This window comes from Gymnoscopelus braueri, assembly GCF_963280865.1.
Source record: "Gymnoscopelus braueri genome assembly, chromosome: 16".
Taxonomy (NCBI): Eukaryota; Metazoa; Chordata; class Actinopteri; order Myctophiformes; family Myctophidae; genus Gymnoscopelus; species Gymnoscopelus braueri.
The window spans coordinates 26,835,283-26,907,371 of NC_137616.1; the positions used below are offsets into that span (position 1 = coordinate 26,835,283).

General features: G+C 41.8%; 4 protein-coding genes across 9 annotated transcripts in view; 1 reads left to right on the plus strand and 3 right to left on the minus strand.

The window, feature by feature from the left end:
- Positions 1 to 6,683: 6,683 nt before the first annotated feature.
- Positions 6,684 to 34,143, minus strand: esr1 (estrogen receptor 1; the record flags this gene model as incomplete). 2 transcript variants are annotated; one of them, XM_080453238.1, is made up of 10 exons in its annotated part: positions 6,684 to 7,417; positions 13,257 to 13,440; positions 14,987 to 15,120; positions 16,639 to 16,777; positions 20,733 to 20,886; positions 26,291 to 26,469; positions 27,739 to 27,855; positions 29,249 to 29,502; positions 32,903 to 33,337; positions 34,049 to 34,143. In XM_080453238.1, the coding sequence occupies 9 exons, from the start codon at positions 33,202 to 33,204 to the stop codon at positions 7,150 to 7,152; spliced, it is 1,731 nt and encodes a 576-aa protein (XP_080309364.1). In that variant the 3' UTR covers positions 6,684 to 7,149. The 2 variants fall into 2 exon arrangements, with proteins under 2 accessions (XP_080309364.1, XP_080309363.1); XM_080453237.1 differs by lacking the exon at positions 34,049 to 34,143 and having other exon boundaries at positions 32,903 to 33,348.
- Positions 34,144 to 34,641: 498 nt separating this feature from the next.
- armt1 (acidic residue methyltransferase 1) lies at positions 34,642 to 42,130 on the minus strand (the record flags this gene model as incomplete). Its single annotated transcript, XM_080453038.1, has 5 exons — positions 34,642 to 37,366; positions 38,281 to 38,446; positions 39,053 to 39,294; positions 40,684 to 40,789; positions 42,069 to 42,130. 5 exons carry the CDS (start codon positions 42,128 to 42,130, stop codon positions 36,584 to 36,586), a joined length of 1,359 nt encoding a protein of 452 aa, XP_080309164.1. The 3' UTR covers positions 34,642 to 36,583.
- Positions 42,131 to 48,493: 6,363 nt separating this feature from the next.
- On the plus strand, positions 48,494 to 56,573 carry zbtb2b (zinc finger and BTB domain containing 2b). 3 transcript variants are annotated; one of them, XM_080453766.1, is made up of 3 exons: positions 48,494 to 48,953; positions 51,380 to 51,560; positions 52,579 to 56,573. In XM_080453766.1, exons 2-3 carry the CDS (start codon positions 51,388 to 51,390, stop codon positions 53,978 to 53,980), a joined length of 1,575 nt encoding a protein of 524 aa, XP_080309892.1. In that variant the 5' UTR covers positions 48,494 to 48,953; positions 51,380 to 51,387; the 3' UTR covers positions 53,981 to 56,573. The 3 variants fall into 3 exon arrangements, with proteins under 3 accessions (XP_080309892.1, XP_080309893.1, XP_080309894.1); XM_080453767.1 differs by lacking the exon at positions 48,494 to 48,953 and adding an exon at positions 50,052 to 50,530; XM_080453768.1 differs by lacking the exon at positions 48,494 to 48,953 and having other exon boundaries at positions 51,442 to 51,573.
- A 6,284-nt stretch (positions 56,574 to 62,857) lies between these two features.
- akap12b (A kinase (PRKA) anchor protein 12b) overlaps positions 62,858 to 72,089 on the minus strand; it is a 60,071-nt gene continuing 50,839 nt past the window's right edge. For 2 of the 3 annotated variants that reach the window (XM_080453501.1, XM_080453503.1), the window contains 2 exons: positions 64,504 to 68,970; positions 62,858 to 63,207 (listed from right to left, as the gene is read on the minus strand). In XM_080453501.1, the coding sequence (XP_080309627.1) occupies positions 64,508 to 68,970 (4,463 nt within the window). In that variant the 3' untranslated portion in view covers positions 62,858 to 63,207; positions 64,504 to 64,507. Of the gene's footprint in view, positions 63,222 to 64,503; positions 68,971 to 72,089 lie in introns of all 3 variants that reach the window. The other variant, XM_080453502.1, reaches the window with a different exon arrangement.

A 72,089-nucleotide genomic window follows, 5' to 3' on the forward strand; every position in this document is an offset into this window, starting at 1 on the left:
TTTTTTTCCGGAACCGGTTATATCGCACTGTCAGAGCTGCAGTGTTTATTTCGTCGACTAAAACTATGACGAAAAATGGTCGTCGACTACCTTTTTTCACTGACGAAAACTACATAAAAACTAAATACAAGCTATGATGACTAAAACTAAGACTAAATATAGTGACAATTTCGGAAGAACGGAATCGTTAAAATACTTAATCCCAACCCACATACCCATCACATGCATGTTGAACAGTATGCGCCTTAATTGCTAGGCCAGCGGCACCTCCGCTTTTGAGATTTTCATGTGGGTCCTGAGCCAGAAAAGTTTGGGAACACACTATCCGATAGTGTGTCCACATAATCGGAATCGGAACATCCCCAGTTCAATTCCCCGCTGGAGACCTTTGTTGCATGTCATTCCTCCTCGCTGATATCAGCTTCTAATTCAGTCATGTGTCTGTCACCTGTGTCCTTATACCCATGTATGGAGATTTCTGAGGACATCATTAGGTCATCTGGCCTATTGATGGCTGGCCTCCAAGTACTATGCACTAAGTATACTACAACGGGCATGCGTTCCCAACAGGGATCTAACCACCAGGAACGCACAGTACAAAAAATGTACAAATAACAAAGACTTGAGACAGTGAGATGCGCTGTAACCAATAACGGATCTGAGAAGGCACGTCAGAAAGCCTGTGTTCTGATAAAGCCTCTCTTGACATATCATAGTTGATTAACAGAGAAGAGCAACCTGCCTAGCTTGTCACTTTTACCGCTACTTGATTGCATGTCATGTCATGTCATGCCTTCACGAGGCCTGAGGGAAATGTCACAATGTCTCAAAATATGCCTATTGAAGCATGTTTCCTTCCCTTGCAAATGAGACTGGGGGATTGTACTGATTACATTTTCTCCCAGAAAATAACATTTTAATGTCTCTCTTTCTCACTCTCTGCATCAGAAGGAAGAGTTTTCATGAAATAGGGCTTCTACACGCGAGTGATGGTTATTATCAATGATAACTTGCTCTCTACTAACATACCTGGCTAAAAAGGTTGGTGATATTAGGGTAGACATTAGTGGTGCATTGGGGAGGAGGCTCAACTCGGGCCTCCTTCATGATACAGAATGAGAATACATACAGTACACCATATACCCATATTATTTCCCATAAAGTGTTTGGGTTGAAAAGGTATTTATGGTAGTTTACTGTTTTACACTAAGCAGTATTTAGCTGGAGTTACATGAACACTTTTGTCCAATACTTGCATATTGTTTTTATTAACGTTTTTCAGTTTTGTAGTCAGTGTGTGTAGTGTTGTTAACTTGTTTCCCCCAAGATTTTCCCCCGAGTATCCCGAGGGGATACCGCCTGCATAAATAATTATTGACAGCCACTGCTACCTGACAGATAGGAGGAACACCATTCCAGAGCAGACCCAGTTAATCCCACCTACACTGAGAAGGATGGCCTGGTCAATGGCATCGAAGGCTGCACTTAGGTCAAGCAACAGCAATGAACACTCCCCAGCAACGGCACTCATACGTATGTCATTTGAGATCCTGAGGTCTGAGGAGAGCAGTTTTTGTGTTGCGCTTCTGACAAAAGCCAAAGCCAGACTAAAACATACATATGGAGTAGCTCATTGTTGTAAAGGACTTAAAAGTTGCTTAAAGAAACGGGAGTTTCGTCTTCTGATGGCATATGACATTTTAAGGATTTGGCGGCATAGTATAGGACTAGGACTGTATAATACTTTTTGACGATAGAATAGATTTTTTAACCCCACCTAACCATGATGTAGTCTACATAAAATTGTACATCAGTGATATTACAGTAAAAAACTCTTTAGAGAATCTGAAAGATGTATATACCCGGGATTCGAAACCAGTGTTTTGGACTTACGAATATACAACTTGAAAGACAAATGCTGCAATTCTATGGCTGTCAGCGAGTTACCACTACACGTGATGGGCTCTGCAATGAGAGGCATTTATCTTACCATCGAACAAATGAGTTTTGTATTTCGTCCATTGTCTTGCATGGTCTTCTGTGAAACATTAGAGCCAGGAACACATTTCCAGCTGGTTGACCTCCCAGCCTCTGCTTTGGGATATCTTACCAATGGATTTTATCCATGGTCTTGCATGCTCTTCAGTGAAAGATTAAAGCTAGGTACAAAGTTTGAAAAACGTATTAGTTTTTAAGTTTGAAGTCAAACCCTCTGTTATGAGAGGCACATACAGTATCTTACCACTACACCTCTACGTTTTGTGTTTTGTATTTTGTCCATCTTCTTGCATGCTCTTCAGTGAAAGATTAGAGCCAGGTACAAACTTGGAAAAAACTTCTAGTAAACTTGTATTCTGAACATGTTAAATTGTGTTGTATTGCCGATCATATCACATGGATAAAGACTTTGGTAAAAACTTCTAGTAAACTTGTATCCTGAACATGTTAAATTGTGTTGTGTTGCAGATCATATCACATGGATAAAAACTTTGTAAAAACTTTTTTTCCCCAAAGTAATAGTGCAAAATAATTAATTAAATGTAGTCTACGTAACTAAAGTGCACAATGCAATGTTTAACTTGACGCTAAGGTAGTGCAGTAAATTCACAATGTGCTGCTTGCACAGAAAGAATGGCAAACTAAAAGTCATGAGATTTGATAGGACAAGATAATGCATGTTTGTGAACAAAGCACTTAAGTGGTAGCCTGACACTCTGAATTTTCATTTCGTTTCACTCCATTATTCAGTCTGAAAGCCCTCTCAGTGCAGCCAAAGCCAATCGCCAAAGAGGGACTCTTAACGATTGATTCATACTGGATTAAACCGATCCCGATTGGGCCGGGCCACCGGTTTAAACCGAGAAAACCCCACCTTCTACAGCGTCACCAAACCCTGAATGCTAGACTAGTGATTTCAGGGGCTGGAGCCAGGCTACTTAAGTGGACTCACATAATAAATTATTTAAAGTCATACTGTGTAACAGTATCTACCTAGTCAACTGTATCACCGACATAAAAGCATGGATGTCAGAGAATTTCCTTCAATTAAATGAAGGAAATTCTTCTCGTTGGGGCAAAGGTCCAGAGGGAGAAATTGTCAGCTCACCTACAATCCAGGGCACGTCACACCAAGGATCAAGTAAAATTTTTTTGTAATTTTTGACTCAGACTTGAACAGAAATGTCACAAATTTATAATTTTACCACCTAAGAAACATTGCCAAAGTCCGACCATTTCTCTCCTAGGCTGACACTTAGAAACTAATGAATCGTTTCATCACTAGCAGGCTTGATTACTGTAATGCTCTCCTGTCTGGTCTACCAAAAAAACCAATAGGTCAGTCATAACTTGTCCAGAATGCAGCAGCACGTGTGTTGACCAAGACCACACGAAGAGCACACATTACGCCTATTTTAAAGTCCCAGCACTGGTTGCCTGTCAGTTTTAGAATGTCAGCAATGCTTCCTATGTACGTGCCCGGCGGCAGGGCCCTTAAATCCTTAAGAGCGCTGGTCTCCTAGAGGTTCCAGAGACTAATACAAAAAAGTATGGAGAAGCAGCTTTTAGCCATTATGGTCCCATGCTTTGGAACAGCATGCCGGGGGTTCTGCGGGTCTATGAATCTGTGGACATTTTTAAAATAAATCTTGACACATCTTTTTAGCATTGCTTTTACTTAGATTGCTGCATTTCTCTTCCTGCTTTACTTGTTCTTTTGAATTATTTTTTAAATGCATTTTCTTTTGTAATTATATGCATCTCTTTCTTCCTGTGAAGCACATTGAACTGCACTTGTCTGAATTGTGCTATATAAACAAAGCTTGGTTGATTGATTGAACATCCATTTAGTAGCCTTTTTGGCGATACCTCTGCTACAACTTCGATTACCAGAATTCAGCTGGTATGGTCCTTGCGCCAAGGTTATTTTGGCATGCAACAACAGTGTTTTTATGTATTAACTGTAACATACATAGCCTACATGAACACATTTTCAGAACATTTCCGGTGCCTACGTCATTTTGGTGTGTGTCGGTGGTAGGCACTCACGATTACACTGTGTTTAGAGAAGTTGTCAAAAACACATGATGTAGAATGGTTATTGTGAAAGATATACCAAATATAACTTACTGTAAATTGAAAAAGTTACATAGTATGACTTTAACATTGTGAAACTTTCAGTTTTTTCCTTTGAGCATTTTTGCAGTGGATTCTTGTTTAATATAATCAAGTGTTAATTGGTGACCTGTCGAAACCCCAGCGACTGCCGTTTTGATTAATGTCGAAGGTTCAAGCATGTCACCAATATTGGCATAACTAGCAAGTAGCAACTAACACAAAAGTGGGCAAATTAAACTTACCAAAGATCCTTAATATACCAAGATATCGAGTCCAATGCCTCACTACTAGTGTGCTTCTGGTCTCCCAATGGGGCGGGCACCCACGTCACACAGATACAGGTAATCAATCGAAGTGTGCAAGTCTTGGGCTGTCTGAAATCACTCACTCACAAGTCACTATTTCACTACTTCCTAAATAGGCACTTCTATGTAGGGGACTATATAGTGAATTCATTTGCGAAGTAAAAAACGTTCACATGCCAGGTAAACGTTTGCATTTTTCTTTGAGTTGTACCATACATTTTACGATGCATTGTGGGATAGGATGAGTCCACTACATACTGTAGGATCGTATAATAATGATCACTATGGCAATGTGCAAAAGAAATATGATGCATATTGGCCTAGTAGTTTGCATGATTAGCTGTGGACAGACAGAGGGGCTTGCATACAGACGCGCGCACAAACACACACACACACACACACACACACACGATTACACTCCTACTTTGAAAGTAACCAGCAGTAGTCAAACTTAGAGCCAGTTGCAGTTCACAACTTAACCACCTCTAATATCACACTCACTACTCTCACACATGTTCAGACCCACCCCACACATACTGAACTTGAACAAGAAATTATAGAAAAAAATCTGCTACAGACAAATAAAAAACATGCAGGTTGGGTTAAATTACCCAAAGTTTGACAAAAACGGCAACTTATTTTATTACTTAATCAATGCTCCAAGCTTTGGCTCTGTAACTAATTTAGGTAGTCAGAATTCACTTGTACAGAGGATATTGCGTCCACAGCTATTGTATTTTTTTTAATACTGTATAATTAAGTTTGATGATATTCAGTGCGCATTTCCAGTAAGGCACCTGACATTTGATGGCATTGGCAGTTGCGTTGGCAGTTTAAACAAACAAATTATTATACAATATACACTCATAGTTTACACTAGTTAGCATAATTTGTCATGTAGTGAAAACAATGCCCATAGCCCCTTGACCCAAGAAGTGCAATTAAGTGAAGGCACCATTTATAATTCCAGAAACAAACATACACACTACATAAAGACTCCTATAGGACAAAAGATAAATTAGCTGCTCTCAATTTAGAAACACTGAAGCTAACATGAAACAATATATCGTCAGTGTCCAGCCGGGACCAGCTAACTCCATTTTCAGTTTTTTTTTTTTTTTTCATAAATCAACGCTATTGAACCCCCTCTACATCTGTGTAAATTTTTTTTTAATAATAACATATGAAAAGTATTAAAAAGCGCCTCTGACGAAAACTCCTAACTCCATTGGACCCTCAAACTGTCCGTCAAAAACAAACAACTCCCCCCTCCTCTCAGGCTCTCGAGAAGCTCTGCTCTGTATGAGGCAGACAGGGAGAAGATTTTTCAATGCTTTTGGGAGAACATAAACTGGGAAGAGAAGAGAATGTATGTGCAAGGTTTGATAGATGTCACCCCAGTAAAGAGGAGAAGGGTGTCTTCACAAAGGTCATCTGCTCGTGTTTTCTTTTTAAATGTTAATGGACAGAGAATGAGTGTGTGCAGGAGTTTGTTTCAAACATCTCCAAGAGCTCAAGGAGATCATGCCAAAAGACTTTCACAGCTTTTATGACAATCTAAAGCACTAAGAAACACCCACCACACACACGCAACACACAACACACAACAGTGTGATAATAAAATGTTGTATATGATAGGTATATGATAGGTAAATTCAACTGTGGTTGTTATTGTTAGTGCAGTAGGCTACAGATTTGACAGATTCTATTTTTCATGAATGTATTTTGTATTTATATGCCATTTATTTATTGTTGGTGTGCCATGATCGCTTTTGTTAAATACATGATTGAGTATTGAGGCAGAATTGTTTGTTGCACTCAACTGTAGAAGAACAGTGGTAACAGTTAGATCCATGGTTGTTTACAATGCATGTTAAAATAAAAGTTGTTTAAGTACAGAATTCAGCTTGATCTATAGTATATGAGGATGGCGCTCACCATAAATAGCTGATCTCCAAGCTCACAATGCGTTGTGATGTGTTGTGAGCTTTGAGATCCATTGCCAGCTGTTCTTATCAATGATGGACAAAACCTCCTAACTCCACTTGCACTGGATTTGGGTAAAGTGGTGATAATATAATGACACATGCAAGTATCTGATAATATATAAAGTCACAATACCAAGTTTGATGAGGCAGTATTGCTTTGTTTTAAAAATATAAGGTTTTCTTCATTTTCTGAAAAATTGATATTTTGTTTTTCATTTCCTGAACAATTACCATTTTGGATTTAGCTGGTTCCGGCCGAACAGCAGAGATATATTAACACCTGCTGTTTTGGAAACGATAAGCTGTACTGTGAAGCTGTATATTAAAGACCAACACACAAGTCACAAAAGTTAAGAAAGTCAGGATTAAAGAAAGGCTGCGATGGAGCTTATACTGTAGTGAATTAAGGCTGTCTAAAAGAATGCCATTGTTGAATAGACCATTGTCTCAGTAGCTAAAACTGTGAAACTCACTTAAATTACAGTCATCAAACATGAAATCAATGTGTTTACAACTATAGTTGTTCAGCCAATCCAACACCCTTGGGGCTTGCAATACTCCATTCATTTGGAATGACGTTTGACATTTCTACAACGCAGGAAAGTCCTCAGTGTTAATTTTTCTTTCCATTTGAAACTCTGAGAATGTACAAATTCTCAAAGCGTTATTTGTACACTCTCAGAGTTAAATGAACACACACAGGATTATACTGTGTACACGTCTTGGTTTCTGCCTCCGTCTCACTGAATGGGGGTGCAGTCAGGACGGGGAACACCATACTGGAGTACACCTGGGCCAGAGGCTCTGCTCTGGGTTTCAGGGTTGCCTCCTCGGGTGGATACTGTGCTGCTGGTACCGGGAGGGGACTCTCTCTCAGCCTGTTCCCAGGCACTGGCCACTCTGGTTGGGCGGTGTAGACGATGAGCATCCAGCATCTCAAGGAGCAGGTCATACAGAGGCACTTTGTTCTTGCACTTCATGCTGTATAGGTGCTCGATGCCTTTGTTACTGCAGTAAAGAAGACGGTTAGAGGGGATTTATTGACTCATACAATACCTATAATCCTATGGTTATATATGTCACAGTACGTTTGGAGAACCAGTACGATTGAAGACAGAGCGCTCGTTTTTAGGCACGGGGCTCCTTGGGAGCCCCGTGCCCCGTGCCTCCGAGGAGGAGAAGGAGAACGCGGAGAGGCTTTGATGCGCCGACGCAGACCTGTCTTTTGTTGTTCCCCCCCACATAGCAACCAGGACACTACGCTAGGGGAACCATAATATCTATGAGGGGAACGCTGAACACGCGTTCACACGCACACGCTTGTCCATGACGGAGGCGCGCCGTCTAGTAGAGCTTGAGGCCGAGGAAGCGCGCCCTCGCGCCTCCAGGCGCGAGTGCCCGCGCTGACCGGCCGATGCTCTACTAGTCGACTCAGCGCCGTTTGAGTTGTAAACCGATAGGGACAGAATAGTTCTTTTCATGGATCACTGTGTGTGTGTGTGTGTGTGTGTGTGTGTGTGTGTGTGTGTGTGTGTGTCAGGGAGAAAGTAAAACAAAAGCCAGAACACAATAAAAGTATCTAAACAGTCCTGCTTTCAATAAACCAAAAAAAGCATGAGCGCGTGCGCGTGCGCGTGTGTGTGCGCGTGTGTGTGCGCTTGTGTGTGTGTGTGTGTGTGTGTGTGTGTGTGTGTGTGTGTGTGTGTGTGTGTGTGTGTGTGTGTGTGTGTGTGTGTGTGTGGCCATATATGTTTGCGCACAAGCCTGGCTTGTGGCTCCCTCTAGTGCTGGGTGGGTGGTAAAAACGAGTGCGCTTTCTTCAATCGTACTGGTTCTCCAATCATACTGTAACATATATACCAAAAAATTACCATATTATCCTTGGCAACAAAATGGGGGTGGGGGACCATAAAGAATGGACAATAAAGAGTGGTTTGTCCATAAGCTAACGTTTTTCTCAAACTCTTTAGTCGGGCTGTCTTCTCACTGCCAATGTAAAGGTATCATCTGCAACCTTCCAACAAATTTTGATGAACCCAGGAATTCCCGTATTTCCATTATTAACACCCAGCACACTCATGTATGGAAGCATATTCTCTATAGTCTATATGTTGCTTTTTTCTCTTTTACGTGACCCATTACTGGTTCTCCTTCAGTGATTTATACTTAACTCCAACAGGCCAAAGTCAATTTCCAGAGTTGCTCTTTCAGTCTGTCGATGCAGACTAAACATCCTGACTTCGGACTAAGTTAGACCTAGCATGCCAGCTTTAACTCACACTGTTGATTCCCTACAATAACGCAAACCACTGAACCTGACTAAGAATAGAGCCACGGTTATCAAAAAGGTTCTATTAACTTGGCTAACTGGAACATTTCATACATCCACAAAGCATTTTTTTTTCATGCGAATAATACGTTTTTTTTTAAAACCTTATAAAAAGCGAAGCGAAAAAGCGCCGTTTTATTATTCGGAACGAGTCAAAATTTTGCGTATATTCGCATAATCGCCGGTGTGTAATGACCTTTAGGATTAGGCTAGAAACGTGAAACCTGTCAAAGGATTCCTAATACATCAAGTGTAAAATTGGGCAATTTCTAGTTGTGATTTTTGTATTGCTATAGGTTTTTATATGATAGACCTTGCTGACTGGTAGCTTATTAGTGTTTTCACTTCTTAAAGTAATGTACTGCCGTCATTCAAAAACAGGAAAGTGCCTTCCCTGGAAATCATTTTTATTATCTCCGCCAGGCCGAAAGGCATGGCGAGAGAGTATGTTTTAACCCCTGTCCGTCCGTCCGTGTGTGTGTGTGTGTGTGTGTGTGTGTGTGTGTGTGTGTGTGTGTGTGTGTGTGTGTGTGTGTGTGTGTGTGTGTGTGTGTGTGTGTGTGTGTGTGTGTGTGTGTGTGTGTCATTCTGTCATTTTGTGGACAGCTAGTCTGGGAGGCTTCGGCTCAAAGCCTGGACAGCAGGGGCGCGGCCACTGATTTCTGATTCAAATCAACAGCCAATGAAGAAAAGGGGGCGGGATCCACATGCAGTGGGCAGTGGGTCTTACATGTAAATAGGAGCGACGGGAAGCAATTTCCCCTTGAGAAATTGCGGCCGCCATTGTTGTGTACTGCTGTTTGCCTCTCGTCTGACTTTTTAGACGAGTAGACCGGTAAGAGGCGTGTCCGCTCAGATTCTGAGCGTAAGTTACATCCCGCCCAGAAATACCAGGGCTTTGGCCCAGAAGTTCCTCGCCGCTCCCGTTTGTATGCGAGGCGAAAAACTTCTGGGAACTCAGATTAGTGGACAGCTAATCTCTGGCACCGTTGGCTTGATCACAGCGAAAATGTGCACACACACTCCCTGGATGCCAGAGCAGAACCCCTGCTCCAATGTTTTCACATGGGCCTTTTATAGCGCCACCAGGAGGCCGATTTGTGCAAAACACATGTTTGAACAGTACTCCTACAGATTTTGGCCAAAAATCCCCCAAATTGGTACACAGTATCTCTATAATCATTAAAAGAAACGGCTAATAAGGGGCACGGTGGCACAGTCGGTAGTGCTGTCGCCTCACAGCTAGAAGGTCCTGGGTTCGATTCCCGCAGGGGACGCTGTGGGCGCTGGGGGCGTGTTCTCTCCTCCGCGTCATCAGTGCCCATACCCTAGGTGGGGTTGGCGAAAGGGCCTTTCTGTGTGGAGTTTGCATGTTCTCCCCGTGTCTCCTAGGGTAGGTACCCTCACAAAAACATGCAGTAATCCTGGTCACTATACTGCCTCCCCCTGGCCAGCCGGGGCGCCTGATGGAGGGGAAGGGAACTGGTTGGAATAACGTGTTCCTTCCACGCGCTACGTCCAACCAGGGAAACTCTCCCCTGTCAGGTGACAAGAAGGTCAGTTGGCTCTCATGCATTGAAGGAGGCATGAGCTCGGCCCTGGCCTCCCTAGGTTGGCAGAGGGAAGGTAGTGCCCAGGATTACATAGACAATTGGCACTGGGTGTAAAAAATAGGGTTACAAAATCGCGGGATAAAAAAAAAAAAAAAAAAGAAACGGCTAATTTCAGATTTTTCATATTCCATCCTGATTGGCAAAAATTGTCTCTCAAAGTTTACAGGAGTACTCCGTTTCGAACAAAATGCCTTAAATCATGTACACAGCATGCAATTTCCGTGAAATTTTGCACACATATTCCCATTAGGCCGGGGAAGAAATGCCATTTGAAAATGTTCAAATCAGCCTCATGGTGGCGCTGTAACAGGCCGATTCGTGTTTTTACCTATAACTGCACCGATCAGTGTAAAACTTTGTATGCACACTCTCTAGAGGCCAAGGAAAAACCTTTGCCCTGCATTTTTCACATTTGCCTTTTATAGCGCCACCAGGAGGCTTATGTAAAACATTTTTTTTTATATTAAAGGAGGAGTTCACCCAAAAAATTACTTATTTTCTATCAATTGCACACCCCATGAAGCCTTGAATTCAAGGATTTGTTTTGGTTTTTGTTGCATTCTTAAGCTAATAATTTGATTCCCGTCTCCTACCGACTAATCTATCCGGTAGGAGACACAAAGTAGATTCTTTGTGTCTCCTACCGGAAATACACACACTCATCAAATTGTTGGCTTAGGAATGCGACAAAAACGAAATGAATTCAAGGCTTCATGGGGCGTGCAATTGATATAAAATAAGTCGTTTTTTGGGTGAACTCCTCCTTTAAGCCTTCAGATTTGATCCAAATTTCACGCAAATCGGTACACATGATCTCTATAGTCATGTGATCAAGACGGATCTGTTTGATTTTTCATATTCCATCCTGATTGGCTAACATTGACATGTAATGTTTGTAGGAGTGGCCCGTTTTGAACAAAATGCAGCAAATCATGAACACAGCGTCCGATTGCGGTGAAACTTTGAATGCACATTTGCACTACGTTGAGGAACAAATGCCACCCTTTTAACATTGGCCTGTTATAGCGCCACCAGCAGGTCAAATTTAGCAAAACACATTTTTAGAACAAAATGCCTCAAATCATGCATGCAGTGTCCGATTGCCGTGCACGGCCTAGGAATAAATGGCACCCTTTTCACATTGGCCTATTATAGCGCCACCAGGAGGCCATAATAACCTACCTGACCTGGCGGAGACTTGTGCTCCGAGGAGCACTTTTTCTAGTTGTGTCTGCACTACTGGCAACCCCATAGATAATTTTAATAAGCTCCTATGTCATGTTTGAAGTAATTTGTCTGATACACAGTGGTATTTAGATTTTCAGGTTTAAATCATTGCAATGTATTTTCCAATTAAGGATACTTTTGTATAATATAAACCCTGTATAATTATATTTAACAAATTACTCATAATGCTTTATACCAACAATCATAACACAAAGCATTTTACAATGACTTATTAGGCCAAGTATTATAATACTTCATAATTACTAGACAGACAGTTTTTTGGCAAAGAGCACTATAATTCTCATAGTTGTAAAACATTATAATCATTTTATAGTTTATTATACTATAATGCTTACATAGTGATTTTAAGTCGCTATAAGTGGTCAATGGGTGCTTTAATGTTTCTCCAGTATTAGTTGCAATCCCCTTATTTCAGTGTGTCCATGGTCAAATTTGACCGGTCTTTAACTGCTTTTATATGAAAACAAAAACCATATATCTTCAATATATTCAACCAGTGGTTAACATGACTATCTCCAGTGAATATTGAAAGATGAGACACTGAAAAGGTATTTGTAAACGAATAGTGAAAACAAATTAAAAACAAAAGACAATAATCAGTATTAACTACAGAACATCAACATGAGCAGTCCTCTGTGTGTGTGTGTGTGTGTGTGTGCGAGAGCGAGCGCGCGAGAGAGAGAGAGAGAGCGAGCGCGAGCGCGAGAGAGAGAGAGAGAGAGCGAGCGCGAGAGCGAGAGAGAGCGAGAGAGAGAGCGCGAGAGAGAGAGCGAGAGCGAGCGAGAGCGAGCGAGAGAGAGCGAGAGCGAGCGAGAGCGCGCGCGCGTGTGTGTGTGTGTGTGTGTGTTATATGATATCCTTTTGAATCTTATGCTCTCTCCTTCAACATAGTACATTTCTGATCTTGTACTACATCATGAACAATCCAGCTTTCTCAGCTCATGAACTTGCTTTGATTTGAAGCTCTGCAATTAGAGAACACATTTTTTTTCATATGGCGTTAAAATAGTGTTTTTCATCCGAAGACCAGTTTTCCTCCACAATACAGTAGGTCTTTGAACCTATGACATTTACAGTACTTTTAATCAACACCTATGGTGTCTCGCCTCCACTGCTCGCAAAGTGCTTCCAGACAATAGACATTGAGTGGCCTTCAGTGGGCAATTTGAGCTGCTGTGGCACACAGAGGTCTAAAACGTTTGATTTTGTATGACGAAGATTTTTACGATGTGGCACCCCAAGGACACGGTGGGAGCTGGCAGGTGAGTCAGTAGGTGAGTCAGTAAGATACAACAGCAGTGACAACATAGAAATGTGTGTGGGGAGGGATCAATTGGCATAACGACTACATTGGGGAGAAAAGGGGGTAAAAAGAAAAAGAAAAAAAAAAAAATATATATATATATATATATATATATATGAATGAATGATAATGACAGTTTGTGTTCTTTTTGGAAACAATGAATACGCCAGGGGGAAATAACAAAATGTCCAATAAATATGAAAAATGTAAAGCTACTCCTGTGGATAGGCTATCATATATTAATTTACTTGTATTGACCCTATAAGTAATTTAATATAGGTAAGGTTTATGGTACCGATATCTGGTCTGGCCCATGGACTATTCTGGATAAGAGGGTGCCCAGTTCTTCCTCACCTCATGTGCCTTATGTGGGAGAGCAAGAGAAGCAGCTTAGCCTGTCGTCTCGACTGCTGCTGAACCGAGTATCCTGTCTGGCCAATGTGATGTATCAGAGCATCGGTGATGGTGTCCAACATCCTTTGCACAGCTGAGCTGTTATGGAGGGGCTCCATTGTGCCTGTGCAGAAGGAGAAGGCACCTGAAAGAGGTAGAGAGAGAAGGGGGGGGGGGTGATAGTGCTACTGAAATGACATGAGAAGAAAAACTCACATCTAACAGTATCCAAAATCCTTATGTCCCTCTGTTCTAAAAAAGAGCAGCTGGGGCAATTTCTGCCACACGCAGTACAATTTAGTCATTATGGCTACAGCAGCGCGTGAATGATGCCCGAGCACACATACATATACCAGAACATGCACACACACTCCCTTCAGACACACATTCACATCAGATCCAGAGACAAGTATCGCCTGCAATACTCTTTTTTATGCTACCAGACATGATGGGTGATGGGTTCACCCATAGGATGATGGGTTCACCTCATAGGATTATAACTACAGATATACATTTTATGCGATCACAGGCGAGCACATGAAAGTTACTGTACTGTAGACCTATTATCTGACATGATTAAAATTGTAGGTAGCACAACAAGCGTGTTGAATCAAGCGGTAGGTTCGTTGAGTCAGGTCTGATACGCACAGACCTGACACAGTAAAATCTTTTGTAAAATTGCTATTTTACTGCAACTCTGAGAGTGTACGAATGTAATTACATGGAACCTTACGGATCCATTTGGTTACATTCGTATACTCTCAGAGTTACATCAACACTGAGGATTTTACTGTGTGTGCAGACATGAATGAAAGCACATCTAAGTAGAGTTCCTATTAATGTAGTTTGGGTTGCCCACACAGTAATTAAGTGCACAACAGGCCACATCAGCTGTGTCAGTGTCATCCTGCAGGCATTTCTGTCTTTTTCCATTACTCATGTAGAATGCCTTTAATCTCCAAGATTAACCATGACCGTCTCCGTTGTCTCATGTTGCCAAGGGAACAGTTATTGGGTTTACTGACGCTACGGGCCATTTGAGAACACTCCGTTCGGCTAATGTACTTCTGTGGCATTCGGAACTACACTCCTGTGGGCGTAGTTTGACTCAATGTCCATTATTTTACCCGGGAACAAAATTATAACAACGTGACATGGATACAGTAGATAACAAACTAAAGGAGCAATTGTTTATGTGTCTTTGTGAATAATCGTGGATCCACTCCCCCACCGTCATAATTTAATAATAATTTATTATTATTACTATTATTATCATTATTATTATTGTGGAGTCAGTTTTACCAGGCTAGAGTCGGCTGTCTGTCAGCTGTCTGTGCAACCTTTCCATGACATGGGAAGCCCAGGTTTAATGTGTCTGTTTAAAAATCTAATAAAGTGTTGGATCATAAAATTAATACCTGACAATATGACAGTGACAGAGTGTCATATTGTGTAATATTGGATCCAAATGTTTTGACATAGCCCCAAATAGCAAAACTTTGACAATCTAACACTGGCACAATAATCTTATAAATAGTTGTTTAACTAAACTATCTAATTTGTTTGCACAATTGTTTTTTGACACACACATGCTTGCTTGCACGTGTGCGCGTGCACACGCACACACACACACACACACACACACACACACACACACACACACACACACACACACACACACCTTAACTCACCAGCATTGAGCAGGATGATGGCTTTGAGACAGACAAACTCCTCAGCCTTTAATTTGAGCATACGTAAGCGTGAAACAGTGGCCAATAGCATGTCAAATATTTCAGCCATGCCCTCCACACAGTCCCCTTCAGCCCTGTAACCAAAGAACAAAACAGTTAGTAAGAGGTTAGTCAGATCTACAGTATACTGCAAAAGCATATTTCACCACTTAACCCCATGAACCCTACCTTTATTGCGGGCATATCATAATAGGCAAAGATTCTGTAAAAATAGCTCACTGCGATGAGCTTGTAGATCAGCTATTGTCAGTGAAGAGATTTGGTGTCGAGGGAAAAAGGAGGGGACCAAGTGAAGTTGAAGTATGGGCAGTAGATCAGGACTGATCTATACATACGTATATCGTTAAACGTATGTATAGATCAGTCCTTTACAAAGAGCTGTTGAATCATTCCTGTGTGTTCATCTATTGCAGCGATTCCCAACCTGTGGGCCAGGGCCCACTGTGAGGATATTGCAAGTGGGCCCCTAAGTGATTACGCTCTATTTCATACTTTGGCGTACGATGGAGTCACCTAGCATGAATAGCTGAATTAAAAGGTGCGACGTGTTGCAACCTTAGATCGGCTATTTTAACCAACTTCAATTTTTTTTATGTTCTGAAACTTTTTGGAAAAAAATAAAATAATCAATCTCTAATGATTATGCCAAAATAGGGATACCAGGTGTAAAAGTGGTTAAAGCAGATCCTCTTTTGAAGAAAGCTGAAAACCTTTTACCAGAAAACAATAATGGACCTGGATGTCAGCGTGATTTAAGCATGATGGGAGGAGATGGGTAATATCCTCTGGGTGAGGCTCCAGATGAAGCCAGACGGCACAGGGTAAGAGAGAAGTCGTCATTTTAGCCATCATCATGTCCAATTCGGGAGGACTCTCATATCACATTTTTACAGGTAATATTCTCTTATACGCCTCTGGATCAAATGGGTCCATCACGCACATCAGAGAGTAAAAGCACAGTCTGACAATCTGTTAGTCTCGAACTCTCCCATCGGCTCTATTCTCACAATGCTGTCTTTATGTTCCCTTTTTCTAGTTATGGTGGTTTGGCGTGTTTACTTTGAACTGGAGGAAGAACAGACTGTGCCTGCAAAACCACCACGTCTCCCTGCATCTCTCTTTTCTTATTTGCCGTACATCACATTTATAGCCTTTCTCGGTTACTGGCTTGCCTCCCTTCTCTCCGTCTCTCCAACTTTTCCATCATTCCAAGCATTGAGATTTTAATCAAAAGCTCTGCCTTGGTTGCCAGCTCAGAATGATAAAGATGAGGGGATATTTCAGGTTATAGAGTGGCTCTTCTCATCTCCAGGTGGAACACGTCATTACTCTATGATAGACCCCCATTTACAAAAGGCACAATGGCTCACAGGGTGCAAAATGGAAATATCTACAATGCTAATTTATCCATCTGAAGGGGTGTGTGTGTGTGTGTGTGTGTGTGTGTGTGTGTGTGTGTGTGTGTGTGTGTGTGTGTGTGTGTGTGTAATATGGGGAGTAGGGGTGAAAGGGCAGAGAATACACGTGTACACCTGTATGTACATGTGTACATACAGGTGTGTGACATGCAGAAGTAACCTGGGCTTCGCTACCTGTCCAGGATGAGGTCCTGTGCGAAGATGAGCTTGCCAGGTGACTGGATGGACCTCCAGACGAGGCCGATCATCAGAACCTCCAGCCAGGAGCTCTCAAGCAGCTGCACCTGGTCATGGAGTGAGAGCTCCAGGAAACCTGAAAGACACACACACAGACACAAACATGCACGCACGCTCACATGCGCGCGCACACACATTTGAAATGGGCTGTATGCATACTGCACATCTATAGGGTAAAAATGTGAAAATTGCATTGATTGCACATTTAATAGAGAATAGCTTCTGATATACCTATATTTGTTATGTAGTGTATTTGATATCTGTTACAGTATGTATTGTTATGTATTGTTGTGATGTCATTCGTCATGTTGTTTAGTGTTTTTTGTTGAAGAGGACCGCAATGGAAATAAGCCCTCAGGCTTTATTGTGTTTTCATCCTCGGTGATGCATCGTCATTGACTGTTATGTCGGAAAGTGCTCTTGTGCACTTTTTTTATGTCACCAAATAAAATCAATGAATCAAACACACACACACACACACACACACTAATGCATATCACTATAAAGTGAGCAGAGATTTTGAAAACATTCTTAAATGACACACACACACACACACACACACAGTGTGTATTGTGGTATACGTACCAGCTCAAAATCTCTAGCAAACACTTCATAAGTGCCAAATAGCCTAGGCAAAATTATTTATAAAAGTACAGATACAACTGACTTGCTCAAAGATATAATTGCTGCATGCTGTAGTCATTGTAACTTTGGTAGCTGTTCAAGCTGTTCCATCTGCAAACCTTGCTGCTAACATAGAGTGCCTTATCGCTAGCACTCGGCTGTCTCAATTCATATCTAATTACCACCATTTCTCTCTCATTGTTGCCATCTCCACCCCGGGGTTGGACCTTTCGCAATTAAAACTGTGTGCCTTTGGGGTTTTATTGACATATGGTCCAAAATTAGAATTTACTCACTTAGTGGGCCCGTGTGTATATTTGTGAGTGAAGGTGCTTGTACAGGCAGATTATCCTACATTTAGGCTCTATGGGGTGTCTTCAAATTTGACAAACAACCCTTTTAAAGGTGATGGCTGTAATTACCACCCCAGAATGCGAGCGCAGTGTGTGTGTGCGAACGCATGCATGCATGCATCACCTGAGGTTTTGCTCAAGCAATCAGCCAAGTACACCTGCACACCCACGACTGACATTGTGCAGACAGAAACAGCTCATACACCATCATCAAGTTGGATGACAATACAGTGGTCATCTCAAATGACAACAAGGGGCCCTATCTGGAGCAATCATTTTGAATTTTTCCTCAGTTAAAATTTTTATTTCGTTTTGACTTTTTGTTTTCAATTTCAGGTTAGTTTTGATTGGTTTTAAAGTGTTTAGTTTATTAGTTTTTAGTAGAGTTTTGTAATCTTTTTTTTTTTGCAAAGCTTTTTTTTGTGGACTTCTGTAAGGATTATGAGGAACAAATCACCCCAGTAACGGACTGTTTGCGGTGATGTGGACTGGCAAGCGCTTCAGGTGTCTCAAAGCCCTGGGCTCAAGGCTCAGAAAGAGTTTTGTTCCATGCGGCTGTCAGAGGCCTGAACAAGGACAAGGACAAAAATAAAACAAAAAATAAAACAAAAGAAACATACATAAACTAGAAAAAGTGCTCCTCGGAGCACAGGTCTCCGCCAGGTCAGGTAGGTTGTTGTGGGCCAGCAATGTTCGGAATTCGCCAATCAGGATGGAATAGGAAAAATCGGACGGAACCATCTTGATCACTTGACTACAGAGATAATATGTACCGTTTTGCATGATGTTTGGACAAAATGTGTTGGAGTAATATAAAAAAGAAAAGTGTTGCAAAAATCTGCCTCCTGGTGGCGCTATAATAGGGTAATGTTAAAAGGGTGGCATTTGTTCCTCAACGAAGCGCGAATGTGTGTGCAAAGTTTCACTGCAATCGGACGCTGGGTTCATGATTTGCAGCATTTTGTTCAAAACGGGCCACTCCTGCAAAGTTTAGATGTCAATCTTAGCCAATCAGGATGGAATATGAGAAATCAAAGAGATTCGTCTTGATCACATGACTATAGAGATCATGTGTACCGATTTGCGTGAAATTTGGATAAAATCTGAAGGCTTAATATCAACAAATGTATTTTACTTTAGACGGCCTCCTGGTGGCGCTATAAAAGGCAAATGTGAAAAATGCAGGGCAATGGTTTTTTCTTGGCCTCTAGAGAGTGTGCAAACAAAGTTTTACACAAATCGGTGCAGTTATTGGTAAAAACATGAATCGGCCTGTTATAGCGCCACCATGAGGCAGATTTGAAACATTTTAAGTGGCATTTCTTCCTCGGCCTAATGGGAATGTACGCGTGATATTTCACGGAAATTGCAAGCTGCGTTCATGATTTGAGGCATTTTGTTCAAAACGGACCAATCCTGCAAACTTTGGAGGCCAACCTTAGCCAATGACGATGGAATCTGGGAAATCGGACAGATCCGGGTTGATCACATGACTATAGAGACACTGTGTACCGATTTGTATGACGTTTGGATACAATCTGTAGGAGTAATATAAAAACATGGGTTTTGCACAAATCGGCCTCCTGGTGGCGCTATAACAGGCCCATGTGAAAGTTTTGGGGCAGAGGTTCTGAATTGGCATCCAGGGAGTGTGTGTGCACAGTTTCGCTGCGATCGAGCCAACGGTGCCAGAGATTAGCTGCGGACAGACGGACACACACACGGACGGACGGACGGAGTGACGGACGGACGGATGGACTGACGGACGGACAGGGGGTAAAACATACTCTCTCGCCATGCCTTCGGCCTGGCGGAGACAAAAATAAAACTAGAAGATCTCCGCCAGGCCGGGTTGGCCAGCCAGGGCTGTGTCAGTCCAGGAGTGCAGCCGCCAGGACACAAGGAAGCCGTGTGGGAATTTTTGTACGACAGATGGTATGTGGCGTCCCCTATGGGCAGAAGTGATAGATCGCTTTTGGAAATGCAATCTATAGAGGCCCCAGTCAAACAGGGTTTTGATACCATTTGCCTATATTTTCATTCAAACATGTTTGTGTGGGGCCTGTTTCTTCCGTACACACACCAAAAAATACATATATCATGAACACAACATCCAATCGTACCCGAATAGGAATTGCATGTTGCGGGGCCTTTATAGAGCACACTTCCAAAACCACTTTCACTTTTGCTAATCGGGGGCGCCACAAACGTGCACAGTTGCACCATTTGTCATACAAACTATATTTTCCCCACAGCTTCCTTGTGTCCCGACTGCTGCACCCGACGATTGACACAGGTTAGGCCTGGGTCAGCAACCCGGCCTGCCAGAGACCTGCGCTGGCCAGTATTTTGGGATCAATATAAGTAGGAAAAAAGTTATTTTGTTATAAATTATAATACACAGGTACTGTTTTTCACATAATTAGATTTTCTAGCATTTAAAAGTATATGTTATATGCCCATCTTTAAATCACAGTCTCTGATGTGATCCACATGAGAAAAAATATATTCATATTAGTAATTTTTTATGTAATTCAATTGTAAAATAATATTTATACATTTAACAAAACGAAAGAAAATAATCTAGCAGATCTAATGCCAGTTTCACTCTTTCTGGTAGAATTCTTCTAACAAGTGACACATGTCACAAGCAAGGCAGGTTACTCTGTGCTGATGGTTTTGACACAACAGAGTTACCAGGGCCGGATTAACCCTTCGTGGTGTCCTGTGCTACGACCCGTTTTGGTGCCCCCCAGGACCGTTTTGTGCGGTGGGGGGGTGCGGAAAAAAAATTACGCTTAACCGGCGCGTTTCACCGTTTTAGCGCTCCTTCAGCAGCCGCTGCTTCTAAATTTCGGCGCTTTCCGGCGATATTTCTGCCTTCTTTCACTTTCTCCACGCCGTTTGGTGCCCCCCAAGGTTGGTGCCCTGTGCTTCAGCACCTAAAGCCCTTCCGTTAAGCTGGCACTGAGAGTTACATTATAATATCGTTCATTACTGTTAATAATGATGATTTATTTGACAGTGTGTCTCATGTGCTACATCTGCTCCCACCTGGCACCTTCTTGGCCCAGGCGACCATGTGGACCAGCTCCTTGTCAGCCATGCTGGTGAGCAGCGTCATCATGGTGACTTCTGTGTAGGGTCGGCTCATCTTCTGACGGGAGCACAACACCGGGGGCTCCGCACCCTGAAGCAGGAGGAGCACCTATAGCGGGACAGGGGGGAGTGGTGGAAAAAGTACTCAAATGTTTTACTTAAAGGAGCATTTCACCCCTGGAAGAAACTGCAATCACTCAATGGTAATAGTATTTGTAGTAGATAACAGTAGCGCAATTTAAAATTTGCAACCTATGGCCAGAAAAATTATGAAATCTGTGTGTTTGACTAGGGTTTGACTGGACTGCTGCATTACTACAATGACCATAATGCTTTGGTGCACTGCACCTCCTTGTGGCAGGGGAGGTCGCATGTGGGTGTGATCTCCAACAATAACATCCAAACAGCATGCCAGTGTTGCCATGTCTGCTTATTATAAGCGGCTTCTTTCTAAAATGTAGTTGATATTTGGGCTTGTTTCCAAATGTTTTGATTGCTGTTTAAACCAGTGGTTCTCAAACATGTTCATGTATTTTTCCACAGACCCCCATCTGAAATTATAATTTGTGGCAGGGAGCCCCTCACAAATATGTGTCAAAAATATTCCACATTTTGAAAAGCAAATAAAAATATTTTGCAAAAAAAAAAAAAAATCCACATTTTGGACTTTTTCCCCCTCAAGATTTGTTTGTAAATAGCAGATCTACAAGCTCACAATGGGTTGCGAAGCGTTGTGAGCTTGTAGATCAGCAATTTTCAAATATATAATATCCCATGTCTAGGTAAAGTGCTCTTGGCATAGTTATTTTTCTTTTGGGCTTGTTTTCATAGACCTGGCTGCTTATTTCTCTCACAATATCTGGCAACACTGGCTGTCCTCGCACACGTTCAACTAGTTACATATACTAGACCATACCCGGTGAAGTGCGCAGGCAAAAGTAGTTGCAAACGTGGGGTTATTGCACGTCCTACTGTGCATACATACATATATACATATACATATATGCATATACACACACACACACACACACACATATATATTCTGTCATGCATTGTACTTATATTATAATGAATTGATTACTACAGCAAAAAGAATTATACAACACTGTTATTACAACTTGTACAACTATTATTTCAACTTAACAACAACAATATAATTATGTGCATGCAGATATGCACGTAAAGGGTGCACATTCAACAGTGGAGAATGTATGGGCGTCCTTAACAAAGAAACGCTCTCCACCATTCGTTGCGATACGGGGCGACCGTGTTTAGGGGCGAGACAATTAGGCGCAGATTGCTCACCCCAGACCGTTCGGTGCGAGCCTGGGCGACCGTGTTTAGGGGCGAGATTGTGGAACGGTCGTATCGTTAGCTTGTACAGATTTTCGGAGAGTCGACATGGTGTAATGGCTAGATGAGAATAACTTTTGTGTCTCTGGTGGAGAGATTTACGTAAACGCGACGTGCTACCACCTTTGCACGAAAAGATTGAAGTGCATTTCATGCACACACTCTCTCTCTCACTCTCTCACTCACTCACTCTCACACACAGCTCTCTTTCTCTCTCTCTCCCCCCTCTCTCTCTCTCCAGCCATCATAAGCATGGCGAGATTGTCTGATTGAGACTGTGTTTGACATAAAAATGCGAATAAACAGCTGAGATTGTAAATTGGGCGAAGCACGTTCAACACACACACACGCGACCCGTTGCGAGCGCGCACACACACACACACACACACACACACACACACACACACACACACACACACACACACACACACACACACACACACACACACACACACACACACACACACACACACACACACACACACACACACACACACACACACACACACACACGGTACTGCGGCCCGTGGCCCGTCGCGAACACACACACGGGCGTCGCGCAAACACAAATAATGTACATTGTGACATGTAACACGTGCCTCCCCAACGTGCATGCGCACGTGCGTGTCCACGCATACACGGGCGCGGACCCAAGTTGTGGTGCGATCATCTCACACACACCACCACGGAGCCACGATGTAGAATGAAATGTGACTCCCTGGCATAGGCATGATAGTCGCCCGCCCCCTCCCGCCGCCCCGGCCCAGAGTGGGCGGAGTCTATGGTGTGACAGACTTTGGTGTTGCCATGTTCGCCTATTGTAAGCGGTTTAGGGGCAATATTGGTGGAAGTGTGTTTTTGGCGTTGGTTGTGAAAGTGCAGGTGGGTGTGGGGACGCGTTGTGAGCTTGTAGAGCGGCTGTTTTCCAAGAGGCAATGTATATGTGTGACGGTGCTTCGTTTGGCCTTCTTTTCATAGACCTTGTTGCTTGTAGGGCTCGCTTCGTTTGGCCTTGTTTTCATAGACCTTGCTGCTTGTTTGTCTCGCGAAACCTGGCAACCTTGCGCAGCGTGATCTGCCATTGTTTGACACATAAACGGTAATAATAAGCTGAGATTTGATGTAATGGAAAAACGGGCTTCACAGTTCCATGCACATGGTAATGGTCAATGGCTGTGCGCAATTTGAGATCAATAGCTCCAGGCACTGAGGAGAACCGGGCAGAAACATTTTGGGCTCAGGGCTCAGAGGTTTGGGCTCACAGGTTGGGCTCAGAGGTTGGTCTCAGAGCTTATGACACATAAACGGTAATAATAAGCTGAGATTTGATGTAATGGAAAAACGGGCTTCACAGTTCCATGCACATGGTAATGGTCAATGGCTGTGCGCAATTTGAGATCAATAGCTCCAGGCACTGAGGAGAACCGGGCAGAAACATTTTGGGCTCAGGGCTCAGAGGTTTGGGCTCACAGGTTGGGCTCAGAGGTTGGTCTCAGAGCTTACTGGAATTATAGTTAGATGTCCAAGGATTCGTTAGTGATGTCATATCCCTGCAAATCCTTAGTATCTTTATGCAGTTTCACTTCCGTGTCGCATAGTATTGACATCACTGTCACATCCTTGGTATTATGATCCTAGCCTTTCGTGACGGTGTTTGTTTACCAGCGCTGCCACTCCACGCTGTATTTTTTTTTTCAAGCTTGCGCTTATGAAACACTACACAGGATTATTATTTCATGTCAACATTCAAGTACAACTATCAGAAGATAACTCAGGTAAAGTAATGCCTCACTCTGCAAGGGGGGTTGCCCGCTGGCCATAGCTAATGGGAGTGGCCGAGTGGGGAAAGAAGGTTGAACAAAGTGTTACGGGCACACCATTGGGTCTGTCTGTGGAGCTGGTCTGACTGAGACGCGCCGAGACATGTAGTGCGGAAAGGAATGAGACATATCTCTCATGACGTAAATAACGTCACGACGTTTGCGAAGATTACTAGATATCTAAAAACACAGATTATTCACAAAAAAATCCCAGGATCTTGTTTCTTGACTCCTAAACTTCATTAAAAGACGTCCAGGGGTGAAATGGCCCTTTAAGTAAAAGTATCAATACTGCATTGTAGAAATACTCTGTTACAAGTGAAAGTCCGGAATTCTAAATTTACTTGAGTAAAAGTGCAAAAGTATTGGTATCAAAATATACTTAAAGTAACAAAAGTAGAAAGTACTCATTATGCAGAATGTCACATTTCACAAGTTTTCAAATGTATAAAGTGCATAAAAATCCTTTGAAAATAGCAAATCTACAAGCTCACAATGCGTTGCATGCCCATCCTATATTAAAATTGGTTAATGGGACGGCGGGCAAGGCAGGCCGGCGGACCTCTGACGTCATTCTGACTCGGCCATAAACAAACCACGGCCATGTCACTATGACAACATAAACAAACCACGGCCACGTCACTATGACAACATAAACAAATCACGGCCACATCACTATGACAACATAACCATATACAAACCACGAGTCAGCTCCATATATGGGCACAAAAGGGGGCATGCCCATATATGGGCACTTACTGACGACATCAGGGATCTCCATATACTGTATGGACATAAAAGTGACAAGGAAGGACTGACAGATACAGAGAACTCCTTATATGGGCATATCAGCATGCCCATATGGGCATATACTGATGACATCATGGATCTATGGGCATAAAAGGGACAAGGAAGGACTGACAGATACAGATATCTCCATATATGGGCGGCCCGAACCTCTAGTATATTACATCTCTCTATAGACATGACTCTACAGACATTAGTCTTTTTTAATTGTTTTGTCCTCCCCCCATGTAAAGCATCTTTGGGTACTTAGAAAAGCGTTATACAAATCTGAGATATCATTATTATTATTATTATTATTATTATTATTATTATTGTCTCCGCCGAAGGTGGAAAATATGTTTTCGCTTCGTCCCGCCGTGTGTGAGCAAACATTGTTAGCCAAGCTAACATTGGGCAAGCTCCACGTGACACGTGTCAATTTGTTGACACCAATGCCTCTGATTGGCTAGAGGGACGCGTGACCAAATAAAATTCTATAAATAGGTGTGTCACTTCAAAAAGCCCATACTTTTTGAAGTGAGGTAAAACAGGATCAATCAGACTTGATTGGAACAGTACCTTCAGTAAGTCCAAATCACCCGTCTGTGCGTGTGTGTTTCCCTCTGAGAACACCTAACATTGGTCAAGCAAAGGCGCAGAAGGCCAAAGCTAAGAAAGCATACTCATCTACAATTGTAACACAGAAGAGGACTAGAGTTGAAATGATCCCACAACAAAGCCGAAGTCTTAATACGTGTCAATATGTTGACATCAATGTCTCTGATTGGCTAGAGGGACGCATGACGAAATACAATCCTATAAATAGGTGTGTCACTTCAAAAAGCCGTTTACGTTTTTGAAGCGAGGTAAGACAGGATCAATCAGTCTTGATTGGAACAGTATCTTCTAGTCCAAATCACCCGTCCGTGCGTGTGTGTGTCCCTCTGAGAACACCTAACATTGGTCAAGCAAAGGTGCAGAAGGCCAAAGCTAAGAAAGCATACTCATCTACAACAGTAACACAGAAGAGGACTAGAGTTGAATTGATCCCACAACAAGGCCGAAGTCTTAATACGTGTTAATATGTTGACACCAATGCCTTTGATTGGCTAGAGGGATGCATGACGAAATACAATTCTATAAATAGGTGTGTCACTTCAAAAAGCCGTTTACGTTTTTGAAGCGAGGTAAGACAGGATCAATCAGTCTTGATTGGAACAGTATCTTCTAGTCCAAATCACCCGTCCGTGCGTTTTTTTTTTAAGTGAGCTTCCATAAGCCATGCTAACATTGATCAAGTGACACGTGACAATATGTAATATAAATAGGTAAGACAGGATTAATCAGGAACAGTACTGGCGGAGACCTGTGCTCCGAGGAGCACATTTTCTAGTTATTATTATTATTATTATTATTATTATTATTATTAACAAAATGGCATCTAATACAAATCTGAGATATCATTATTATTATTATTATTATTAACAAAATGGCATCTATATCAGTCTTGAGCTATGTCAGTCTTATTGTGTATTAGTGTGTTTGCGGTGGCACCTGGTCAGGGGGCATGAGGATTTCTGGAGCTCTTCCCCCTCCCTCTGCTATTCCTCTTGGGCTGTTGTGAAGAAGGGGCGCTGCTCTGTTCTCCACCTCTCTAGAGGGCTTTTCTCTCCCAACAGTGCCACTCCGCCGCTTGTCACATCGCATACGAGTCCCGCGGTCTTTTCGCATACCTGCAATGTGATAAGACATTCACCAAATTAATGAAAATTAGTTTTCAGAAAATGGAAAGCCACAGACACACTTAACCACGTTCAGTTTCATTTTCAAAATGTAAAAACATGGTGAAAATAGCCGATCTACAAGCTCACAACACGTTGCATCGCGGCACGTTGTGAGCTTGTAGATTAGCTATTTTTGCTACCTTTGTGTGACGTTCTTGTATGACAAAGTAGGGCAATAATTTACTATAAAACATATACAAAAATATAAACCATATTTCCACACAAAATGTTGAAATATGGAGATTAGATACGAGGTTTCCGTATGACAGCAACGATATGTATATTAGAGACAAGAGACACATAAGTGTGAGCACACAGGCATAGTACAAATTCACATGAACCACATGAATACAACTACTTATCAGGCCTCCACTGTAACACCCCCACGCATAACTTTGCATCCTGTCCTTGCCGTGGTATTCAAAAGTGTATTTTGATGGCTGTGTGATTCAAGAGGTATGAAAAACAAAAGTCTGGGTGTGGGCTAATCGGTCGTTGAACTCCAGGAAACCCACTTCAAGGCCACATTAAAGTTAGTCTCAAGCTTATCTGAATTCAGCAACCCACTCACACTTGGCGCCAGTACTCAGTAAGCATGACTGCAATAACGGCAGCATGCTCCATAGAAGGCAATTGAACACAAGCAAATGAGGAAATCTGTGCTCATCCAACTATTCTATAGAGATAATGATTTGAAAATCTAATCTAAAACAAAACAATGAAGATATTAAAAACAAATGAATTGGAATTGAATTGGATACTTGTTAAAGAACGCCAATGTCAAGAGGACAGAATGTCTGCATTGATGGATGAGACAAACTAAATGAAGAAAAGCAAGGCGGCTCTGAAAAATTAACGATTTACTTGACTGGAGCTGAACGCATGCAAGTGTGTGTGTGTGTGTGTGTGTGTGTGTGTGTGAGTATGTGTAAAAATAATCGAAGGGGAATTTTAAAAATGTCGCTTTTTTCCTTCAGCGAAAATAGCAGATTGACAAGCTCACAATACATTGCGATGTAACGCTTTGTGAGCTTGTAGATCGGCTATTTTCGTGTGACTTTGATTATTGTTTAATTTAATAGGGTTAGTCCATTAGTTTTTTACATGACTCGATATATACACAATTAAACAAAATATAAAAAAATGTGCTTCTAGATTATTTGAAAAAATGAATAAACTCCATAATAATCGATAGTTGCAGGCAGGCCTACTACCCACCTCCTTTCATCATGCCCACTTCGTAGCACTTCCTAAGACGGCACGCCTGGCAGCTCTTCCTTCGGTTTCTGTCAATAGTACACTGATTGGTCGCTGGGCACATATAGCCATTGTGACCTAAAAAGGGGGGTGAAAAAAAGCATTAGGCCTATTACAAGTGTGCCACTTCAGCGCTCTGAGTAGATTTATGTAATGCAGTGCGCAGGAACAGTCCAAACCCTTTACAAAAAAACTAAAAATTATCACAGAGAGCATTGCGACTGTGACTTGTATTTTGATGGATAAATCCCATATCACACAACACATTTCAGAGCATTGCAACATGACTAAGCACATGAAGCTTTTAAGAATGTTACATTGGGGTTCCACACCATGTTCTTTGAAAGGTACTATAACAATACACACTATAACAATGAAATTACATAAGGACAGGTGAAAAACAAAAAGTTGGCGGCTGCTGAAATACAGGTAGTGATGTTTCCTTATTCTACATCCCTTTGCATTCCTACGCTTTATCTGTCTTCATGAACTGATAATTGAATAACACACTTATCATATTGAGTACACTGCCTACACCCTATTTAAACCAGCTGCTTCTTCCCAGACCCTATTTAAACCACCTGCTTCTGAAGCCAATCAACAAAATACTGGCTTTAGAAGCTGGCTTGGAACCAGTGAGAGTTCACATCAGTGTCATCATGACCCCCCACCGGCATTGACACACACACACACACACACACACACACACACAGGTTTGTAGCATTTAATTAAGTGTATGTGTATTTTTTGGACAAACAGACACACCAGACTGTTAATTCAACTCTGAGACCTGTGTGGGTCTACTTTTAAACTCTCAGAGCTAAACTGACACTCAGAATTTTTGCGGTGTAATCCCTCCTGTAGTGGGTTCTTGGATCTCCTCTGTGATATAAACTGCATCATCATTTCCATTACTGACTGATCAACAATGGAACAGCAGGTCAACAACTACAACTAAAATCACAGGGCATGGTGCCACAAAATATACAGCACATGAAGGGAATCAACTATGAAGTACCATTGTTAATGGCCAGCTGTGATTTCAGTTCATCATATCACTGTCGGGTAGAAACCTTGTATGTCCAAAACTGTTACTTATCAGGAAATGTAAAAATGAAGCTGTGTTCTAATGGATCCAATATTTTTTTATGATTTGTGTTGTTGGTTTCCTCTATCTTTTGTATTTACAGTAGGCTATATATTGATTGTTTGTGGTACCGTGGTTGTTCTCCTCTTGTTGATCAAGACAGTTCTATTTTTGCTTAAACAATTTTATCACTGCAATGTTGTTCATTCTTTGCTAAACATCTTCAATAAAGTCATTTACCCAAAAAGATATTTCTGACAGATGAATGATGAAATGGTTTCAGAATCGGACCCATTCCATTTCTGACAGAGGAATGATGAAATGGTTTCAGAATCAAAACAATTTCATCAGAGATGATAAAAGGGGTTATAAATCTCTGCTAACCTTGGATGCTCCTCTTGAAGAAGGCCTTGCAGCCCTCACAGGACCACACGCCATAGTGGTATCCAGAGGCATAGTCACTGCACACAGCACAGTAGCGTGTCTCTTTGACCATCTCAAACGCTCCGGCCCCCAACCCTGAGCCTGCTCCTGGCCCTGGCACTGATCCCGCAGCACTGTATGACTCTGGGTCGTCCGTTGAGCCACAGGCTTCCCCCCTTGATACAGGTTGATGACTGGATCCTGGGACAATGGGCCTGACACAGTGGATCACACTGGTTATCATTTCACACAATACCATTTTTCATATCAACAAGACAGGGTCTAATAACAAGGTGGAGCTTGGACGTAATGTATGACGTGTCTACGACGGATGACTCATTCTTTAGTGAAGGAATGAAAAGGTTTCAGCCTTTTCATTCTCTACAACAACAATAATAATATGCAAATGTGGCTGCAAGCAGCAATACAGGGGCCAAGAAATGCTATATGTAATATAGAAAAAGCAATCTGCAATATGCGCATTAAGCCATATAGAAACATAATAGACTGAACTTGAGAGAAAGAAGACCATGCAATTAACAAATGAACATTGGAAACAGCTGAGCAGAGTTCTGAGGGATTGTAGATATTAAAGTGCATGTCTTCCATGTCATCAAGACAAAGGTTTGCCAAATGTTTCACTTTGGCCTCCTGGTGGCGCTATAACAGGAATAATGTGAAAACGGTGGCATTTCTTCCTCGCCTAGTGGGAATGTGCGTGAGGCATTTTGTTCAAAACAGGCCACTGCTGCAAACATTAGATGGCAATCTTAGCCAATCAGGATGGAATATGGAAAATTGGACAGATCCGTGTTGATCACATGACTATAGAGATAATCTGTACCGATTTGCGTGATGTTTGGACAAAATGTGTAGGAGTAATATCAATAAATGTGTTTTGCCAATATCAGCCTAATATGAGCCTAATATGAGCACTATAAAAAGGCTGATGTGAAAAATGCAGGGCAGGTTTTTCCTTGGCCTCTAGGGAGTGTGAGTGCAAAGTTTCACACCGATCGGTCCAGTTATAGGTAACAGCGCTTATCGGCCTGTTATAGCGCCACCATAAGGCCGATTTTGAAAAATGTAGGGTGGCATTTCTTCCTTGGCCTAGTGGCAATGTGCGTACAAAGTTTCACGGCGATCGCACACTGTGTTCATGATTTGAGGCATTTTGTTCAAAACAGAGCACTCCTGCAAACTTTGGAAGCCAATCTTAACCAATCAGGATGGAATATGAAAAATCTGACAGACCTGTTTGGTTTAATGACTATAGATATATTGTGTACCGATTTTCGTTATGTTTGGAATCTGTAGGAGTAATATAAAAAAAATAGTATCGCAAATCGGCCTCCTGGTGGCGCTATAACAGGCCCATGTGAAACATTTGGGGCAGAGGTTCTGCTCTGGCATCCAGGGAGTGTGTTTTATTTGTTTTTGTCGCATTCCTTCCTTTGTTATTTGATTATAATAAATTTAGCCCCATTGATTCCGGTAGGAGACACAAATGCATTTGTGTCTCCTACCGGAATCAATGGGGACACATTTATTATAATCAAATTATTGGCTTAGGAATGTGACAAAAACAAAAAAATATCTATGAATTCAAGGCTCCAGATGGTCAGTAATCAATAGAAAAAAAGTTATTTTGGGGGTGAACTACCCCTTTAAGGTTGGATTGAATGCCTAACAATTGCCTGTGTGTTTCAGCATGATTGGGCTGGACCATATCAGGATAGCTGGGGGGTTATGATGTGCTGGCGTGATTGAAATGATGTTGTACTGTGAAGAAGGAATTATGGAATAACCTGGGTAGTTAATGAGAGTAATACTTGTGTGTTTTAAGGCTATTTATTGTATGTTTAGTTGGGTATTTATTGTATGTTTTAGAAACACCCCTGTGAATGGTGCAGTAAAATGGTATAGTCCAGATTCATTAGCTCCAGCTGGGTATTAAATGCTGCTGCCATTCCACTAGAGAAGAGCTGAGGGTGAGAAGCGAGACCCCACCATGCTTGGGTGTTTCTCCTAAATGTCTTTTGCCATGTTTTGTGAATAAATATACCTTCGGGTTAAACCCTACTACGAGTGCCTCTGTACTGTTCCAGCCGCTAACACGGTCCTCTTCACACATAGACAGACCATCTCAGATTATATCATGAAATGGTTCAAATGAACCCTAAGAATGTTATCATTATGAATACTTATACAATGTACCATGATCAATCAGTAGAGCAAGCAAGGTGAATCCGTTTTATTTCGATTATTTACATGTTAGGTTTAAAATCCATGAAGGCTTGAAAAATGATATCTCTCTACAAGTAGAGAGATACAAATAAAGATAAAATTAAATAGACTTCTGACACACTGGGTCTAACAACATGTTCTATCAATAAATACATAAATGTACAATCTCTCAGCGATGGATAAATGAATGGATACTGTATGTACAGATGATCAACAGTAAATGGGACTATATATATATATATATATATATATATATATATATATATATATATATATATATATATATATATATATATATATATATATATATAGTGTCAAATGGCCTTCACCAGTATCTGGATAATATACAGTATGTACAATCTATCAACAGTAAATATAATGAGCATATGAAAAGTCTATCGACAATTAATTAATTAATCTGAGTGAATATAAGTAAACAACCTATGAGAAAGTTGAGCAACCCAACAATTCCTTCATCTTCCATTAGTGACGGGAGATGTGAACATTTATATAGGGACCATTTGATGCAAATAGTTTTCAGTTTCACCTGAAAAGCATCAATTATCACACACACACACACACACACACACACGTTTTTGAGAGTGGCAGAGATAAGAGGAATATTTTCCACCCGAGTCAGAAAACAAGCTGTTTGCGTGTGCTTGTGTTGTTCTTTTCTCAAGGTCCTTAATCACAGGAATTAGAACCTGGCCAGCCTTGATCCTTTCATTAAGATAATGGTAATATTTTGTAACCGGAGATTAAAAAAAAGGAATGTTATAATATGTATATATACAATGTATAATATACAATACTTGTTATAGCAATTTGAGGAATAAGAGCTTAATAGCTGAATAGGTACTAAGTAGTTTAAATTATGTAGTATAATGTTGCATTATACTACATAATGATATATTGTGTATTAATTAGGATATGTATTGTATAATCATATAACATAATATATGTCATTTTAGATTTGTAGTCTTTTTTAGTCTTTGTGACTCAAATTATTTACTTGTATATTCACAATATGTGAGCTACCATATCATTGACATGAACCAGAAATATTTTGTCTTGATTTCATTCTCTGTGGCATTTACATAATCAACAAAACACTGTGCACAAAACTGATTAAACAATTCAGTTCATTTCTGGCAGTAGCATCTATTACCATTCAGCCAGAGACAAATTAATGGGGTCGGGATAACTTTCCCTTCTACTCCTACCTAATTTCTAAATTTAGAAATGATTAAATAAATTGTCAGCACAAGCCACACAAAAACACTCAAGTTCACTTTCAATTTGAAATGTTTTTTTTTTTGTCTTCTCCTGTCGACACAAAGTAACAGAAGAATATACAAACTTTACCTATAGATGGGTGTTGAGGTGGTCTCCAGATAGTAGGGCTGGCTAATCAGTCCTGGGTTGCCAGGTGGGTGCAGAAAGGGGCTGAGCTGGGGGCTGGAGGGTACAAACACAAGCGGACTGGTAGGCCCACTTCCCAGGGACTGCAGGCCATCTGAGGGCGGTCCGTGGGCATCCAGGGGGGCAGAGAAGTAGCCAGTGGTGGAGTGGCTATAGAGAAGAGCTGGGGCGGCGTAGTCATACGCCCCTTCCAGGAAGTCCACGGCAGCAGCCCCTCCCGGTCCCCGGCTCTCCTCGGGGTACATGTCGCTGAGGGGGGCGCGTGGCTGCGGCGAGAGTCTTGGGGGGGACGGGGTCTCCAGTGCTGAAGCAGCTGGGTTGGTCCTGGGCCGGAGCACTGGTCGTCCGCGAGGCTGCCTGCACTGCACCGGGCTCTGCCTGGGTAACATCACAGCACGACAGCTCTGATAAGCTGCATGGTTTACACTGGCTCACCCAATCGTGGGAGGGGGAGAGAGGAGTGTTGTTCTCCCTGTCTATTTCTCACTATCTCACTGCTTTTTCTCTCACCGTCCCTTGTGTTTGTCTCCCCATAGCAGCCTGTTAGCTATTTAGCTGTATAGTTGAAGGTGAGGAAGAGGCTCCAGCATTCACTCAGTCTTTGCCATCTATGCCTTTCTGACTAGTTATTATCCTAAAAAGACTCCTCCCAGCTTGCATATAGACTTTCTTTTTTAGGAGCAGAGCTTTTCCTCTATTTTTTGTTTTCCTCTATCACATACTAACTAGTGTGGGAGGAAAGCAAGGCACAGAGTCTGAAATGGAGTGCAAGATACAGACCCTATTCTTTAATTCCTGTCTTCTGTAAAAATAGTAGCTTGCTGTTCTTTAATTTCCACAAAAAAACACATTTAGTGGCCACAGCTGGTATGCAGATAGTAAGGTTGAAAGCCCCTCTCTGAATACGTATCATTAATTTAGCTGATAGTTGGCACACTACAGGAATAATTAATGACCAGCACAAGTCCTGGTAGCCAGACTTATCGAATACACCTGAGACTCAAACAAATCAAATCACTGTGGAAATTAGATAGATTAAGACCGTTTTCAAACTACAAAGGGGCCTTGCAGAATAAGACAAATTCTCACCTATTACAGATCAATCATCTTCATTTTGTGTAGTGTCTTTTGAGCGTCGCTGTCGCTGTGTGATATCTGAAGAGATTTATCTCTCTAACGTCTCTGCTTACCAGTCTCACTGCCGTTTGCTTCTGACTCAAAGGCATCTAGCTCGGCTAGTTGAACACAATGGGAACAAGCGATAGGTTTGAAAAAAAAGAAAGAAAAAAGGATAAACAAATTAAAGATGCTGCCAAATCGATAGTGATGGTGCATTTCAGTGCCAGGTCACCATAACACAGCAAACAGAACATCAGGTCAACTCTCACTCCAACAGCCAATATTACACAATTCCAATTTGAGAAAAGACAGATTAATCAGACATTAAATGACTCGCATTTGATTTCTTCCATCAAAAAGACGGTAATTAATAAAAAAAAACCTGAAGTAAAGAATACGTGAAGAATATATTCCTAGCATTGCATGAACCGCGGGTCACACATATAATTCAAAACCTTAAATGGTAAATGTGTCAGTCAGTCAATCATTACGTTATCAGTGATGGACACATCCAATAGAACACTACATAAACAGAGTGGAAAAACAGAGTTTGTAAGTATGGTTTTAATGCAATGCATGCCATGGTCATGTTGACAGGACTAAAGTTCCAAGTAAGTGGTTTTCAGGAATTCCTTCTGCACGTTTTGAGACTATAAGTCAAGGTCAAATGTAGACCTTGAGAGATGAACCACAAAAGTAAAATAGCAAGCACAAGGAAATACTGCATCCACATTGTTTTCAATCAAAAGTGCACTGTATCATCTAAGGCTAATAAAGGTATGTGGACAATTTACCTTTTTTTAAACATTGACCAAATAATGAATTAAGTCAATCGTTTTAGTTTTTGTTCAATATATAGCTCTATATTCTGAGTAATCATCGCTATGGAGCTTTTCTTCAGTAACAGGGCTCAGCTGCCTTTCCAGCTAAACATAAAAGGCATTTCCACATCTGGATGCCAATTTTGTTCAATCAGTAGAGAGAACTCATACAGGATGCAGGATAAACAAATGAAATTGGAAGTGATGACACAAAGAAATGAACAAAAATGTTAAACTGTAACACTAACATTTTAGCTGATAAATGGTACCCTCTCCTGATTGGATAAAATTGGCAACCCACCTGAAATGTTTTTTTTTCTGTTTATTAGAGAGCTGGAGAGACAAGGAGACCCGTTACTGAACAAACACTCTATAGAAATGATTACCATGAGAATATAGAGCTTTCACTTTTTTTCACCCACAAAAAAAAACATTTCACATTACCTTTCATTTAAATACCTTCCCGATAAGCATCACAAGAGAAATGAAATAGCTTTGTGACCTTAATAAATCCTCCAGATTTCACTGAGAGAAAAGCATGCTCCATTTGTGAACAAAACATTACTGAAATTGTGCAGCATAACAAGCAACCAATCAACTGCAAACCCAGAGGGAAAATGAACACTTTGCACCGAGACTTCATTCTCCCACCTCATTGCTACAGTGTACGTGTCTTCAGTAAACAACACAATTTCAGGACATGTCATGTCATGCACAAAACAAGTGGCCTTACTGACAGAACTATTTTATTTGTTTTAAATTTTTTTACACATTCCCCCAAAATATTGACTATTGACTAGAATATTAATCATTCTAATTCTATATTAAATTAAGTCCTTTACTCTTGTACCACTGAGAAGAATTCTCTTCATTATCACCACTGAGGTACTAGTGCTGATTATGAGTTGGATAACATAACATATTGGATACTGAGACATCCACCCTTTATTTATCGAGATACATACATACTGTAGGTCTGGGTTGCTATTATTTATAAAACAGACAAACACTGTTTGCCAACAAGCAAAAGATGCTAAGCGTTTTTCACTTGTAAATGTGCTACTTTTGGCAAGTGACACCATAATGCGACAAAGTATATATAAATTTGCCCCAGTGACAGTCTACCTTTCTACCTTTCACATTAGGAAACCTATCAATTTAGCTCATGATGAGTGTTGTTGTGATATCAAAGGTGACTGTATACACTGTAGGGTACACATTTTCATACATGCCTTTTCAGTGACGGTGAGCTAAATGTTTTAAGACACACTAAACAGAACTGAATGGAAAAGAAATTGAATGTATAATAAGCCATTTCCTGCCCACACAAGCAGAAATATGTAAACATTACAATTCAATATAGTAGTGCATTACATTTAAAAGTGATCTTGTTTTTTCTCTGTATAAAATGCCACTGTAAAGAATATTCCAATGTTCAGGTCCTGTCAGTCTCAAAGTGATGAGATTGTAAGTGAGATGTATGACGGGAAAATCATTAGTGAGCCTGGCTGGCACTACCTTAACAAAAAACATGACATATTTCTAGGTCTGACGAGGCAAGAACCATATCTCCATAACCATTGCATCTTATGGCTTACAGACTAACTGCTCTCTGTCATTGCTTACGCTGCTCAGTGTAACTTTGTTGAATGCCTGCTTCTCCAGTGCCTTCCCATGACCAGTCTTATTGTTCTCTGTGTGGGCTGTAGAACTGAATCACTGCATACTTGCCACTGGTCATCCAGTCTGGATCTTGGGAGCTTAGCTTCTCCCCTTGACCTGGCTGCAGACCAACCTGTATGTTGGCCTTCAGAGTCCTCAGGCTACACAGTGGGGCAGGCCCGAAACCCCTCAGCGCCGTCTCAAAGGCAACCACGTGGTCCCAATCGCGGTCCCCTGTCAGCTTCCTGTAGTTGAGGTCTCCTTTGAACAGTATCAGGTCTGCTCCCTGCAGAGTGGTGTACAGGTCAGGCGCATCGGCTGCCATGTCGCAGAACTCGTTGGGCTGTGTCCAGAACGGATGGTCATGATAGGACCAGACACCCTCCCGTACATAGCTCTGCCACTGGGCACCACTTTTGGACATCCACTTGTGATTGGCTGCCATGGTCTGCCGGATGGTCCACTGGAAATCACTTGCTGTGACATCAGAGACAAACCAGGGGATGGATTTGCCATGAAAGTGGACCTCACGGGCGAGACCAGCAGAGAGTAGGAAGTCTGCAAGGATCAGATCAGTGACCAGTTCGAACCCAGCGTTGTCTAGGACAATGTCTACTCTGCCTGGGGTAGATGTGCTGGACTCTCCAGGCCTCTTAGCAGATATAAGTGCCGACCATACCTTGTTGGAGTCATCTACCAGGATGAAGGGTTGGAGGTTAGAAAGGGAATCAATGGGACTCGCCTTCTGAGAGTTCTCTTGCCCAGCAGAGATAGACAGGTCACACTTGTTTCCCCACAGAGACACCTAGAAGGAGAAATGGGCTTTACTGTGACATTTCATTCTAGTGTACTATTTAGTTGTACTGTTTAGTATACCTCTATATGGCAGTGTACAAGGAACTAAGGACACATGTTACCATGTTCCTTATCACCATATTGAAAATCAAACTATTCAAGGGTAACATAAGACTGTCATCAAAAATCTAATAGATATGAAGTTTAATGTATAACAATTATCTAAATTACAATTAAAAAAAATCACACCCAGTGTGAAGTGGGCGGTGTGGTCACAGTGGTCATCACAGTGATGGAAGTTCACTTAAAGAAAAGTAATATTGTGGACCAACCATTGTACACCCCTAACTTAAAAAAGTGCATAGTCCTATTTATGGGCTATGCACATGTGTCATGTTTCACTAGCCAATCACAGTCCTGAATAGACTGTGATTGGCCAATCACGGTGCAGGGTTAGGGGGGTACACTGGTGGCCAATCACAGCGCAGGGTTGGGGGGGTGCAATGGTGGCCAATGTCCAAACCTCACATAAAATGTGTGTTGAAAAACAGGATCACTAACACAGGGATTAAAGCAAAAACAAATCTCACAACTGATATTTTTGTTAGGCCTTCCCAATCTGTGATTTGTGTAGTTAAAAGAGTCCTCCACACTAGTGCCGTTTCCCAATGAATTAGCACAATATGTATAATTATTATGTTTAGGGATTATCACTCTAAATCTATGTTCTTGCTGTTCTAGAATCTACATATAGCCAGCCAGTTGAAGAAACTGCAGATTGAGGTTTTACCTGAGCTTTTATGAAATATCTAAGACAATTAAGGTTTTATAGAAAATGCTTCTGAACATCAATTTACAATGTAAGAAATAGAGCATGTCTAGAACACCAGTCTGCCACAGAACTATTACATTTGAGGTTTTCACCTGTAACAGTTTGTAGAACTGCTCCATCAGCTGTGTCTCCGAGAGTACTGCCATGTTACTGTAGAGGCCATGCAGATATGTACACACACCCATCACTGCCTGCTGAGACTCAAAGAAACCCTGAGTCTTTCCTTCATTGAACACATCAAAGTCACTGATGGGGGGACTGTAAAGAAAGGAGAAATAGAAAAACAATTGGAATAAAATAAAATAAAGTAGCAAAGCAGCAAATTATGTCTATACAACATCAATTTGAGAAGGTCTACTTGAAAACATTCTGGATAATAGTTCAAATTACTGGTTGCTATTTGGGATAAATGATATACACTTCACAAACACAGTTAAAGAAGTGTCCAGATATAGGCAAGAGTATAACGTATGTATCCCTTTATAAATGTGCATATGTGTATGCTATAAATCAAGAGTAACATATATGATAGGTCCTCCGTTATCAATCCATTGCTTATCTCTGGTCTGTACTTAAATTGTAATAAAAGCCTGATGAGCTTCTGTATGGTACAAACAGACCCCAAAACTGGAAGACTAGCTGACATCCATGTGCCAAATGGGTATCCTATGAATAAACCAACTAACCAAGTGTCATATTCAGCATATTAGCTCATATTTGGTATGTGAGGATGTATACTGTATACTGGATGTATACTGTATTTGCAAGAGGCAATGCACACAACGTGGCAACAAATAAATAAAAGATAATCTACCTTTTTACTTTAATCTAAGTTACATTTAATTTCATTATCGTCATCCTCACTTGAGCCAAAGGGCCTCCTGTATTCTGCGGTACATATAGCACTCCACGTAGAGCCATGGAGACTTGAACCAGCTGACAGAGTCCGGTTCCCCTTGTAAAACCTGATGTCTCTGCAAGTAAAGGTTCCATGAGTTGGTGTCTTTCAGACCATCCGACAAGGGCAGGACTGTCTTGTCAGTTTGCAGTTCATTCCTTAGCTTTGACAGCAGACCAATCGTCGCCTTCTCTGCCTGGACACCCTCCTGTGGGAAAAATATATTTCAGATTAAACACGGCTTTCGGTCAGGTTTATCTTCTGCTGAAGCCAATAGGGTGTAAGTAGCATGGGCGGTAACAGGAAGAATGAAAGAGTAGGCACCTCAATGTTAAATAAGCTATTTTGTTCAAAAATGGTAAAACATGAAAGATTTGGAAAATGGTCTTAAGTAACGTAAAGTATACATGATTAGAACATTTGACAATTAAGGCCTAATATTTCTACAAATGCTACAAAACCTGTATAACCAGTCATGGTTGAAGGGTAAATTTAGGTCTGATAATGATCAACCGTGCATGTTCAAATGGGAGGAACACACAACTGTGGTGATCGCAAAGGCACAACAGCGCCTATATGGACTTCAGACGCCTCAAGAAGTTCGGCCTGAGTTTAAAAATCATCAGAGCTTTCTACCGAGGGACGATCGAGAGCCTATTGACAAGCAGCTGCACCAGCTGGTATGGGAGCTGCACAGACACGGACCATAACATAAGGCTCTGAGAAGGGTGGTGCGCACAGCCGAGCGCATCACAGGATGTCGACTGCCCAGTTTGGAGGAGCTGTACACCCAGCGTTGCCTCAGGAAGTCCCTGAGGGTCATCAAGGACCCCACACACCCCCATAGCAGTCTGTTCATACTGTTGCCATCAGGGAAGAGGTATCAGGGTAACCTCACTCCGTCAAATGGAAGAAGCTTGCGACACACATTTTGTTTCACAGCGTACTTGCATCTGAGACTTCGGGCGCAGAATCGATGACAGACGGAGTTTCATTTTTTCAAGCTACTAGGCAGGTGATTGGATGATCCCGCCCCTAGCAGCCGCTGATTGGTTCGTATGCGCAGCGGTTCGGGCAGCTTTACTCTGTGAGCAATCCCAGACCCTCCTTCCTGAAACCAAATGCAATGCAATGCATGAGATTTCCGGAGGGAGGGGGTGTTTACCAGGCTAGTATCAGGGTATCAAAGCCAGCACAAGCAGTCTGGCTAACATTTTCTGTGGTATTACGGCCTTATATGCTGGTCTGATTTAAACTGTTTTTAACCTTTTAGATAAGTTTAGCATTGTTATTTCTGTGTATTATGGAGCACCCCCAACCTATGTTTTTCACAGTGCAAGACTGCAGGTACTTGTACATCCTTGTGACAATAAGCATCTTGAATCTTGAAATCATGTACTTTACATTACTTAAGTCTTAAGACCATTTTCTAAATTCTTATTTTTTTGGGGTCATTTTGGGGGAAATTGCCAAACATCGAGGTGCCCACTCTTCCTTGGTGCCCAGTGCTGCCCACTATTCCTGTATCCGCATGGGCAACTTAAACGAATGATGTGCCAATGTGTGGACCCACGTCACCCACCACCACAGCTCTTACCTCTCCATACTCTTCAAAAAACTTGTTTTTGTGGCGATGGATGGTGTCTATAACTCTGGTCAAGATGGTCGGCAATCTGTCTCTCACAGTCAAATAAGCAAATGACCTGTGAAGACATCGGAGCCACATTTACTGACAGCCCTGTATATCAAACTTAAACTGGACACATCATCAGCAATGAATGTTATAATCATGATGCTTTATACACAGTGGTTTCCAACCAGTGGTCCGGGGACCACCAGTGGTCCTTGAGGGGGTTACAGGTGGTCCCCAGCTAAATGATGGAAGAGATGGTAAACAAAGTGGACCCTTATAGATCTTTAACTCTTGAGAGTTGGACCCTTACAGGTCCACTTGGGTTTCATTTTATGCTAAAGTTTAATTATTGTTAAACATCTGGATTACTTAATTAAATAATTATTATTTTGATCAACGTTTGGCTGTCATCTCTCCAATGGTACCAACATCAATACAGTATGGAATTGTGGACAAAACCTTATCCAACGATAACAAAATATTCTAAGTCTTGGGTGAGTAGCCCTGAAACATGACTGTCATAATCATGACAGTCATGGCGGAGCTTCAACCTGGTTTTGGCACTTTCTCCATTTACAAACCGTACATCTACAAAAACGTTCTGATTTCAAATATAAAGTGCTTACCCTATGGCCACGGATGTTACAATTTACATCGGGTGGGTCTAAGTACCAGTATCTTCCGTATTATTCAATAAAAAGCATTTTAATCCCATCGGTGGCTAATACTGGCTATTTTTTCTGTATGCTTTCAACTACGCGACTCTATCGGTTGGGAGGTGTATTGCACTCTGATACATTATAACTCTATGAGAAAATGGCCACCAATCAGATTAAAATGCTTTTTATTGAACAATACGGAAGATACGGGTACTTAAACCCACCCGATGTAAATTGTAACAGCCATGGGGTAAGCACTTTATATTTGAAATCTCTGAACGTTTATGTAGATGGAGAAAGTGCCAAAACCAGGTTGAAGTTCCGCCATGACGCCCGTGACCGTCGAGCGTCATGTGAACCATGGCTAGTAGTAGGGTCTGAGAGGCTATATCTCATCAAATGGTGATCTGTGGCTCAAATGCTGAACAAATAATGGACCTTGACATGAAAAGGGTTGAAACCACTGCTTTATAAGAAATGTCTTGCTAACATGATCAGAACTCAACTGTAATCATCCGCAGGCCGATTGATTCATAACAACACTGCTAGCAAGCTTAAGCTAATGCTACTGCTGCTTACATAGACACTATGATCACAGAGTTGTCAGATAATAATAGTACACTATTGTTGTCAACCACAATATAAGACATCATTCAATGAAAAGCTTTATAAATCAGCTGTCATCATTACCCAACCACTTTAGCAGACAGGGAAGGAGGAACTCCCTGCACAGCTTGATCAGCCGCCATCATCCAGTGTGGTAGAGTAATTGAGTACATTTACTCAAGTACTGCTGTACTCTTGTACAATTTTGAGGCATTTTTACTTTACTTGAGTATTTCCAATTTTCAATACTTTGTTTTACTTCTACTCCACTACAAGCTCACAATGCCTGTGATGAGGCATTGTGAGCTTGTAGATCTGATTTTTTTAAAATGATTTTTATACCTTTCATACATTTTGCATAATTAGTAGGCTACTTTTCTACTTTTGGTACTTTAAGTGTAACAGCGTGAAATAGACTACGCCACCCTTTAGTTAGGCTGAGTTAAAGGGAACTCAATAAACACCATATAAGGTTTCCCCAGTCAGGCTGTCAAATGAATGACAAACACAGTGTATAAAATCATAGTACAATAGTACTGATCTTTATTTAGAAAAGCTATGAGGTTAAAAGAGCAATAGATAAAATAGCAAGACAATTATTGAGCAACACTAGGAACCTGGGCAGTCCAGCGAACCCTTTATAAAGTTGATACACAGAACCCAGTTGGGTCACAGCAAGCTGCACATAGTAGTATACATAGGCTACTGATGTAATATAACTGAATGCTCTGCCTGATGAAACTGTGCTCAGATGGGAAGTAGCAGGGGCGCCGATGACGTGGGGGCGTCGGGGCTAGCGCCCCCACAGTCAATTGGTCAGCCCCCTCATGAATCTCAGATGTCAGGCTCAAACTTACAGTACCATTACCATTACTATAGCGGGGCGCAGATAGGTGTTAACGCCGTTGACACCTAGAACAATAGCCCAGACAGAAACGGCTCGCGGCGGGGGGGCGGGGCTATTGCGGCTCCACGGCCGTGCACATAAATCGGCGTGCCTGGCTGTGCTAAACATGTTCTGGAGGTCCTGTGTAACAGTCACTCACTGCATGCACAGAATACCAGTGGTGGAAAAAGTACTCAAATTTTTTACTTAAACAAAAGCATCAATTCTACTCTTTTACAAGTAAAAGTAAGGTATTCAAAATGTACTTGAGTAAAAGTAGAAAAGTATTGGTATCAAAATGTATTTAAAGTACCAAAAGTAAAAGTACTCATTATGCAGAAGGTCCCATTTCACAAGTTTTCAAATGTGTAAAATGTATAAAAAATCTTTGAAAATAGCAGATCTACAAGCTCACAACGCGTCGCAAATCTGCTATTTTCAAATTGCCAAAGTATATATACTGTATAAATAGTTTTGTAATAATAATCCAAATCTACAAATCAAATAATTGTAGTGGAGTAAAAGTACAATATTTGTCTATGGAGTAGAAGTAAAAGTATTGAAAATTGGAAATACTCCAGTAAAGTAAAAGTACCTCAATTCTTCTATATGGTATAGGTATTTTATTATTAGGCTATAATATTATTGCAGTTTGTCCAGCTGTGCACAGTTATTTTTTTATTATTATTAATGCATGGGACACTGGATGGGTAGAGTGTTGTTAATGTTGTTTTATGGTCATTTAATGAATTAATTAAGCAAAAAAAAATCGCGCGCTTCGCGCGCATACATGCCCGCGACGCAGTGGGTGGGGGGGGCGGGGGGGGCCGAGTGGTGGTCAAGTTCAGCCCCCATGGCCACGCACAAAAGCCGGCGTCCATGGGAAGTAGCCAGAATAAACAAAAAAAACAAACAAACACAAAACCATATAAACTAAAAGGGACAATAAACCATAGGGCAGCGGCAGACAACGCCTCGGCAATCTGTAAAGTATCATAATATCAGTTTCAATAACGTACCATAATTATTAATAATAATTATAATATTGCCATGGCGTGTGCCTACCTACTACTATGGTCCACTGATCATAACCACAGCAGCTCAGCTCACAGCCTTTGCCAAGTCCTATATAAACAAATGCAATTTAAAATACACACTATAAAATCAATAACTATTACAAAATAGCACATATGTAAATGTTTGCCTACCACAGTTCCTCCCCAGCTCAGCGTGACGGCAGGTGATTTCGACACTCATTACCGCCCCGCTCAGCTCCCTACCCAATACCTTTATACTAATCATTAGGCATTGGTTGCAGCTGTGAACTGACGCCGCTGGGAGGTCCCACAGGCTACATAAGCACATTTTGATACCAATACTCAAGGTAATTTACTAAAAAAAAAAAAGTCCAAAAACTATGGATACATGCTTTTTTAAGCTGTGTTCCGTGAGCAGAAATAACTTATCAGAAATAAGACTTCCGGTCGACGATCTCTTGCTTTTTATTTCTTCTAGTCTAGTTGTTTCCTGTTAACTTTGAATGCATTTATCAACCAACACTCCCATCTAGCGGTAAATGGTTAGAATGCAAACTGCAATTACAATTACATAGCCTACTGTGTGACTGGTGCCTCATAATTAGACATGCTGCATTATCGCAATTCATGCTATAACCATGTTCTAACCTTATAACGATGTTCTATGTTATATAACCATGAGTCTTGAAAACTGCAAAACACTCTACTGTAATTAATCTATTAGCCTCGGAAACCCAGGCTTTTTTTTTTGTTACAAAAGAAAAAAAGCCTGGGGGAGCCATGCAGGAACGATGGTCTTGGACCTTGTTATCTCCTAACCAATCAGAGTGCAGAGGGGCGTCGCTCTAAATTTTGTGACGTCAGCGTGCTCCGTGCACAGGCCGAGGGGGGGAGGGGAGGGGAGGCGGGGACATAGATTGGTGAAGCAATAGGAAGCCACGCACAAATCCGGGCGGCTGTGTTTGGGTCCGCCCTTCAAGACCATGGATTGAGCTCGTAGCCTCAGGCTATTAATCTATTGACTCATTGTTAAAGAAATCCAATCCAAATCCAAGAAACCCACTGTTGCGTTAGCCCCTTGTGTCAGCATCCTTGGGCATCCTTTGGTGTCGAGGGCAATGGTTGTCATGGAGATGGTAGGCAGTCTTTCAGGAAAGTGCATAACGCCAACCCTAAAGGCCTTTGGCGGGAATAGGAGGAGGGGTTGGGTACGGGGTACATTTGTTGTTGAAAGAATTTGAAGTACATTTCTGTGACTTGGGTGGGTGTGTTCACCACATCTGTACAGCTTTTATTATTCATACAAACTAAGCACAGCCTTTATTCCCATGAGCTGTTTTCATGCACTTCAATCCAATTCACTTCATTAGTTATAAGGGGGAAAACCCCTGAACGTTGAACAGTCTATTTTGAGTGAAGTTGCTATGCACAGACTGTGATCTGTGATCTACCCTTGCATGTTTACAGCCCACTCCTCTCTCTCATGTTGGGAAAGGAATGGGCATTCTGAGGAGTTCTTTTCTGCACTTCAATTCTCTCTTTAAAGAACATGACAAATTGATTTGATACACTTACAATTACGAGGGCGGAGAGATAAGCATATTCCTTTAATTCTGATAGTACCCCCCCCCTCCCCCTTTGCCTCTCAAATCAATTGCTGAGAAAGAGGTCACCATGGGAACCTTGAAGCCCATTGGCAGGATGTGGAGTCCCGTAGTGTCCTTGGGAGCGGTGTCCAGCTGTGTCAATCTCCGGTGTTCTTCTACATCCCCTCCCCCCAGCAAGCCTGGCCGGATCTGTTTTCCTTAACCGAGAGGGCTCAGTTGAGGGGGGGTGGTTGTGAAGTGACTCACCACTCCGGTTTCAAAACAGGCCATGGCCAGAGGGTTTAACATCAAGGGCCATGTTTAAACAGGTGCTTCTGCTCACCACAACCTCTCTAATTACATAATTTGAGAAAAGTAATAGAGCTTATCAAGGCTTGCTTAATTCATTATTTGAGCAAATTAAGGGGGATAACTTGTATAAGTTGTTTAGATTAGAACACTGACACCAACAGTATATACAGTGTATATACACTTACATCTGATTGTTTTTTTTTTAAAGGCTTTGTTTTAAGAGAATTTATGATTGAATCTAAATATCTTTTACCTCTGTAAAAATCAATTTGGTGGAAATCAGTGTTGGGGCAGTCATGTGAAAGTCCAATGCATGTCTCTTTTGAAAGGACTCTTCTGACTGTGTGTGTGTGTGTGTGTGTGTGTGTGTGTGTGTGTGTGTGTGTGTGTGCGTGCGTGCGTGCGTGCGTGTTTTACAGTTTTATGGTCTGGTAAAAGATTATATTGATTAAATTGATTAGAGCCACTAATCAGTGTTTATCTACTCTGCTACTTCCAATAAGCCTCCTACTGTGGGACCATCAGCATTGTAAACATGCTTTTGTTCCATAATGACCACCTCTCCTACAGTGCCAGTGCTCTCAATCGATGTATGCTCTAGTCTCTTTCTGTCTGTTGTGAAATATTATCGGCCCTTGCATTTGGCTGAACAGATTCAGTACAGACCAGGACAGGACAGGAGGATCATATCTGAGACGGTCTGTTGTTTGTCGACGGCTTCGAGACTTTAAAAGGACCCCTTCCTGCGCTCCCATGTCCCTTCCTTTCCCATTCTCTTGCTCCCACTGTCCAGCAAACCTTTTCAGTAAAAGTCTGAGGTCTTAAGATTAGTCCTGTCCACCCCCAGTCAATGACGTTCTACACTACAGCTTCATACTCTCTTGCCTGCTCTAAACCTGAAATGCAACCATGAAAGACAGGTCTGCCAAAGACGCTGTTTGCACTGGGACAATATCCACCCTGCAAACGGGTGGATATTGTCCTCTGAACAGTCTAACGACAACATACCGCTGTGCCTCCAGAACGTGTCAGTATCAAAGGTACCTCCTACTCTTCTTGACATGACAGATAATGGGACTGTATGGGTGCAATCCTTTCTACAGACTTCTGTCCCTTCCCACTAGGCTAATCGTAATTTTGTTTCCCAAAAAAGATTGGCAAATAAATTCTCAGAATCTTTTGCAGATAACAATTGCAGTCAGAACGTTTCAATGACCCCAACATTAAAAACACACTACTTCAGATATTTTCACATTATACTTGTGTTTAGTAAAGGGTGATGATTTCACTTTTAGTTTAGATACTGTTAAAATATTTTTAGTTTGTTTAGGATTTTTTTTGAGACACCTCTGTCAGTTTAATAGGCAGTTAGGAAAATTAGGAAAGCACATCTTAACACATGACCTTTTTTTTTCGCAATTGCAAAGCAACTGAGAAGAGCCCAGTTACAGGGCTTTATAGGCTACAGTATAGCCTAAAAAACAGGCCACTGTAACAGGCCTTGATATGTATGACTGGCTACGTACTAGTTGTCTATCCAGTCAAAACCTAAACCTATGGCCAGGATGATCAACTGGAACAACACTCTGAAATGGGATGTAGCATGTGTGTTCTCTTCCTCTGCTATTTCACATCCTGTTATCCTTAGCCGACTCAGTGAGGGGATGTCACACTTATTCAAAGACAAACCTTAAACAGGAGAAATTATAATAATTCATGCACGATAGCAAATTATAAAGTCCCACATTCTTGTCAACAGTTATACATTGCAAGTTGCTAAGACTACCAAACATTGAGACATTAATTAAAGCTCATAGTTTAAAATAAATATAGGAATACATAGGATATTTGTCTCCTAACTCACTCAAAATATGTATCAAGATGTAAGATGTAAATGTAGTTTAATGTGTTGTATATTTTTGTTGTTCAGAGGCTATTGCTAATTAAAAAAAAACAGCCCATGCTATGTTACTTTTGTTCTAAGGCACAGCAACACATGTTTGTTCCAAAATAGCCTTTCCCATTTCATTCACTAATTTCCACTTGGAAATAATATGTGTCCATGATGGGCACATGTTTTGGGTCCATGTCGGAAATATAACTGTCTCACTTTTGGGGTCTCAATTCACCAGTTGAGAAACACTGAAAATCACTGTTGCCACATTTTGTGAGAGAAACAAGCAACCTGGTCTATGAAAACAAGCCCAAAAGAAGGGACTATGGACTAGGCTACGGCTATTTGATAATAGCCGATCTACAAGCTCACAACGCGTCGCGATGAGACGTGTTGTGAGCTTGTAGATCTGCTAAACAAAAATTTGATAGAAATATTGGGGAAAAGGGGTAATTTTTGAATATTAAAAAAAAAAATTAACAACACAAATCTTGGCACAAAATATTTTCTTATGGGGGGGGGGGGCATGGACAAAAACATATTAATCTGGGGGTCCTTGCCATGAAAATGGTAAAGAACCACTGATTTAAACAACATTAGGAAGCCCAAACAAGCAACTGCACTTTAGAAACAAGCCCCAAAAACAGCAACCACCAATATTTACAAGCAACTTTTACAAAAAAAACAAGCCCAAAGTCGCTTATAATAAGCAGACATGGTAACCACTGCTGAAGATGCATCAACCGAAAATGCAAATACAACGACTGTGGGCAAGGCAACGTTATTTGTGCATGCATGGTGGGTGGGGGGCAGGGAGAACGACCGACCCCTTCCCTTAAACCGGTTTACGCTTAACGTGCCATATTACCGGAGGACACGGAATGAATTACATTCTCCTACTGTGGTGGGAGCCCCCGTTCACACTGAACGTATGTGACCCGTTGCTGCTTGTCAACTAGATTTCACAGTGACACTCGGTGGCGGTTTGGTTACGCTCGGGGGGGGGATTTTACAACTGCTGTTTTTTGGTGCTTTTTTAACACAGTCAAGTCATGTGATTGTAACGTAACCCGACCGGAAAACACCGACGACGACGACCATCGCCGCCGCCAATGCTGCGTTCGCTAAGGAACAGAGAGGGAGAGAGAGAGCAGCTGCCTGCGCGCGAGCCCAACGGACAAGCGAGTCCCCCGGTTAACAAACATTAACAACAACACGTCAAAACTCCACCAAATAAGACCGCGGTGGAACACGGTATGTCTGTTTTATACTATATTTACCGCTGTAGTACAACGTTATTTACAAACGGGGGGGTTTCACCGCCTGTAATTGTCACGCTGAAGTTAAAAGAAACGCATTCGTGACCACCCCATCCCCCTTGTGTGTGTGTGTGCGTCGTGCGCGCGCGTGTGTGTGTCCGTTTCGAAGCGATGCAGAGGTCCCGTGGCGCGCTTGTTTTTCTATCTCGAGAGGCGCGGTGTTAAATAACGTGTAGGGTTTTGCTGATCTTGTTCAATGCCTCTTGCTTTTAACTGCCCAAAATACGCATGTGCATGGGTATTTATTTCACTCCGATCGTTGTTGGGGACATTTTCAGTTTAGAAGAAATAAAGCGCACTACGGAAGTGTCTGTGGAATACCAAAACGCTCGCCCCAAAACACAGTCGCCCCGGGGCAATTCCGGCGACCTCTGAACGGTTGCCACCAGGTATTCCTAAACGTAACCTCAGTAAACTATGCCTAAACCTAGCCTTATTCCTAAACGTAACCTCAGTAAAACCATGCCTAACCATAAACGTATTTCTAACCGTATCCTCAGTAAAAAACAATATACAATAATCCTTAACAACCGCTGGGGTTGAGCTTGTTTTGGGGCGAGCGTTCCGGTTACCTCTGTGTGGGGTAACTGACTGTTCCACGTGTCTGTATTAGGGGCGGCGCTTTAATGTTACAAACATGTTACTATGATGAACACATGGCAAGTAACTACTGATTACAGTGTCCAATGCAGGAACAGTTGTAATTATCTTTGATCAAATGTCGTAGTCCACTAGGTAGGACTAAATCACACACTTGTGGATTAGCCTAGAAGAGATTCATTAATATCTCATTGGAGGATTTCTTGAGAACGGAAAATAGACATTGCCGTTGTGTTGCTATTAACCATAATGCATGAAGTAATTTGTTAATCATTTACTTCTAGTGGAATTCTGTTGTCACTAGTATATGATTATACACTACTTTTGAAGTAGGCTATCAGGGTAGGCTACGGTTGCAGGATTGTCTTGAGGGGTAGCTCAATAATTGAAAGATAGCTTGTTCAATCATCAGCACTGAAGAGGATGTGTTCAAATTCTGATTATTGTGCCTTTGGGCTGCTAGGCAGTTGAAATCAAACTGCTTCAAGGGTAATCACAATGGTTGACAGTACTCTCTGACTGACGTGTGTGTGTGTGTGTGTGTGTGTGTGTGTGTGTGTGTGTGTGTGTATCACTGTAGGATTCCCATGCAGATAGACAAATTCAGATAAGATAATCTTGTCCAAACTGACGATGATAAAACTATCTTGTTCCATTGTCTTTGCTGGCTAAGGCTATGTTTAGAGGGGGAAGAAAGTGTTCTTCTGTCTGAGAAGGGAGATTCACCCAGCCCGCCCCACAGGCTCTTTCCAGTCCCTGGTGGAGGGGGTGGAACTAGTTCTGCCTTAGGAATGTGTGTCGACACCCGTAACCCTGGTCATGTGATGGCCTGGAGCCCTCTATCAGTCCTGTGTGCAGACCTTTGGGTCAACAGCAGTCATCCCAGTGGCCAGCACCAAAATACACTTTACAGTTAAGACACAGTTTCCATTAGTGTCGATTCACACCAGTTACAATCAGGTTCAAAGTGCAAAGTTAAGTGTTTATAAAAAAAATATATATATATATTTACTTGTTCAATTTTATGTGTGTGTGTGTGTGTGTTTCTTGTATTGATGCAAAATCCAGACCAGAGTGTTCATCCTTGTGAACTTCTGTAAAAATTGAGAATGAGCTCTTGTCTGCAAGTTGTAACCATTCCTTCATCAACATATCCCTAGGGATAGGCTACAGGGGCTGTGTGAGGTTTGCCTAACGGAAGTTGTCCTGAGAGGTCAATAAGAATGCCAGTCTCTTTTCCCTATGCAGTATGCACTAACAGTTACTAACCAACTGCTTAATAGGCTAAAGGCAACTGTTACAGGAAACCCCATGACCATTCTGGTTGTCATTGACAATTTTTTTCAAATCCTGAAGGCTACTTAAAGCAGCAATATTAACTGAATGCATTTTAGATGAGCAACTTTTAGTCCTAGCTTTCACTCTAACCACTCAAATCTAATCTATAGTATATAGTAGAGACGATGAAAACCTTGTTGTCCCATAGTTATGATCAGCTAAATCATACTGTTAAGTGCCTTTGTTACATTTGTACAACACAAATTGTCTCCATTTGACACAAATTGACTCTTGGCTGTTGTGTTAGGCTGTGCTTCACGAAGTCGTTAGATCACCCCTGTCTGCCTGCCTCTCTGTGGTCACAATAAGCTCTGGTCTCCTTCCAGACAGGAAACTGACTGTTGTGTGTGCGTGCGCACTTGTGCACGTGTGTGTGTGTTTGTGTGTTGTGTAACTTCTGTGGGTGTGTATGCCTTTGTGCAGGTTGAATAATGGAGTTGGCCAACCATGGTCTTATCCTTCTGCAGCAGCTTAACGCTCAGAGGGAGTTTGGCTTCCTGTGCGACTGCACTGTGGCTATAGGAGATGTGTTCTTCAAGGCCCATAAAGCAGTCCTAGCTGCCTTCTCCAACTACTTCAGAATGCTGTTCATCCACCAGGACAGGTATAGAAAATACGTAAGATGATAACACTATTGATAATAGTGTTGGATATCTGGTCAATAAAAGGAAATGGAGTGTGGAAATACTGAAAAAAAGCTTAGCTATGTTTTATTGCGTCAACGTTTCCATCAATCAGATCTTCATCAGGACATACATGGGAATGGGCGTACACACATGTATATAGTACACCATCCACACACTGATAGGTTAACCCTAATATGGCATGAGGTCACCTGTTCACAACAATCAACTCATCAATTATACTGGCTTTACACAAAATAAACCTTTTTATTTATTCAGTATTTACAATGCGCAACTCTATTTCATTTTGTGATACTGCTGCTTGACTTGCACCTGGGCCACGGATGTGCGTGCACTATCTTCCTCATAGATATCTGGTCAATACCTGCCCAAGACATATAATGGTATCAGAAGATATCTGGAAAACTCTAATATAATCCAAAGAACCACGTCAAACGCGAAACATGTAAAAAATGTTATTTTACAATCATTTCAACCATACATGAATTCCATATAAGCCTGTATTCATTCATTCATTCATCATTCTGGGTCATTAATGTCCATCAGCTGATATTCAGTTAACAACTTGGTCATGGAAACATGCATTTGAAATAACGTGTCAACGTGGCAAGCTTTCCTAGCAGTAGGCTCACTTTACAGAGTTTTACGAGTATGAGAAAACCTTCAATGACTTATCATTCATACCTGTTTGGTGGCCATTGAAACCAATAAAAAGATTCATGCTGCTGTTAACTATAACCCTGTATGGAACACAACATTATCTCATCAGGATTCTCCATATATGGGCATAAAAGGGACATAGACTGACAGGCAGATAGATATGGAGATTTACAGATTTATAGATGGTTCCAGACAATCTCCGATCCAACCGACTTATCACTCAATTATCTATTTCACTACAAGAAATTTGTTTCCAGCCGTGTTAATCAATACACCATAAATGGACACATTGTTAATATCTAATTGTTTATTTTTCAGTGACTGTGTTCGACTGAAGGCTGCCGACATACAGCCAGATATCTTCAGCTACCTCCTGAACCTGATGTACACAGGCAAACTTGCACCTCAGTTGATAGACCCTGCACGCTTGGAGCAAGGGGTCAAATTCCTGCATGCCTACCCTCTCATACAGGAGGCCAGCCAGTCAGTCTATTCCCACCCAGAACACAGCCTGAACCTCTCCACCTCACTCTACGGCATCCAGATCTCTGACCAGCAGGTGGCGCTGTCGCCTAGAGTGCCTGGACGTCGCCAGCTGTCTTCGCCCTTTGACCTGGACCAGCTCGGCTCAGAGGGAAAGTATAGGCCAACGCCAGCAGTCACACCAGCCTACACCAACTCATCTGCGTCCAAGCATGCTTCTTCACCCCCAGAGGTGGAGGCTTCAACTAGTAATCGTCAGCTGATGACTGAGGAGCGGAGAACAGACATGCTGACTGGGGAGAGTTCCTCAGCCAATACTATTCTCCATGTCAAACCCAGTATCATGAAGAGGACTGCCTCTTTCAGGAAGCATTACTCCTGTCATCTGTGTAGGAGCCGCTTCAACCAGAGGAGCGTGCTGAGAGAGCACCTCCTCCAGCATACCCGGGCCCTGCAGCATACCCTGTCTGAGGCCAACAATGCACTCTCCCCTGTTATGCCTGGGGAGCACACTGCACCAGAACTAGAGGAGATGATGAAGGGGAGCAGGAGTGGGTCCGCCATGTTAGTGGAGGTCATCAGTGACAGTGAACAAACCCCAGTCTCACTTGCCAACTTGGACTCACCCCGAGCAGAGGTGACCACTTCCAACTGGGGGTTGGGTGGGTCTCAGTCTCAGGCAGACACCCCTCCCCCATCAGACATCGCTGACATCGACAACCTCGAGAGCGCCGACTTGGACCGGGAGGTGAAGCGGCGGAAGTACGAGTGCTCCACCTGTGGACGCAAGTTTATCCAGAAGAGCCACTGGCGTGAACACATGTACATCCACACGGGCAAGCCTTTCAAATGCAGTGCTTGTGGCAAGAGCTTCTGCCGTGCCAACCAGGCAGCACGCCATGTGTGCCTGAACCAGGGGGCTGATGCCTACACCATGGTGGACCGGCAGAGCATGGAGCTGTGCGCTGAAGGGGATGATGACAGCAGCCAGATGGATTCCCTGTTCCTGGGCTCTGCAAGGCCCTACAAGTGTAACATTTGTGAGACCACTTTCTCTAGTCCTAACGAGGTGATTAAACACCTCTGCTTCAGCCAAGGTGCATTAGCGGGGCTGCAGGGGCAGGTGGCAGCGGGGCTGACCCAGCAGGAAGATTTTCCCAAAGATGAAGGTTCTGATTTGTCCTCTGCTGGCCCAGTACTAACGGCCATAAAGACTGAGGAGATCATGGTAGAATAGTGCCAAAATTATATTTGTCTTTTTTTTAGGCTAAATGTTTATTTTTTAAATTATGGTTATTAGATGAGCAAAAGTGGAAGTTAACCTGGGTATGTATGTTGTGCCTGGAATGTATGTGGGAAATTCTTTCTGCCTGCTTAAAATAATACATTGGTACAACAGTTATCAGCTGTTAAGGTTCTGGGAATCGCAGCATAAAAGCTTAATAAGGTTATAATATGTATCATTGAGGGATAGACCAACTTGACCCAAAGAATGAAATACCATTTCGCTGAAGGTTAAGTTACAAACCAGTGAGGGAGTGGAAAACACTAGGGTTTATTTTCATCTCAGCACTTCCGTATGGGTGTTTTTTTTGCACTGTATTAGACTGTAACATACTGGTGTCTCTGGTAATCTATTCTAAGTTACCGTTAACTGTGGTCAAGCTGTACACGCACGATTGTCAACTCAAAAAGGAAGGGGAAGCTCAAACAGTTCCGGAGGGTGCAGTGCGTTGTAGAGGTAGATGGTGGTGACTGTAAATGTGGGCTTAGTGCTTGTGTTGGCCAGTCTTCAAACTTTTTTTTTGTTTTAGTTCATGATCAAAGTTATTTTTAGCCTTCCATCTATGGGCACAGCATATTTTCAAGCCTATTTGTTCATCCCCATAATCACTCCTTTTGAGCTGGTACCCTCAGCCTGTATTATGTAGGACACTGAGTCTTCCATTTGCCAGAGTTGCCAGATTGCGGAGTGAATAAAAAATGTACTCCATGGCCATATTGCCTTATTTTATCAGTGCATCTTTTGAGCAGCCTTTTAGTTCTTTGGCTTTACTTATGCCAGGGGCAAGTATGATCTGACTACAATTGAATAGCCATCTGAACAGTTTAGTCATTATTTTGATTCAGCTGGCTACAACAAACACCACAGAGCAATCAATCACTGTTATCTGGTAATGTTTTCAGTTGTCGCTATTATTCTTACTCTCTTTATAATGGAACTTTCTGAATGGTAAAGTGCATTTGTTACTGGAGAATCATCGTCATCGAACCGGTTCACGTGCCCATACCTTGAAGGGCGCATTCCATCCTGTGCAAAATCTAACTCTGCAACTTGCCATTTGATCATTTGCTTGAATCACTCCCTAAAAGCCCTTAATTTACATGTAATTGTCACATTTTATATACAGTGCTCTATTTACAAAGAATATGTTATATTGCAAATTTGTATATTAGTAGGCTAATATCTTTGTAGACAAGAACTTATACGGTATAGTGAAAATTTATGTGCGATGGGTATAATTAATTTGTCTTTCTAGTAATCAAAATGGAGGTTAAGCTTGAGTTTTAATCATTTTTTAGCTATTAAACCTAGTTTACTGCTGTATAATTTATGGTATTATTTAGGCTATTACATTATGCCTTACATTCTTCTTATTTTTTCCCCAATATTTTTTTTGTTAATGTTTTATTTTTTTTGGGCCATTCTGACTATTGTGTTAGGTCTTAGTATCGCACAAACATGTCAGAATGCTGTTCTAAAATAAATGCTTTCTTCACTCAAATTTGGTGGAATGTTGTGATGTGGAGGGACGTAATAGTAAAACGTTAACTAATCTACTAGAGGAAATGCAGGAAATTAGCAGGTTGGCAGATCAGCATAGAGTAGAGCCAACAATTATGACTTTATCATACCTTGCTACCCATGTTAAAACTAGCCAATCTAAAAGATTACATGTCACGATGTGTTGTGAGCTTGTAGCTATTTTGGGAAATTTTGTAAACCTTTCGTCTATGGCAAGCCCAAAATAGGTATGCATGGTTGAAAGTGGTTAACAGTATTAACTTAACCTTCATTGTGCAAGAAAAAGTATATCATGGCTCTATTTGCAAATTATGACTTGCTATCACTATGACTGGCCTTTTGTCGGGATATCCAATAAATAACGATTTTAAGGTGTATTGGCAAAACAAGTTTTAAATTATGATGAATTATGATCATGATATTGTCCTCATCTGTAAATGTCTGCAATGCTTTTGAATATATTCTTAAGCCCAATTTATACTCCAATGGTGTCGCTTGTGACAAGAACTGATCTACAAGCTAACATGCGACGGACTCGGAGTATAAATGAAGCTTTATTTGCTTTGTGTGAACTGTGAAAGCCAAGGAAATGGTACCTTGTCAGAGGGTGGGGGATATTTTCCCCTTCTATTACTGATTGTTGAAATTGTGAAATATCTTTTACACTTTCATAAATTCTGATCAAAGGAAAATTCAGTTGGGGCCAATTAGTCATAAGAAAAACTTTACATGCATAATCATGTAGTCTAAAACATGAAAGTGTAAAGTGTAGGTAAGACAATTAAAGTATATTAAAGGGACATTTAGAACATATATTTATCACTTTGAGCCAAAAAAACAAATGTGTAGAATAACTGTAATCCATTTTAAGAAGGCATATAAGTTACTGACATTGAAGTGTCAACACTTTCTTAAGTTGAAAATACATATCCCATTATCCTTTTTGGCAAAGCATAATGGGCTTAAAGGGATACTTCACTTTAGGGACGGGGACACATTTAAAAAATATATTAAAAATAAATGAAAAAAGTAATGGAAAATTCATGGCCCCCTCACGCATTAGAGTGTCCTACTAATGTGTGAGGGGGCCTTTATTTTGCCATAACTTCTTTCATTTTTTTTTAATATATATTTTTAATGTTTATTTTATGTGAAAGTGAAGTATCCCTTTAAATCTTATCACCCCTTTTGATGGAATGCCTTCAAAAAGTATACATTAAAATGCAGTCTGACTCAAGCATCACAATACTGTTGTCAGTGGGCTCAAATCTGACATTTTAGTATATGCGTTGTAGCAGTGATCTTTGTAACTTAAAAAAAGGAGAAAATACCTAAACTATTTGTGGGGGGAAATTGTTTTACTTAGTTATTTTACATTAGCTTCAAGGGCCCTTTAAAAATGTTCTACAGCGCTGCTCATGTGATGCACAATAACAACCTGTTGTAAGCTTTAACCATTGGCTTCTTTGAATCTTTTCTGAAGAAAGAATTAGCCTACTGTTTTTACTTTTATAATATTCCCAATTAGCAGACAGCTAGTTATCCTGCATTTAGAGTCATCCTGGAGATCAACACATGCACAGAAAATTTAAAATTGATTTACATACGCCACTATTTGACAGCAATTAGAGAACATATGCTACCAATCAATGTGTGTGATGTGTGCCATTTAATGGACTAATGATAGCCTGTCTTGTAATAGTAGCCTCAATCAATTAAATCTAACATTAATTTGTGAAGAAATGCCCATCATTACTAGGTGTAGTATGTGATATGTATATAAGTTGTATTGTTTTTTTTGTTTTGTTTTTTGTTTCATCGAAGGTCTATATTATTGGTTGTTTATTTTCATTCAGACTGCTGTAAGAATACTTTGCAGGCAAGTTTTATTTGTATTTTGTCTATACGTATATCAAGTGTGACAGAGAAGATGGGACCCAGTTCCATTTTGGTTAAATGAGCCGATCCAATAAGCTACTCCTTTGGTGCTCTGATCTCCAATGACTGGAATGACTGGCAAGGCAGGTGGCTAGCTGTTCACTTGCTATTTGCTATTTGTGGGCTAGATGGAGCTATTTTCCTTGGGTATATTGCCCATTCTTCTTTACTCAGGTCTGGCATAAGTGAAGGGTGGCAAAATTGATGTCTGTCTACTAGTGCTGTCTTTTGCCAATAATATGACCATTAAACAAAATGTAATATTTCAGGTGACTAGAAAAATACAAACGTCTACTTGATATAACTTGTCTACACAGAGCATGTGTGATGACAAATGTGGAGATTGTCTCTTTGCTCATGCTTGTTTTATGCAGGCATTGTGAAATGCTACTATTACTACTGACATTCATTTCTCAGAGCTTAATGGATGCATAATTTGATTACACCCAGCTACATATATGCAGTCTGAAATCATCCTCAGCTTGAAAGCCTATGTTCTTCAACCACACCAGTCCTAAGTGAACTATTGTACTTTTATTTGCATCTAATGATTCATTAGCATCTCTATTTTGTTGCCTGTTTATTGAAACACCAGTTGAGGGCTTGTTGGATGGGGGACCCCCACCCACACACCCAAAAACCTGATAGCACAATACCTCCCCATCCCAAAAATGTAGTTGGATGTCTACTGTGATATATTTGTGTTCTCAGGAACACGTAGTTTTCTGTGTAAACAGTTTTACATTTTTACAATGAAGAACAAAGAATAAATAATGTTTTACATAATTCTACATTGTTGTGTCCTGACTTTGTCTTATGTCCTACATTCAGACTTGTTTTTGCCTTTTTAAATGAATTATTCCTAAAATTGTACACTGGTTTTAAATCACAGTTTAGAAGAAAAGAGAATCATGCACCTTGTTGAACATCTTTCTCATATTGAGAATAATGGCTGCAACTAATAATTCGTTTAATCTGTTTTTTTTTAGATTAGGCTTATCCTGATCACTATTTTTGAGTTTTTGAAATACAAAAGACCATGTTGTATGTGTGTTTGATAGTGTAGGAGATATCTCATAATTTGTATCAAAATACTTTAGAGTTCTGTATTTTTGCATTTTCAAAATACTAAAATAAATGGGCAAATAAAAAATAGCAACTTAAAATTAATGGTACAGTAATAAAATGAACGTTACTAAGAGACAATTATAACCTTTTATAAAAAATATATCTCAGGGGGTCCCCAGAAAAATGAGGAACAGTTTAGCCACATGTTGTTTTTTTGTATTAGGCTATTATTATTAGGCCTACATGAACTTATAAGCTAGTACAGTCTCACCACATACTTAGATATGGGCCTACAGTACAAATGCTATATTACCCCTTACATTGATGCTCAAACATGAATGCAACTCACACTTAATGCATCACATCATGCTAAATGTCATTATGTATGGAAACAACATGTAAAGCAATTACAGAGTAGCCTATGCTATGTCTAACAAATCAATGGAAACTCGCCCACACACGCACACAACAAGCTCTCCGCGCCTTTGTGGTGCTGAAACATAATTTATACTGTCATTCAGCCGTGGGTTCTGAATGGCGCTCAACACAGAAACATACAAAACAACACAACAGAAGCCTTACCTTTAGATAGTAATTATAACTTATTTCTTGATTAGTAATGAGTGGGAATCTTCTCCTTCCTCGTCGACCTCAAACATCCGCACGTGATCTCAATTTACCTGATTATTACACCAAACGAAAAGCATGCGTATGTTGTGAACAGGGGTCATAAATCAAATGTGTCCATACACGGCCTTGTCTGTGGCAATTCTTTTAGTTTTAGTCTTTTGCATAACATAATAATGATTATGTTCTTATTTTGACCATAAGACTCAATTACTGAATGTCAGTCTCCAGGTTTTCCTCAGAATATGACACTGTTTTACTATGACACTATGGCATATTAGGAGTCCATTAGGACAGTGGTTCTCTAACTTTTTATTTTCAAGGACCCCCATAACTCTGAGAGAGTGCACAAATGGAACCAAATGGACCTGTAGGGTCCATTTGGTTCCATTTGTACACTCTCAGAGTTAGTCATTTGAGGCTATAGCTCTTTATGTGTTTCTGGTAATATTATTGTCCACTCATTTGTATGTCCATGGCAAAAACATAATTTTGACAACAATGTCCACCACAGGCCTGCATGGAGATGACCCCTGATTGTGAATTTTGGAATCTGGATAAAAATAAATAAAAACTGTGGCATTTTCTCTTCTTCCATCCCAAATCAAAATAGGATAGGCCTATTACGCCATCATCGCCATGATGACTGAACTATTATATAAACTTACTAGAGAATGAATATGTACTGGTCTAGTTTATATTATTCAGTCTAGTTACTAGACCTTGAATTTATATTATTTGGTTTTGCTAAGAGTGCCAGATGGTCATAGTTGACAGCGAAAGGGTGTCCCCATAACTTGAAAAGGTGCCACCATCAACTTTGATCCCTCAGAAATGGTTGTGAATTTCAACACAATAGGATTTTTTAAGAGAATCAATATAACTTAGAAAGGAATACATAATGTCTCTTTGTATGTGTAATATAGTTAAAATATATATTGTTTTTATTAACAGAAAATGCTGGGAGGTGAGCTCTTTGGCTGGATGATATAATAAAATAGTAGATTTAAGGGCCTTTTCCAGGAATAGCCACTGGGGCCTATTAAAAGATACTTCTGATGAGTAATAGACTACTGGGGCCCTGCAGTATTAATAAAGAAAACAAATCACATTTACATGTACTCAATATCTAGTTTGTTGTGAAAACAAATTGATGAATGAATAACGGTAAACACAAGTATTCATTTTTGCTAGCTTTATTTTGAACGAAATATAGACAAGTTTTTGTACGTTTTCTTACTATTAACAGCTCGGACAATATAAAAGACAGAATTTAGTCCATGCTACACATATAATGTGCTAAATGCGTATATGTTATTTGTTATTATTACAACAATAATGATTTTTAAGTACATAGGTATACAATCTGTACAAATGTTACCAGGCTCACAGTCAGCTGTTACAAAAGGAATGCTGGAAGACTGAAGATGGGCATGTGTCCCAGCAAAATGCACTACTAGACTAAGCAGCATAAGCAATAGCCTTCATAATTTAATTCTGCCTTTTTTTGTTTTGTTTATTTTACCTTTTTATTTTACAATGAGATAATATTTTGGATGTGACACACCCATAGTACAGTCAACATTTAGTGAAGTTGGCCAGACATGGCACTTCCTTGAGCTTTGTGGTTTTGTCATACAGCTCAGCCAAAAATGTATAGAGCTGCATTTTGTGTAAGGGATTGAAATGAGCATGGTTGGTATTTGCGTGATCTTACCTCGATTTACAGTGTACATTAGCCAAATGTTGTCAGAAACAACACAACATACCAGTAGCCTATAATCTGCCGTTTTCTTTTTTCAAAATCTCCCAGTAAACATGTAAGATTTGTAAAGCGGACTACTCCTAAATAAAACACTCTGGTAAAATTGTATAAGTCAATCAAAGCGACTTGAGTCTGCTTTTTAGGTTAACTGGACTCTCATCCTATGAGCCACAGAAACCATAACTGCCTAACTTGCTTTAATTTCTAGAATAAGACAAAAAGGGTGATTGTATTTTTGTCTGGTACCATGCAATGTCTGAGTGTTTGTGCTATCTCAATCCTCCCTGGTGTCAGTTTGGTGATAATTTCTGAGTGGAAAACACAAGTAGCTTCCAATACCATAAAATGCTCCAGATATCTATGAAAACAAATTTGCATACATAACTGTAAAAAACAAACAAAAAAACAACAGTGAAATACTGACTGAATGGTGTACTTCCCATACCAGACAACAGAGGGTGCTAGCATATTTTCTTTCCACCCAGCGTTGCATACCTATTGCCAAGCTGTTTGATTCCATTGAAGTGCTGTACACCACCACTATGCAAGTGAAACCATCAAAGACATGGTCATATAACATTGAGAACATGACATGTAAAGGTTTCTATCACATATATGATCTTATAAATACACATAACCTCTCATTCAACTGATTCTGACCAAATAGTTCTCCAACATCAAATCAGGAAGAAAGAATAGTATTTTATTGTATCTCTACATGAAACTCATACTTGAGTAACAATACTTTTTCACAGTACGACAGGCAGTGATCCCCCCCCCCCATATACACACATTTAAATCCTCGGTGTTCATTTATCCATTTGAAACTCAGAGTGTACAAATGTAACCAAATGAACCTGTAACCCTTACAGGTCCATTTGGTTACATTTGTATACTCTCAATTAAATTAACACTGAGGATTTTACTGTGTATTGAGTGGAAAGTATTTTGCTAGGGTGGAGAACGAGGCAAAATACAGTTGTGGTTAGACAGTCAAACAAAGTGGTGCACGTCTCTCACATATCACCATAGTCCCTGTCCTTGCCCACAGTAAAATCCTCATTTTAAATTTAACTCTGAGAGCCTGAGTTCAAATAACACGGTGGGTTTTACTGTGTAAGCTGTGTTATCATGTGCTCGTTGGAATCACATCTGTACCGTGATTTAGTTTAGAATCTCTGAAATAAATCTTGGGGGTTGCTATACACTGGGCCACGTTTCAGGCACAATTGTCCCTCTTGCCCAGACAAATTCCATGGTATATTTTGCCTGATGAGTCACAGCCTTTTACTCAAGTATAAAAAAAAAAAGACATAAAATTCCGTACAATCAGGAATAGAGTAACAAACAAAAAAAAGAAATATTGGAGGTAAGGGGCGGACAAGAGAATACTTAAGATATAAATACAATATACAAGATAATAATCCTCCAACTCTTCAACTGCACACATACTGTCTTGCGCTCAAGGTCTCTCTCACACGCACACACACACACACACACACACACACACACACACACACACACACACACACACCACACACACACACACACACACACACACACACACACACACACACACACACACACGCGCACACACACACACACACACACACACACACGTACACGTACACGCACACACCTACACACACACACACACACACACACACACACACACACACACACAAAAAACACTCAATCTCTCTCTCTCTCTCTCTCTCTCTCTCTCTCTCTCTCCCCTGTATACAGACTCCTGCCACAGTAACACCGGCAATGGAAGGTCATTAAGACAACAGACGTGCATCACATTGATTACAAGCCAGGTGGGATGCCTCTGAGGAATAGAACAGTGAGGCATGATGCGTGTGTGTGTGTGTGTGTGTGTGTGTGTGTGTGTGTGTGTGTGTGTGTGTGTGTGTGTGTGTGTGTGTGTGTGTGTGTGTGCAGGGTTTGGGACGGTAGGGATTGGGGTTGGGAGGTACGGTTGGTCTAGCTTTGCCCCTCATGTGTGGACTCTGGAGAAGGGATGTCACTTTTGTGGGACGGGGCTGTTGCTCCAGGACGAAGAGGGGGAGGGGGTGGTGCTGTAGGAGAGAGGGGTGGAGTTGTCACTCAATCAGTCCCTCTGAGCAGGGTGGGGCGGAGCCCAGTCTCAGTGTGTTTCCACAGAACAACCTCTCTCGCTCTCTCGCTCTCTCTCTCATCACTTGCTTCCTGGTCCAGACATTTTGTCTCCCAGGCATCAGTCTGGCTTCTTGGGAAACTGTGGAGTAAAATCTGAAATTAGTCCAGACAGAAATACAGGGGCAATTCAGTAAATGTTCACAAAACAGACATTTTAGTATTAGGTGACCAATTGTTTGTTCCATTATGCTTTGTTGTATTTCTCAAGGATGTAAAGAGTTACGGGTAAAGCGTAGACATTTTCTGTTTCTTAAACAAAATTAAAAAAATATATATATATAAAAAATATATATATATATATATATATATATATATATATATATATATATATATATATATATATATATATATATATATATAAATATATATTTTTTAAGAGGATATTTAACCATACCTATCTCCTACATCCTTATAGTTCTGTCATCCTCTACATTAATCTTTAACACATTCTTATTTAACCTTCTTTCTTTACCCAGTACTCGCCCTAGTCTTTCTTCATCCTTCCAGGTTTATTTACATGACTCAGCAATAGACCAAGTCTAGGAGAAGGCTGCTGCACCACTGCTGCTGTGCCTCACTCAGCTCTCTGCTGCAGAGCAGCAGTGCTGCTTATTACACATTAAACCGAACCACACCCAATACTCTGCACTCTATACTCCACTGTGCAGCTCAAATAACCATGCACTTCTGTATGAAATATATATGACACAGTATGATAACATCTTCAGACACATTACTTTTTTTAAATGCAGTGTGTGTAATGGTAGTATGAGCATGACTATACATGGAAATATAATTCAGTACAGCAACAAAATACAACTTGAGTTCTTTGAGTCACTGTAATTAAATCTGCCAAATGTGTGCTCTGACATGCTTCCTTGACTCCATATCGAGTCCCTTGTGGAAGGCGAAGAGGAGGGAGAGGCGGAATCATAATCAGTCTGTCAGCACAAGTTCATCTGCCCCTCACACACTGCTTCCCTTCAAGACCCCAGCCTACAAAGCAGGGGTCAACGGCGGCATTCCTGCTTTGATATCAAAGGTCCCCCGGTTACTCGTAGCCTGAACAAAAGCTTTTTCATCTGGCTAGCGGGCAAATCCTCTCCCTTCCCCCCCTAATAAAAGTAGGGCCCATTGATGTTTTAAAAAAGCCACCATGAGAAGATTGGATGATAGAAGGAATTTGGAAAAGAATTTTCCCAAATTTTCCTTGTTTCTCTTTTCCATTACTCTTTTATTATATTATCAATATTATATTGGTTAAAAATAATACCTTATAAAAATATTTCCAGTTAAACTGATAAGTGAGATCATTAATGACATAATTGTGTTAACTTCTCCAATCAAAGGGTTATTATCAGTCTAGTAGTCTCACCTGCTCATGATGCTGCTGTGAGCTCTGTGGAGATGGGTTCAATCTCCTTCACTGCCTCCTCAATAACTTCGATCACCTGCGCCATCACCTCTGCACATTTCCCCGATGACGATACCATCTCCATCTCTGCTAGGCTGGTAGCTGTCGCTTCAACCGGGGCCTCTTGACTGGAGGTGGCCAGCTCCGTTGAAGCATTCGTTTGGGTCTCCTCCAGCAGTGTTGGAAGTTTGTCTGACACTGGTTTCTGATCACAGGAGCTGTCAGCGTTCACGTCGGTTTCTTTGGCTGGTGCCGTATCATTCACAGGGCCATTGCTGTCAAACTCCACCACAGCCTCTTCCTCAACAACGGAATCTTCCACCGTGTGCGCTGCCTGCAGGGCAACCTGGGCTGGCATATGTTCTTTCTTCTCCTCTGTTGGGGTCTCTGTCTTAGTTGCCTCTGGTTCTGGAATCACTTTCTCACTTGTTTCCTTGACATCTTCTGGTACAACTTTGCTCTGTTCCTCTTCAAGATTTCCACTTGGCTGACTTTCTGTATTCAGTTCTACTACTTCTTCTGCCAAAACAATCGCTTCACTTTCTTCTACTTCCACGGCTTTACTTTCTTCTACTTCCACGGCTTCCTCTAATCCTTCTGCTGGTTTAATCTCATCTGTTGGAGCGTCAATGCTCTCTGTGACCTCAACCGCAACTGAGTCAATGACTTGCATGGCAATAAGAAGTGGTTTGGGTGACTCAACTGGTGCTGGGGTTTCATGGGTGACAGGAACAGGGGTGTCAGTGATAACAGCCTTCTCTGTTTCTAGCTCAACATTTTCTTCTGTTGTTGACAAAGCCTGGACTGGTGATTGGACATTGGCTGTGGGGGTAGTAGGCTTCTTGGGTTCAGGCTCAGCTTCCTTCACCTCATCCATGGCATTCTGGATGACAGCCTGGGCAATAACCATGCTTTGTTCCTCAATGGCATTAGCCTGCTCAACCTCTGGCTCAGCATCCACCACACTTGCACTGTGTTCAATAACAGAGGTACTGACTTCACACGTGGCTGCACTAATAGTATCATTCACCACACTCTCAACCACAGTTGTACACACTGCCATGGTTTCCTGCACTTGGATTGGTTCATCACCAACAGGCTCTGAGATTGGGATCTTTTCCATTGCTGTCTCATCCTTGGTCTCCAGTTGTTCCGCATTTGCACTGAGAGGGGTTACTAGGGCCACTGTCTCCTGGATAACAGCAACCTCCTCAGCAGGGACCACGAAAGGAATGGCTGGCTCAGAGACCTCAGTTGGGGTGTTCTTCAAGGTGTCTGATATGGCTGAAATGATCTCTTGGGAAACAGCCTGAGCCATCTCTTCCAATGGAGCGATTTCTTCAATGGCAGCAACTTGCTCCACACCCACTTCTATTTCCTTGGTTTCCACGTCTGGTTCAGTAACTTCTACACTCTCAGTGCAGATGGTGGCTTCAAGAGTTGGTGTAATGGGATTCACCATGGCAACTTTGGGAGAGTTCTCACTCAACTCTGGGGGCTGCACAGTTTCGGACTGCTGAGGCAGAGAGATAACTGCAACCATCACAATGTCAGGTTCTTCCATCTCAGTGGCAGTTTGAATGTCAGGAATTTCACTCTCTGGTTTTTCAACAACAGGGTTGAACTCTGTGGAGTCCACTTGATGCACTTGAGCCACAAATATTGGCACTTCTGCAGCAATAGCCTCTTCACTTTTTGGTGACTTATCTTCCACTAAAAGCAATGTGCACAGGGCATCACTGGTCTCAGCCAAACTCTCTATAGTGGCATCCACAGGCTTCTCTTGAGTCAGTTTGGCAATCTCCTTGGTCCCTAGGCCAGTACAGATGGCTACGGCCTCCCCTTGAGTATGTGCCTCTAAGATGGCCTTTGTCACTGAGTCAGCATGCTCAATGGGTGGTTCAAACTCTGTTTCAGCAGCAACCACATCTATGGGTGCATCTTCAACAGTCACAGCAGTCTGGCAAGGGATCACACTGACTTGATCTGCTATACCTTCGAGAACGATCTCTGCAGTTTCTGACTTGGGTCCCTCAGGAATAGGTGTGGTCACTGTGACTTCAGGGACTGAAGTGGACTTCACTTCTGCAGTGGACAGTATAGGCTGTTCCTCAATGACATCCTCTGCAATGGTGGTGTCAGCAGACTTGGGTGTGGCGGCGTTTTCTCCCTCTTCTGGGATGTCACTAAGCTGCTTATCATCATCCTCTACAGTGGCTGGGATCCATGAAGGGGACCTGTCCTCAGCCGACGCTTTAGTCTGGGTTATTGCTGCTTCTACTGGTGGCTCTTCTTCAGTCTTGGCTGGCTCAGCGTCATACTCGGAGAGGGGAACCACAGCTGGGGTTTCAGAATCCTCTTCCACTTCAGTGGAGGACTGCTTCTCAAGCTTCTTCTTCCTGCGCCCCGGGAGGAATTTTCTGAGGGAGAATGAGGACTCCTCTTTTGCCATTTCAGTTTCGGAGACAACTTGTTCAGAGTTTTCCTCTGTCTTCTCATCGGTTTTAGCCTTAACCCTTGGCATGACGAAACGTTTCAGTATGGCCCAAGCTGTTTCCCTTTCAGGAGGGGTGCTCACAGCAGGTTCCGGTTCAGACACTACTTCACCTTCAGCACCTTCAGTGTCAGTCTCTTGGGTGGTAACTACGGCAGTCTCTGTAGGTTTACTCTCTGGCTCCTCTCCTCCTTCTGCTGCCGGTGTCTCCTCTTCAATCTTGGTCTCGTCATCGTCAGAGTCAGAGGTCTTCCTGGTCCGTTTCTTGGCTCCGCCCATGCACATTAGAGCCTCCCAGGAGACAGAGGTGTCCATTTTCCTTTTGGACTCCTCAGTGCTGCCCTCCAGTTTCTCTGTGTTTTCTGTCTTCGGCTCGTCCTCAGTGGGCTTATCTTCCTTTTCCTCCTTATCCTCTTCCTCGTTGCATTTTTCTGTGAAAACAGCACTCTCTGTAGAGGAAAGGGTGGCTGACTTCACTGGCTTCTCCGCCTTCTCAGTTGTAGCCTCATCTTCACTGTCAGAAGATTTCTTTACACGCCTCTTGGGTGTAACCAGTTTTTTGAAGGAGGACCAGGGAATGATGCCTTCTTTTTTCTTCTCTTCTCCCTCAACTTCTTGGGTTTGCTCCACCTGGAGGGCCTCCTCCGCGATGACATGCTCCCCTGAATTTTCTGGAGATGAGGCTCCGCTGTCTGGCTTTTGGCACTCTGCTGACTCAGTGGAGGATTGAAGCTGCTCAGCAGTTTGCTCCCCAGACTCGGTAAGCTTTGACTCAGCATCTTTCTTGGGCTTAGATTTCTTGGTGGAAAGCTTCTTCAAGCCAGCTCCAGTGAAGAGTTTCTTTAGGGGGCTTCCATGTGCCTTGGTCTTCTCCTGCGATGACAGTATCTCAGCTTCGGTGACCACCTCTGGTGCAGCTTCTGCCTCCTCTGCTGGTTTGGCCTCATCAGTAGTATCTGGTGCAGGGGTCACCTCAACCTCTGGAGTGGACTCTGGTTTCACCTCCTCAGGAGTGGTTGCTGGTGGCTCCTCTTTAGCCTCCTCTTGTTGTGCCTCAACCTTCTTCTCTTCCTCACCGACCGTCTCAGCCTGAGCAGTCTCCCCTTCCTCTGCCGTTTCTCCTTCGGCCTCTTTTTCCTTCTCTTCCTCCTCTTTGGACTTGATGCTGTTCTTCTTTCGCAGGTTAGAGAAGAGTCCTCCAGTGAAAAGCTTCCTAAAGGGGGACAGTATGACCTCATGAACTGGTGGACTGATCTTGGCCTCTTCGGATGGTGGACTGCTCTCTGCATCCTGGGATGGTGGACTGCTTTCAGCCTCCTGGGATGGTGGACTGCTCTCTGCCTCCTGGGATGGTGGACTGCTCTCTACCTCCGGGGGTGCTGGACTGCTCTCAGCCTCTGTGGGTGGTGGATTGCTCTCGGCCTCCGGGGGTGGGGGACTGCTCTCTGCCTCCTGATCTCCTTTGTCCTTGGCTTCAGCATCAGTAGCAGTAACTTCCTCTGCTGGGACTTCAGTGGTTGCAGCTTCCTCAGTAGCCATGGTCATTTCAACCTCTGTCTCAACCTCCATCTCTTTGGCCGTGACCTCCTCTCCTGTAGTGGTGGCTTCCTCTGCCGTTTCAGCCTTGCTGACCTCCTCTTCCTCCTTGTCTTTGACTGTCAGCAGCTTCACAGGGTTCTTCTCCTCATTCTTGTCTTTCTTCAGCGTGAACTTGAAACCGGCGAAGCGGAATATCTTCTTGAAGCCCACCTCGTTTGTCTCGCTTGGCTTCTCTTCGGCCGCCTTCTCCTCAACAGCCGTGATCTCGCTGCCGTTGGGACACTCTTTCTGCTCCTTCTCTCCGTTCACCTGAGGAGCCACTTCATCCTGGATGGTGCCCATGGTCTCTGCAGCCCCCTCCTTTGGAGCAGCTGACAAGCTTTCTGTCTGGCCAACTGAAATGAGAGAGAATGAAAGAATTCCAAGGTCAGTTTATATACTGAGAATATATGAAGTGAATTACATATTATATTATATATTGCAGAGGGTTTTTGTCAGTTAATTCAGTCAACCAAAAATGAAATGTCTTTCATCACTAGTTGTTGCTTAAAGGGATAGTTCACCCAAGAAATTACTTTTTTTCTATCGATTAGTCACCCCATAGAGACCTGAATTAATGGATATTTTTTGTTTGTTTGTTTGTTTGTCACATTCCTAAGCCAATAATTTGATGACCAGCGGATCGGTGGGCAGCGGTTCCGGTAGGAGACACAAAGGAGACTCTTTGTGTCTCCTACTGGAACCGCTGCTGGTCATCAAATTATTGGCTTAGAAATGCGACAAAAACAATAAAATATCCATGAATTCAAGTCTCCATGGGGTGACTAATCGATAGAAAAAAGGTCATTTTGGGGGTTAACTATCCCTTTAAGTATATCCAGCACACTGATGCAAAAATATAATGATGACTTGGAAAGAAAAGAAAAAAAGACAGAAAAAAACAACAACTCTGACACAAAATAAACAACTCTGTAATTATCCAAGAATTTGAAAATCTGTGTAAAGACCAAAGAGAAAACAAAAACAAGACTTGCATGATCAGTGCTGGCCTCATTTGCCATTTGGAGACTGTGTAAGCCCCCCCCCCCCCCAAAGGAACAGCTGAGAGATCCTGACCTTTTAAATTGATTTAAACAAGCATATGACTACATAATTGCAATCAGATTGAAATTTGTTCCAGCCAATCCTATCCTGTGTAACAATGCCAGAAAATAATAGCTTAGACATTGACACGAATAAACAGCAGACAGAAACCCCTGAAGGGTTGGCTTTGCACAAAATGTTGCACAATGAAAGAAAACCTATTGCCAGTTCATGGATAAAAACTGAGTGTGAGCAGAGATTTAGACTAGGGTGCTCTGTGAAACACTTAATACTCCAATTCTAATTGCTTGGCTGTATTGCTGTGAGCCATTCCTTGTTGGTGGCAAATAAGATCAGATGTAATACTGACAGCTGAGCTGAGATAAGAAAAACACAGGACCAGCCACACACAGGCACTGCCACACATACATGCACACATACATGCGCACTGCCACACACACACACACACACACACACACACACACACACACACACACACACACACACACACACACACACACACACACACACACACACACACACACACACACACACACACACACACACACACACACACACACACACACACACAAATTCCTGCTATGTCAATCTGTGATTTGACAGGAAGGCATGGTAGGGGGGCTACGATTTCACAAGCACCATCTTCACTCATCTCTTTCTTTTTCCTCCTCTCTCTCTCTCTCTCTCTCTCTCTCTCTCTCTCTCTCTCTCTCTCTCTCTCTCTCTGTTCTTCATATTTCCATCTTTATTGACATCTTACTGTAGCAAAGAAAAGCTCACATCTGGTGGCGAAAACGTATTCTCTCAGGATCTTCAACCAACCCTTCGACTCGCAAAACAAATTCCCAGCTTTTTAAGGCATGGATATCAGCTTACCTACACAGCCAGACAAGGTAACACACACACACACACGCACACGCACGCACACGCACACACACACACACACACACACACACACACACACACAGACTTAACCATACACATATGCTCATATCCTCAATGCACTAAGGGACCCCCGCCCCTTTTTTCTCTGCCCCTGTCAATCACAAGCAAAGAATGCACACATGCTCTATCCCTAACACACACTCAATCCCACCCTTAGAAAATAATTCCTGCTTCACACACAAAAATACAATACTGTGCACCATCGAGAGTTTATCCTCACAGCTTGTCCACATCCCTTCTCTAAATTACAGATGTGGAACTCTGCACGGTGGCCCAGCATTCTTAGGATATCGTGGTTTTGAAAAGAAGCAAAACCCTGTCTCATTCATGGGTTAAAATAACATGCTTGCCCAATGAAAAAACAAAACAAAACACAGCCGTGTCTCATGCTAAATCTGTGCAGTACAACAAAGTGCTATGTGTCTATTGTTGGTAGGGCTCAATACACCAATTTTTTTATGTATGGATTTGACTCAAGGAATGTCAGCTATGTTGCGCACTCCTAGTTTGGGTGAATTATTTTGGGATGCTCTAAACACAATGTGGAATCCCACAGCATGCAACTTCACAGGAAGAAAAAACAGACAGAGGTGTTTATTTGCCTCTCTGCCGTTACAGCGACATTCTGACTACGAATCAAATATGGGCCTCTGACCCTTTTCAATACAAGTTCTTCTTCCCAATCCCCTTGACCCAAATTCCACCACAGCAGGATGGACGAGAACCCACCCCCTTCCCAAGGCAAACACAATAGATCTCTAAACCTCTCTGGTCTTAGAAAATAAGGATGTGGGGGTGGGGGCGGGGGCGGGGGAATCAAATTTCTTATTGTCTACAAGCATCATCGTGCCAAAGAAATGTACAAAACTATGGAGAGTTAATGGAGAGTAGCATTTTCTTTACTCCCACCGACTGCTAATGTCGATAACAACATTTAAAATGACTACAACTTACAAGAGGTAGGCCAGGCTTAGTCATTCGCCATAGCCTTGGCATTGGGGAAGGGGTTATTTAACGGGGTCACAGCTGTATTGTGTGTAGGGGTGGGTGTTACTCTCACATAGTTGTTATTGTTAGGGTAGTCGTTACATTGCTGAGCCACACTATTGTTAAGCAAACAAGTCAAGACAGTCACTGCAAAGATCACATAAAAACCACGCCGGGCCATCTAATATGAAACCTAACCTCTAAATGTGTGTTTGTGAGTACAAGCTCAGCGACACCTCAGCAGCAAATCGTTGTAAATGACTGTATGCAATTACATTGGCTCCCCATACGGTTGGACGAGGCTGTTTCCAGTGAAGCTCATCAGGACTGTAAGCAGGGGGTGTGGGCTGCAAGTGGGCCAGACTAGGCCATGAGTATCTATACAGATAATAAAACAGGAACCATGTTGATTTAACAGAGTGCCGGCGTCTGCCCGACTCTTTTTGATCCTTGTTTTCCGGACGGTTCTTTTTTCTTA

What these genes read in the sequence shown, in the direction of transcription:
- zbtb2b (XM_080453766.1), top strand. Translation starts at nt 51,388, where the DNA reads ATGGAGTTGGCCAACCATGGTCTTATCCTTCTGCAGCAGCTTAACGCT. An exon ending in CTGTTCATCCACCAGGACAG is followed by an intron (nt 51,561 to 52,578) that starts GTATAGAAAATA and finishes TTTATTTTTCAG; the next exon opens with TGACTGTGTTCGACTGAAGG.